Consider the following 62,034-nt stretch of genomic DNA (forward strand, 5'->3'; position numbering starts at 1 on the left):
ATAGTTGGCTTCATAACTCACTGAGCCACAAGAGGAACTCCCAGTGGGACCTCACTTTTAGCAGCTTCCTGCTACTTGAGTCTGGTTACAGAACTAGAAGAAAAGAGGGGTGGTTTGTATTATTGAGTGGATCCTGAGGAGAATCAGCATGGTCTTTCATGGCAACTATTGCAGGGCAGGCCATTACAGTTTCTTCAGGCAATGAAGGGTTAATCCTTCAGCCTGAGAATGAGTGGCCATGCCCACTGGATATAAAGAGGCCTTGTTCACTGCCAAAGAATGCTCTTCCTCTCTCTATTCATTCTCATCAATTTCTTCAAACATTCAGTGATAAAAGCCAGAATCTAGATTTAATCCATGAATGTTTTGATCTCACATCTTCATGTTATTTTAATTTCTTTTTTTATAACTCTAAAATATTTCTCCCTTCCCTGTCTCTCCATTTTAGTTAGGGAAACTGCCCATGATGGGGAAAAAGATGTAGTCTCCATTTGTTTGGCTCCAGCCTGAATCCATGAGAGCTCTGTAGTATATATTGCATTACTGCACAGGCTCCACCTTTAGGCAAGGGGACCGGTGCCTTCTACTCCTTCTTCAGTCATTCATTGGATGCTGGTGGGCCTTCAGTTGGTGAGCCTGGTCACAAAGTGGGGCAGTTTCAATTCTCTTGTGCAATTGTCCAGAAAGAATGGGACTTGTGAGCTATTAACAGCACAGACACACAGCAGATATCCCTGGGGGCACAGGTCCAATGAAAGGGATTTGAGCAGGTGCAGCAGCATCCACAGCATTCTCCATCATCACTGGCACCACTTGAGTCCAAGCCTCCATCATATCACATACAAGTAATTACAGTCACCTTCTTACTGCTCTTTTGCTGCCCGTCTTGTCCCCTTCAACTGATTTTCTATACTGTAGCTGTAGAGTCATCATTCTGTATCTCAAATATAACAGCATCATTTGCTAGCTTAAAAAAAAATCTTCCAATATTTTCTTCACACTGCTTAGCTTGAAGCCTTAATAAATTTATGAGAGCCTTCTTGGCCTTCCCTGTTCTTTTCTCTCTATCTTTATATCTTGCTATTTACTATTTACCCTTGATAAGCTAAGTGTCCAGCATGTTACCTGTTACACAATGCACATAACTCAAATAAATAGTTGATTTGACAACCACAGCTGTATCAAATTTATTAGGATTCCTGCACTCTTATTTTTCATCTTCTTGCCTTTATTATATATTCCATCTCTGAGGGAATATCTGATTCTGATGCCTATTCATTTTACTGACCTTCATATCCTTTGTGTCCCATTTTTGATGTCTTTTCACACTTGAATCTTTTCTGAACCCCCCCCCCAGTCATTGTTGTGTGTCTCTCCAACATACTTTCAGAGCACCCTCTGCTTCTACTCTCTTACTATTTATAACACTGTGTGGTATTTCTCTGCTTTCTTTGGAAGTCTTTCCATGATTCTAAGCTCTGTGAAGAAATCATTTAGATTTCTCTTTACTCACTGCTGAAGCCCTGGTGACTATTAATGTACTTGATATATTCCTTGGGTTCAAGAATATCTGTTTTTTAAGGAATGAAAGACAGAAAAAATGAATGGAATGTATTTACCGAGAAATTGCTTTGTGTGTAGAGGAAGTTACAGATTTTTAAAAACAGCTGTTCATAATGAAATGTTACCAAAAACACACCAATTAAAAGGAAAATATCACACAAAAAATCCCACATTCAGAAAATGATGAAATCTTGGTAAAAGCAGGGAGAATACCCAAGTAAACTCTTAGTTCGTATGACAAAAAATATTCAGCTTCCATTTCTTTCTTATTCCCACTTTAAGCAGGAATAAATGTGGTTTACCAAAGAAATCCAGCTAGAATTCTCATAGTCTGAAAGAGAGAAAGGCAGAAAAAATGTCCTAATCTCATACTTACTTTATCTGCTCTATATTTTATTGAATGCGTACACCTTCCTTTATATATTTATTCATTCAATATTTATCAGATATTGTGTACCAAATACTGTGATACTGGTAGAAACTGTTGTTAGCAAGTAGGCCATTACTTTATAAATTCTATTTATTTAATAAATTGAAATTCCCATCTGGCATTAAAATGTAATTTGAAACATCACTCTCTCTGATAGATTTTTTAGCATAAGATTGTTACATAATCAATACAATAGGATTCTGAATGCTACAAGGAAATTTGAAAACATGGTGTAATATTCCTTACTTACTGTTAGAAGTTAAATGGCCCATTGCTTTTATATTCCTAAAGTAATTTTGTATCACATCTTAACCGTTAACATATTACCATTAACTATGATATATAAAAATGAACAGTTATTAATGAACTATTAGAATTTATTTATATATGATGAAATAATACATACAGTCTATGCAATAATATATATTTAATATATAACATATTAAACATAACATATAACATACATGTGCTATATATTATGTATTGGCCTCACACTTTCTCACTCTCTTTCTCTGTATATGTGAGTGTGTGTGTGTGTGTGTGTGTGTGTGTAATCAGTATTTCTGATTTGGAGTTTTATTATTTTTGTTTGTTTCCTCACCTGTATTGATGGGGACAATAGCAGTGCCTACCTCTATGGATTGTTATAGAGATTACTGCTCGATATCAAAGTTTCGTATTTCATTAATTTTTTATTAAAATGAAAGCTTAGGAATCTTTGATTGGGGATGGGATGAGGATGGTAAAACTAAGCCCCAATTTGGTAGAATATTACAAATATTCCAAAATTTATCCTGGACTAGATTTTTCTTCTTTTTCTTGCACTCATTTTTTTTCTCTCCCTGCAGAATCTATGATTTATGGCAGTTAATTCTTTTCTTTTAATATCATAGACTTTCTTTGCTAAGATCATCAACAATATCCTTTTGACCTCTGCATCAGTTGAATAAATCTTAGGCACGATGTACATTTTATTTATCACTTGAAATAGCTTGCCAACTACAGAGTTTCCTAATAGCATTTTTCATCTGGGCATTTCTCAAGGTATAGATTAAAGGATTTAACATGGGAGTTATCATAGTGTAGAACACTGCAACTGCTTTATCGATAGGCAAAATAGCTGCTGGTCTCATGTACACAAATATGCAGGGCACAAAAAATAGGACAACCACTATGATATGGGATACACAGGTAGAGAGTGCTTTTTGCCTAGCCTCCAAAGTCTTTGTCCTTAGAGAGTGCAGGATGACCACATAGGAGCCAATCAAGAGGAGAAAGTTTAACATACAGAGAAATCCACTATTGGCAGCAACAAAGAGCCCTAGAATGTGGGTATCAATGCAGGCAAGATTGAGCAAAGGGTTCAGATCACACATAAAGTGATCTATGATGTTAGGACCACAGAAGGGTAATCTGAAGATGAAGAGGATCTGTATGAATCCATGAAGAAAGCCTCCCACCCATGAAACTCCCATTAACAGGTGACACACTCTACGGTTCATGATGGTTGTATAGTGCAAGGGCTTGCAGATGGCCACATAGCGGTCATAGGCCATCACAGTCAGCAGGATGACCTCAGTACCTCCAAAGAAATGTTCCCCAAAAATTTGGGTCATGCACCCATTGAATAGGATGGTCTTCTTTTCATGGAGTGAATCTCTGATCAGTTTAGGGGTATTGACAGAGGAATAGCAAGCATCAATAAAGGAGAGATAGGCCAGGAAGTAGTACATGGGGGACTCCAGTAATGGGCTAGAAGTGATGGTGACCACGATGAGCATATTTCCTACCACAGTGAAGATGTAGATGACAAAAAACACCACAAAGATGATATTCTGCATCTTTGGATTTTCTGTTAGCCCCAGTAGAACAAACTCTGTTACGTTATTCCTGTTCTCCATATATTTCATGTTATGCACCGCTCCAGTGCCTGAAAAAAAAAAAAAAGGCATCTAATACATCATAAATCCCTAGGGTCTACTGAAATCTGAATTCTTATAGGATTTTTTTTTTTTTGAGATAGAAAAGAAAGTTTCCAATTTCTTGAAACTTACTCAAATTCTTTCCCAGGGTGGGTGATGTTTAAAATGTAGACATGAGGAACTTAGACACTGAGGCAGAAGATGATCAGTGTACAGTTAATGATGTGAGATACTTAGACACCAAGGTGAAGCACTCGCCTAGAGTGGCATGTTAAGTATGAAAAGAGAAGGAGAAAATAGATGTAAAGCTGTAAATGTAAAGCTAAGGAATTTTCCATCCATGCTAAGAAATAGGAAACCAAGAAGAGTAACTGAGAATATGTAGGATGAAAAAGGATTGGAGAAAGAGAATCTTGGATATAACTCCAGTAAAGATGTTTGTGTCACTTGGGTAAAGTGGACTGAGATTCTGCATGCGGATGAGAGACAAAGAGAGGAACCCTAGTAGTGGACTATTTGTAATAATTGACCTAAAGTGTAACAGGATATTGGTGATGGGAAAGCAAGATAGAGGAGATACTATAATCAAATGAAAAACATTTTTCCAAAATCCTCTTCAACCTACACCACAGCTCATGGCAACACCAGATCTTTAACCCATTGAGCGAAGCCATTGATCAAACCCACATCCTCATGAATACTAATCAGATTTGTTAACCACTGAGCCACAAGGGGAACTCCCCAATAACTTTATAATAGCTAATGAATATACTTTTAATAATTGATTTCTGTGGGAATGGTATAATAGCAACCTGTGTGGATAGTATTATTTCATCCATTTTGCACATGGGAAACTATCTCAAAGACTAATATTGATAGTAATATTAATTATCATATAAATAAAAATTTCATTATTACTGTGCTCCAAGTGTATTTGCAAACCTTTGGTTATCTAATCATCAGTACAAATCTGTGAAATGATTACTACTATCATTTTACACTTATTTTACAAATCAGTAAATAAAGCATAGAAAAGTTAAGGATCCTGCCCAAGATCAAGCAGATAATAAAGATGAGAACCATGATTATATCTAAGAAATCTCGGAGCCAAGATTAGATCAGATTATAATTTTTACTATTTTTTCCTCCAAATTCTTCACACATGCCCTTTATTGTTATGTTGTAGTAAACAATGTTAAACTAGTAAACTTCTTTTGAAATGACCATAATAATTATAAGTGCTTAATAATACTTCAGAGTCAAGCATATATACAACAATTTCATCAACAGACACACAAACATGTACACACGCGGTATAACATATTGTAATTCCAAAGTCTTAATAAGTATGTGTTATTGCTTTATTTAAGGTCCATTTTAGCTTTGCTTCTCCCTCACCCCATTTCTTGTCCCCCCCCCAGTTTCCCTCCAAAGAATGGGCCCACAGGCTCTTCTTCAAAATGTTGAAAATGACTATCCCAGTGATGAAATGTAGTGTTTTGAAAATCAGAAAGACTAGATTTGAATTTTGCCTTTTCCACTTGTGACTGCTTAACCTGGGGTACATTTTATGGCACCTTACATTCTGTTTCCTCTTATATCAAGTGAGAATAATACTGTCCACCTCACAGGCTGCTATGAGAATTGATTGAGGAAAAATAAATGAGCATAGCCACCACATGGTTATGGACAAAGGCACTTCACTTAGTTTTATGACTATGCACCAACAAGATAGGAAGAATGGACATTTTGAGCAGTAATACAGAGAAACATTTAACCATGCAAAAAGGATGAATCATCTCCGATTTTACTTTTAAAGACACCACAGAGACATGTGTTATCTATAGCCATTGGTCCCAGGTAGAGTTCTTCATATTTGTGTTTGGAGTAAATAGCTGATAATGTATAGCATTCAACAGATTTATGTCTTTGTGTGTGTGAAGTATATTTAAATTTTGTTTTCATTCTCATGGTAATTTTAATTATTAAAGGAAGTGTCTTGTGGCAAAAGAAGAGTATCTGGTGTTAGAGAGATGGATCCTACAAATTTCTTAAACTCTATGAGCCTCAGATTTTGCATATGTCAAATTAGGTTAATGATATTTACCAACTCTCTTTTGAAGAATGGGGTGAAGATGAACTGCCCCATCACTCTATTTGAAGTGCTGAGAATAATGATTACTATGTATGGAAAGTCACAATCTTTAATAAGCATCAGCATTATTGAAAAAAAACTTACCACCTGGTTCTAGATGATCTAAATGATAGTTGGGGCCTCAGAAATAATCGCATCTTCAAATTGACATTTCTTGGGTAAGGTAACTTTCAAGATGAAAAACATGGCACACTCACAAAGAGAATATGATGGATAATTCAATAGCAGATCAATACTAGATAAGTACGTCTTTTTAAAATGTCTTTCCTTCTAGTCTAAAACCTGGGTGATTTTCACAGAAAGCCTAAGACTTGAATTTAGAATGAATTCCTTTGGAACCATGGGAAAATGATGTCTCCAGTCCCACAGATAAGAGGCAAAAGTAGTGGTGGAAACACATTCAAATGAGTCATTCTACCCTGATGAATCCTGTTCTGGAGCTGTAAATAACAACAAAAAAGACATTCTCATCTGCAATGCATGGATATTTAAAGAAGTTTCCATAAAAGTTCAAGGACCGTGTCTTATAGATACTATTATCTCTCCCAGGAATTAATTATTTTCTTTGATGGAAAGGCTTTGTCTTAGAAGCAGATATTCTGGAGAGACATGCTGAGAAACATTTATTCTTGAGTAGGGAATTGTATTCCCTACACTTGGAGCTAAAACACGTGAATTTCCTTTGCGTATCAGAACCTGACTTTCTAAGAAAGGGGAATGTCATGCAAATAGCAGTGATGACACAATTCAAGCCTGGGGGTCTGTGATGTAATTAAGCTGTGGACTCATGTCAGAAAGACAACTTCTATCTTACCCATATTACAATTTTTTGGGAAACCTAGTATTGATTGTGGGAGGGCTAGAGCAGCGAGGGCAAAAAATTAATGTCAGTCACTTTAAAATACTTGTCTCAACACCTATTCTTGACATTTATCAGAGGGCTATGAAAATAAACAGACATTCTGAAGGACTCCCAGTAAGTTATTTCTTGGAATCATGTGATGGCCATTATGAAATCAAACACAAGCATGGTTCCACATTCTTGTCACTTGGCATTACTTGTTTAGTTACTCTAGGAGGTATGTAGAGATGCATTACGGAGGATTTAGTTTACTTTTCCTAATGATGTTTTTAATATGTTGTTATTGACCATTTGTGTATCTTTATTTTCTGAAGTTTCTTTTTAAGTTTTTGCACCATTTGAAAATAGGAGTTCCAAGTTTATTACTAAGTTGTGTTTTATTATATATTCCAGATATAAATTTCTGTTGTATTTATTTTTGATATATATAAAATGAATATAAACATGCTTATGTACAAAATTTTATACATTCATATATATGGATTTCAAAGTTTTGCATATATATACATATGTAATTTTCCCCTAGTCTGTGGATTGCCTTTTCATTTTTAAGATGGATGGTATCTGATGAGCAGAAGATATATATTATTGACAAGATTGAATTTTTTTCTTATTATTGTGTAATATCTAATAAATATTTACCTACCTCAAGGTCAAAAGTATTCTATGATTTTTTTAGATTCATCTTTAACATTTGGGTTTCTGACTGATTTTGAGTTCATTTGTGTACAGCATGGGGTAGTGATGAGGTTCATTTTTTTGGTTGGTTGGTTTTTTTGCTTATGTATGTCCAATTGATCCAGAATTTGTTAAAAAAAAATCTAATCTTTCTGCATTGAATTACCTCAATATCTTTGTAAAAAAATTCATACATTTAAGCCTATTTATAAACATTCTGTTATGTTTCAATTAAGTGTATTTTTTTCCTTACTTCAAAATCACACAGCGTATTCATGGGAGTGTTGAATTTTGGTAGAATAAATTCTCCAACTGTGTTCCTTTTCGCAATGCTGGTTTTATAAAATTATGTGCTTAGTGTTTCCTATTTTCTGAGAGAATTTATGTAGAATTTGTGTTTTTTATTTTAAAAATAGTTTGTGGAATTTAGAAGTTGAAGCTATTAGGCCTGGGATTATTTTTGAGAATGGTTTTAACTACAAACATAATATCTTCAACTGGTATAAGATGACTCAATTTTTAAATTCTTTTTTAAGCCAAACCTTGCAATAATTTTTTAACAATTGATTTTTACATTATCTGATTTTCTGGTTTAAATGTGCTCATGATATTTTCTACCATCGTGTTAATGTCCCTAGAATCTGAATCTGATGCAGTATGTGCTTTCATTGTGTATTTGAGTAATGCGTCTATTTGCCTCTTGGTCTCTCTTCTTTCTACTCTTCCTCTCAAACAATTAATTAATTCAGTTTCTTTATTTCAAAATTCTCATTTGTGATTGTTTTTAACTGAGGCAAAATTTGCATAACAGGAAATTCATCGCTTTACTTAAAATGTATAGTCCTTTGGATTTTAATATCTACACAGTGTGGTGTAATCATTACAGCTTTCTAATTACAGATCATTTTCATCATCCTATGCCAATTAAGTGGTCATTTATTATGTTACCATTTATCCCTCCCCCCTAGTACCTGGGAACCACTAATAAAGTTTCTGTTTGTATGAATTTGTTTATTTTGGACATTTCATATACACAGAATCAAACAATGTATGCTCTTTTGTGTTCTTAGCATGTTTTCAAAGTTCACTCATGTTATAGCATGTTCTTCATTCATTTTTATGATGGAATAATTGTTTATTGTATGACTATACCAGTTTTATTTTTCATTCTTTCAACCTTTGAACACTGAGTATAATGTTAGCACTGGTGAGCTTGCTGTACCTGTGACAGTGCTGTCTAAAGTGCAGGTGTATGCAGATCTCCTATGGAACCGAGACTTTGGTCGCAGGGTCTTGCTGCAGTGACTCTGGCTGTAGAGGGTACGTTGGACCCTGCCTGGTGACATAGGTCCTGTGATGACAATGTGAAGCAGGGGCTTGGTACCAAGGGGCAGGATGCAGAGCTAGTACAGCCTGGGCTTGGCGGGTCAAAAATTCAATTCTGACCCAAGGAGACAGTCGCAGGAATTGGCAACACAATGTAGGTGGTGGTCAGTTAAAGTCAGAAAAATGTCAGTGGTCCGATGCAGTGACAGTTCAGAACCTCAAACTGAGACTGGGGTGGGGGGGTCACACCAGGGGCAGTGCAAACTGATAATGGTGGGAGAAAGCTACAACCTGGGGCCAGGGTTTGGGCCCAGAGCAATGGCATCTCCAGCACTATATGGTGAGGTACTCCGCTGTTGCTGTCCCAGAAAACAGGGTGCTGATTGTTGGTCTCGCTGCAGAGATAGCTTCAGTGCCAGGAAATAAATGCAAATGTGGGGCACTCCAAGTTAGCTCCATCCAATGGGATCAACATTGCTAAAGAATACGGGAGGCCTCTGTAGCAAAGGCTGCAAATATCCACAATGGTGAAGCCTTAGTGGGGTTCCTGCTTTCCTCTCTCATTTTTTCCTGTGGGGTAAAGTTCCTTTGATGAGATGCCTCTTGGTGCAGAGCTCCTCTGGACTGGGATATGAGGTGACATAGGTAATATGCTTCTTGTACTTTTCTCTGTCGCAATCCATGATTTTTGAGCTCCACAAAGATTTGCTGCTTCTTCTTTGTAATCCAGAATTTTCCCTGAGTATTTTATTTGGTTTGTAGTTACATTTATTCTTCCTATTTTTTTTTGGGGGGGGTGTGCTGTGAGCATTGGGGTCTTTTAGATTTTCATCTTGCTGATGTCCTGATCTTGTATATATATTGTGTGTGTGTGTGTGTGTGTGTATACACAGTCATATATATACACACACACATACGTATACATATATATACATACACACATACACATATATAGCTATATAGATATAGTATGAGTAAATTTTTTAGTATTTTCTATATATAATATCATGTCATTTGTTATTGGAGGTAGTTTTACTCCTTCCTTTCCAAGTAAAATGCCTTGTATTTATTTTTGTTTTTTGTTTTTGGCTGCACCCATGGAATGCAGAAGTTCCAAAACCAGGGATCAAACCCATGCCACAGCAGTGACCTGAGCCACTGCAGTGACAACACTGGATCCTTAAGCTGCTGGACCACATGGAAACTCTTCCTTGTACATATTTTTAAACTTAATTTCTCTACTAATAATCTCCCATAACATGTTTAGTTATTTGAGAGAGATATCCCTAAACTGTTTGAGCAAATAACAGTAATATAGATTTAGATTTAGATTTTGCTCAGACTTTGCATAATATCACTTCCTTAAAATATGTTGAGGCTTTTTTAAAATGATCTAATACTTAATTTTGTATCTACTCATCTATGCATGCCAGTAATATTGATTCCTTGTTAAGAGTATGATTTTATTCATGCATCTATATTCTTTTAAATTGTGCTATTTAGATCTTTTATATTCTTCCTCACTTCCTGCCTGCTTTACTTTATCAATAATTGAAAAAGAAACATTGAATTGTCTACTGTGAAGGTGGATTGATATTTTCTTCCTGTGGATTTATATATCCTTGATTCATGTATTTTAAGGCTATATTATTAAATGCATACATGAGTCAGTGTCATGCAGCAAAGGGAAGACCCAGTCAAACACCGTAATTATAGAAAATTATAGTAAGAGATCATTTTCAAGATGTGGACAGTTGCAGGAAAGCCACAGGGAACATGCAATAATCTGGAGCTAGTAAGAGTTAAATATAGTACAGTATAGTGAGTGTCCAGAATGGGCAAAGATAAGTGAAAATTAGCAATTAAAAAAATGAAAACAGATTATAAAATCAAATTAACCTTTGAAATGACCTTGCATGGGCCCATAAGGATCACCTGCTATAAACTAAGGACTACAATTTATTCAACCTATTGCTTTTACTTTGTGTTGATACACCTCTCCCTCTTTCACCCAGAAAGAGAAAAAGGGCAAAATCAAGCAAAAAATAAAAAGACAACTAAAACAAGGGGAAAAATAAGTATGCATCGTGAATTTTCCCAATTCTAGCCATCACCCTAATAACAACACAGTAACAGAAAATGATTTATAATGGGATGGTAAAGAATTCATTGCTTATTAAACATATAGTATGTATCATGATAAACAACAATGACTTCAGCCTTTGAGGAAATATTCTAGGAGAGGAGAGAGCGAGAAAAACAAATACCCATAATGTTTCATCAGTGTTCTAACATTACAGAAAATATTGGATCATTAACCTGAAAACCCGTAAGAGAAAAATAAAAGAAGTAAACTTTAAATTTATGTATATATCCAGTCTAATAGTATTTGCTTTATTTTTACAATGACAACCACATGCACATTGGCTGCGGTAAAGGGCCTGTGGGAATTTTTCCCTCTGGTCCCTCTTGTGGCTTTTAATTTAAGGTATCCCCAGCAATGCTTTCCTCAATATTTATTTTGGATGGAGGATTCATGAGAGATTAAGAGGTATTCCACATCTATTTACTATTTCATAGCACAGTCACAGAAAAATAAAAGGAACCAACCTGAAGAATTTCCCTATTTTCAAAAAAATTTTTTTTAATTTCACAGAGGTAAGCAACCTGACTGATATATATGCATATGTGCATGAGTACATGTTTGTGTGTGTGCGTGAGTATGTTTTCAAATTGGGAAAAATAATTGGGATAAATATCAAGAAAATAATTAGGATTTTGAACAGCACAAAAATTATTTTGTAAACTTTTTTGATCTTAGTAAATTCAAATTTTTGTGTTGAAATTACTCTGGAATAATTTCCCCAGCAGTTATTTTGAAGAGAGGGCACTCAGGAAAATCTAGGTGGTGATTTGATGACAAATGGAGGGGTTTGAGATTTTATTTTTATCAATGAGAGCCATTTAAGCCCCAAAAATATGAGCTTCTGAATCATACAAAAATAGGTTAGATACAGAATTCCCCTTAATACTTGTGTAACTTGTGGTTCTAGTTTCCTTATTTGCAATAAAAGAGCAATAATGCAATTATATATATTCCTTATCGGATCGTAGTGAAAAGAAAATGGTTAGTACTTGGATAGTATTAGTGAAGTGTCTTAGAACATATTATTATTAGTAGTATATGGAATTTAAAATGCTACTCTAAATGTATCAAATAAATAAGCACATAATATTCAAATTTCAACTTTTCTTTCTTTCTTTCTTTTTTTTTTTTTTTGCTATTTCTTGGACCGCTCCTGCAGCATATGGAGGTTCCCAGGCTAGGGGTTGAATCGGAGCTATAGCCACCGGCCTATGCCAGAGCCACAGCAACGCGGGATCCGAGCCGCGTCTGCAACCTACACCACAGCTTATGGCAACGCCGAATGGTTAACCCACTGAGCAAGGGCAGGGACCGAACCCGCAACCTCATGGTTCCTAGTCGGATTCGTTAACCACTGCGCCATGACGGGAACTCAACTTTTCTTTATCATAGATGTGATAAATATTTAAGGAAACAGAAAAAATCATATCAAGTTGTCCTTGATGGATTTTTACACTATTTATATACTCTCATGTCCTTGGTCAAAGATCCTAATTCCCAGTAATTATATTTAGATGTTTATTTTTTTCACACCGTAGTTGACCTATCCTCGCCCACAATTCCTCACAGAGATTTTTCTCAAGATTTTTAAAGCTTGAAAGGGAAAAAAAAACATGGACAAACTCTTTAACTGAAAAGTTTGTAAAAAGTGAACAATTCTTTACTCCCTAAACCCTGTGTATCTAAGCATTTATTTGTGTAGAGTATGAGTGTGTACCTGTGTGTGTATTTGGATGGGGTAAGAGAGAGAGGAAGGGAAGAAAGGGAGAGAGAGAGGGAGAGAGAAAGAGAGAGAGACACAGAGTGAGGGAAAGAGAGAGGAGGCACCCAGAGTATTTATGGGGTCTAAACAAAAACCAGGAGGAAAATGATTTGAGGATGAGATCTGGGATATTTCTGCATAAGGCAGTTGTTTCAGAGAATTCTACAGACACTGCTTTGGAGGATGTTTTTCTATATGGGACTACGTTTTTTGCAGCTGACGTCCATCACACATTGAGCAGCAGTGGATCAGGTGTTAAAGATGTCCAGGCTTATCAGTGTTCAGGAAACATTCTATTCCAAGAGCTGCAATCTAGTTTTTCTACAGTTATCTTATAGAATTTAATGTTATCATTAAAATCATTTATGTCCTTTAATTGATCAGATTCTTCCACATTAAAAAAGGCTTTGGCGTTCCTACTGTGGCTCATCAGTTTCCGAACCCTGCTAATATCCATGAGGATGAGGGTTTGATCCCTGGCCTCGCTCAGTGGGTTAAGGATCCCACGTTGTCATGAGGTGTGGTGTAGGTTGCAGACATTGCTTGATCCCATATGGCTGTGGCTGTGGCATAGGCTGGCAGCTGCAGATCCTATTCAAACCCCAGCCTAGGAACTTCCATATGCTACACATGTGGCCATTAAAAAAAAAAGAAATTACTAGGTTTGTATAATATCTTTTTGTACATAAATATGCTGTTTGCTAAGCTCTGTTTTACACCCAGAACAAAGTTATAGCAACACTTTCGTTTTTTCCTTATACTTTATGTGTCTAATAAGATTCTTTAATCAATCCCCTTGGGCAGAAGATAAAAATCCATAGTTAAAACCAATAAAGTGATGAAAATGCTGGTGCCTATTTCCTTTCAGAATAGTTAGTTGCTTTCCAAATATTTGTGAGAGTAATATTTTGTGTATTTGACAAGTTAGAATCATAAGCCCTTTTATATTGTGTTCCTTGCATGTCATTCATTTTTTGCAATTAACATAAACAAGTAGATTCAGCCTTATTGCACCACTTACTAAAGAAGGAGACTCAGAAGATGAATTGCTCAGTGTTCACAACAAAAAAGTAACAGGATATGAGACCCTGAATGTTCATCTTTGTAATCGTTAGGGCATCCGTCCAATGAATCCTCTTGTTCCCCACTGCTGCCGTTAAAAAACAATTTATTGAAATGAATAGTCTTTTGGCAAAATATTATTTTTTTATGGAAGACATTTGGTTATAGGTAAAGGTGATGGTTTCAAGATACTCTCTGCTTCTAGGTACATTATATCAAAGTGGCAGCCCCTGTTCTAAATGTATATTTTAATCAGCAGGTCATCTTTTACTCACACTGAGTTCTTCAGCATGTCCGCAGAAAACAACCAGCTCTCCAGTCTTTCTGATGTTTCAAGGGTGACCTCTAAAATGTGCTTTTAGAATAATTAAGAAAAGGAGGAACTTTTACATAATAATCACCTTTATTCCATATGTTCAGGTGCCCAGCAATTGTGCCTCAAGTTCCCCATTGCCTGCCTCTCTGTGCTCTGAATCCTAACCATAATTGCCAGGAGGAGGAGTTGCTGAAACTCTTAGCTACAAACTAATTAAGGCTATTTCTCTACCATATGTCTAGCTTTTGTTTCAAGAAAAAAAGTTTAGTTCCAATGGATATGTGTCATTTTCATTTGTGATTTAGACTTTATGCATAAATTATATGTGGCATAGAGTAGGGAAGGGACTTAGAGTTGTACAGATGGTATCAGCAGAAGGGTATAAGACCCCATACTCTTTATAGAGGTGGAATAGAGCTGGTAGTACTTTTGGCCAGTAGATGAGGTAGCATAACTGTGCAAAGCATAGAAAATGGCATCAAATAGAGGTTCATGTCTTGGGTTGTACTTAATATCTTAGTGATTTTGTGGAATTAACTATTTTTCTACTTCCTCACATGTAAAATGAGTATCCAAAAAGTAACTCTTCATGAAAAATATTTACAAAGTTCCAGACATGAAATACACTTCCCCTAAATTTCACTTGAAATATAATACTGTTAATCTAAAAAGGATTTAAAAGATTAAGTCTGAAATAAATCTTGTGTGACCTACATCTTTTTAAATGCATAAACATTCTGAAACTTCAAAAGTTTTATTAAAGATGTATTATGTTCTGTGTCATTTCTGATGAATTAAGTGTCTGTTGTTTATGCTGGACACACCCCAATCTCATGGAAAATCAAAACAATGTCACAGAATTTGTATTTATGAGGCTGTGGGGAAACAAACAAACAGAGCTACTGTTCCTTTTCTTGTTCCTGCTCTGTTACCTGACAGTCTTAATGGGAAACTGTGTCGTCTTACTCACAATCACCTGCAGCCATCTGCTCCAACAACCAATGTACTACTTTCTCGGCCACCTTTCCCTCATGGACCTCTTCTATACCTCCAGCGTGGTCCCCAGGCTAATGAGGGACTTAGCTGCAGCAAGAAAAAACATTTCCTATAACAACTGCATGACCCAGCTCTTCACTGCCCACTTGATGGCAGGTGTGGAGATACTCATCTTGGTGTCCATGGCTTTTGACCGCTATGTTGCCATCGTCAAGCCCCTGCACTACCTGGTCATCATGAACCGGCAGAGGTGCACCATGCTGGTCATCATGGCCTGGGTTGTGGGTTTTGGACACTCTATTGCTCTCCTGCTGGTGATGCTCAGTTTACTGTTCTGTGGTCCCAATCAGATAGATCACTACCTGTGTGATGTGAAGCCACTTTTGAAACTAGTATGCAGCGATATTCATCTTGTTAATATCTTAATGATTGCAAATTCAGGGGTGGTGGTGATTGTCGTTTTTCTTGTCCTAGTAATTTCTTATATAATCATATTATATAGTCTTAGAACACACTCCTCTGTGGGGCGACGGAAAGCTCTCTCCACCTGCAGTTCTCACATAATGGTTGTAGTTTTATTCTTTGTTCCTTGTATCTACATTTATGTTTTACCTGCTGGGAATGAAAACAAGGATAAGGAAATCTCTGTGTCTTATACCATGATTGCCCCCATGCTGAATCCTCTCATCTATACTCTGAGAAATGAGGAGATGAAAATTGCCATGAGGAAGGTATGGTTTAAAATAGCACACTTAGAATTAACGCAAATGAGATGATATTCATTGTACCTTTTATGGGTATCTCCATGGAATTTATTATTTGAGATAGAAAGCATTTATGCTTTTTTGGGATGTTGGACCTAAGAAACAAATCACTCTTACCATTCAGATTGCAATTTGTACTTTAAAGCTTCCCACTCGGTTCTGGGTGTGACCCCATGGATCTGAGGCATAGAACTGTCCTTCTAAAGTGCATTACTGATCATATCAGAGCTCTCTCCAAAAAATGATATGGAACCCTGCTTTTCTTGAAATAAAATCTAGCCTCCTCACTTGTTTATCAACTATCTTCCTAAATTGGCCCAAGTTGAATTTATTCATCTCAGAAGTCACAGGATTGGTACAAATCATTACATAGCACTTGTATGAATTACTATAATAGGCTTCATGGTCAGGGAGATCTGGGTGACTACTGACTCTGAATCTTGGCAGTTTGCTTTAATGATATGCATCCTTCTTTTCTCAAATATCTATGAAATTAGTAACATTTGTATTCCATAAAGAAGTAATAGTCCTTTAGCTAACACTTACAAAGTTTTAGCAGGGCAGATGACAAACTAGACACTCATGGTTGGTATTTTTGTCTTGCCTTAGTTTCTTCCTCTGTTTCCCCTTGCTTGGATGCTATCATCCAGAGAGAGTGGACTTTACTGCATTCCCCAAACATACTCTAAAATCTTATTCATGTGCCTTTATTTCTCTCTCTCCTCTGCTTGTAAAGACCCCATCCCTATGCTTTGTGTCTATGTCTTACATATAATTCACAGTCCTAATGTTTTCTTATTCAGAAGATTTTGCAGCTCCATCAGTAGACCGCACATATTTTTTATTCCATCTCTGTTTGTTGCTCTTCAGCTGTATGTATATTCTATTTCAAATAGTTTTATGCTCAATACTGGTGTTTCTTCTTATGAACTGTGTTTTTCCAGTTTGCCTAAGACAGAAGTTTATGTGCTATATCTTTATTTTTCTTGTCTCTTTATTTTTTAGCAATGAGCCTGTGCAAATTAAGATGTAAATAAATAGTTACTGAATTAAGTTCAAAGATACTGTCTTCTTATTTGACTGTATACATTGCTATTATATATCTAGAATTTTCACTTATGTCTCACAATCATGCATTAATTGTAAAATAAATAATGTTAGTAAGGCTAAAATTTTAATATATACTCACATGTGTCTATGGGAGGGAACAGAATCCAGCATACTCCCAACCCCCTCTAGTGTTTTTTCACTTATTTATCTTATGCAACAAGGAAAATACTGCTTTATCATTTCTCTTCATTTCCTTTGGATCACATAATCCCACATCAGTTCTGTGTCTTGGTTCCAATTTCTCTAAATGTCTTTCTCTACCAAAGCACTTATGTTTTCTAAGCAGAATACAGAGTTGCTTTGATTGACTTATTCCTGCTCGACACCAAAGGCAAAGTCAAGGAAAAAACATGAAGGCAGTAGTGTTTGTCTTTAATGTCAGGGAACCCTTCTTTTGATGTTTGACATTTAATAACTTTCACACATCCAATAACATTTTTTCTTCTTGGAGCTATGGAAACCTATGGAATAATGGGGAAAACATTCTGTCTATTCTATAGGAAATTACATCTGACTAGTTATTTATTCATAGTTCTGTTTAACTGGGTGTAATGTAATAATTTTCCAAAGAGAAGTATTGGAATGTAGTATGTATATTTGTGCCTATGTTTATATGATGTTTCTGTCTGTGTGGGTATAGAGGGGGAGGTGGGGTTGGGTGGTCTTGAGGATGGGTCAGAAGAAATACTTATCCCATCGGAAAGAATGCTCTGCAGCTGTTGTGGCCCAGGGCAGGTCACTCGAAAGTGTACCTCAGTGGCATATTAATTATTGAATTAAAATGACTTAAGAAATGGCCAGTGCAAGTGGGACACTTTGACTATCCTCTCTTGTCCCTAAAAGCAGGAAATAATCTCTCATGATTACTGCACTCGGTGGTGAAAGATACCCTTATAAGATATCCTTATCTTTCCACTACCCAGTGGGAGGAAATAAGGGTCAAGAAGCCTCTACAACAAACTGCATTACTTCTTCACTAATTTAATACCCAAGTCCAGTCTTTTCTTAAATGTCTTACTAATTGAACACTCAAAGCATAAGTTTATTTGTTCCGTCAAACAATCCCTCACCAATTTTTTGTTTTTTTCCCTCTGCAAACTTTGGCCACCACTGACTGAGGTCCCAGTTGTGTGACACTCCCATGTGCACGAATTAAAATCAAGAGCGGTAGGGGGAAAAGACCCCTTCCTGTCTCACACACTTAAAAAAAAAGCCCATTTATTTTTATTATCATTTGTTTTCTTTTCTCAAGAGTCTACAAGATTTTATTGGCAAAAAATATAACTACATCATATAGTAGTTCTACCGAAAACATACATTGAAATAAGATTAGTTGCCTATTTATTGGATGTTGTTTTTTGGAATTTACTTTCCTGCTATAGCACAGTGCTTAATATCTTCAAATATAACTACCAAACTAAATTATAGCAGGTAAGTCTAAATACAGAGTATTTAATAAGTATTAGTGGTTGTACCTGTATAATTTATAAGACTATCTGTATAGGAATTTATTTAATTTAAAAATCAACAATTAATACATTTTATTAGAGGAATACCTTAACCAGCTAATGAACACTAATATTAAAAGGCTCACTTTTTTAAAATCCCATGTGTGAGAAAGTACCAGACTGGAAGAAGTTTAGAACTCCTGGAAGTGGCCTAAAGGATTGGGGGTCATTATCATTTTCTTCAACCCTGTGTCTAGACACTTATGGACTATTCTTGTAACACCATAGAAGAGCCTATAATGATGGTCTCAAGTAGCCCAGAGAAAAAAAATTCCCTCATCCAATTAATTGAACACCTATTATCTCACATATTGATCTCTTTCTCTTTTATTTGGTGAGAATGTTACTCTCTTAGCAAATTTCAATTGTACAATACAGTGTTATCTGCTAGAGTCATGCCAAAGGGCCTGCAAAATTTGTTTCTGTACCAAACCATTTGCTATAGACCAAATAAAGCCAAATTTCAAGGACCTTTTGGTGTGGACCAAATGTCTTATGCTTATTTTGGACAGGCCCAAAAGTCCTTTTTAATTTCTGCATATATGAGTTTTATTTTCCTTTTTTCTTTCTTTGGATGTGGCATATAAATGATGCCATTTGGATATTTGAGCTAGCAGACTTCTGGGCCTGTCCAAAATAAGCATGAGACATTTGGTTTTATTTGGTCTATGGCAAATCATTTGGAACAGGACCAAATATTGCGGGCCCTTTACCGTGGACCAAATGTTGTATGGGTATTTCAGACAGGGCCAAATGTCCTGCACAGAGCATATTCTTTCTTTTTTTTGGTCAGGCCTATTTCATTTAGTATAATGCACTCAAAGTCCACCCTTATTGTCACAAACGGCAGGATTTCCTTCTTTCTCATGGGAGAATGATATTCCATTGTATATATGTATACCATATCTTCTTTATTTCATTAATTGATGGGTGACCCTGAGATTGTTTCTATTATTTAGCTATTATGAAATATGCAGTACAAAGCAATCATAATTTCAAATGATTGTATCTCTGCACTAAGTCATCAACTTTCACAGAGCCCTTTGAATTTGCTGAACATCTGATGGATGCTTCAGGTGGAAAGAGACAATTTTATTTTACCTCACATTATGATAAATTTATTATAAAATGTGCTATAATATGAAAAGGGTCAGCCACAGGGAAAAATAGGACTTACAGATCAATACAGACTAGGCGGGGACATAGCAGACACACTATCTAAAGACTTACTGAGTCCATAGCCCCCTCCAAACATGCCCCTAGGCATGGCCCTCCCCACCAGATGGCCAAGACCCAGCTCCATCTACCAGTTGGCAGCACCAGCCTATCCTACCAGGAAACTTGCACAAGCCTCTAGACCAACCTCACCTACCAGTGGGAGACCCCAGAAGCAGGAAAACTATAGCCCTTTAGCCTACAGACCAAGTCCTCAAACACAGGCCAGATACTACCCTGTGACCACCTGGCTCCTGGCCTTGGATGTGATATGTGAGTGCACTCACTGGTGGGATACTATCCCATTGGATGTCTCCTACAGAGAGACACTTCACCAAGGTTAAGAATCCTAACCAACCTACCACATACATAAAAATACAAATAGCAGTTTAGACAAAATGAAGTGACAGAGGAATATGTTTCAGAAGAAGGAACAAAATAAAACTCCAGGAGAACTATGTGACACAGAGAGATATGCAATCCACCCAAGAAAGACTTCAGAGCAATGACCATAAAGATGGTCAGGGAACTCAGGAGGAGCATGGATGCACAGAGTGAGAACATAGACGTTTTTAACCAAGAGTTAGAAAATGTATTCCATGGTACATGCCTCTCTATTGCTAAAGCTATGTATTATAGGGGTGCCACCTATGTGGCCTTCTTTTGTGTCAGGATGGCGATTGTAAGTGGTCTGCTAGGTTTGACTGGCCCTGGTTTTTGTTGGCTGCCAGGCCTTGCCTTATGTGATGGTTGCCAGCTGCTGCTTCGTGGAATCAGGCCACAAAATGACTGGATGCAGAAGCCTGAGTAGCCCTGGAGCTAATGCTTTGCAGTATTGTAATCTAGGAAATCTCAGGCCTGGTGTCTACCCACTGGTGGATGAAGCCAGGTTCTTGGGCTCGTATAGACCTACTGGCAGGCAAAGCCAGGTCCTTGTTCTGGCTGCAAGTTCCAGGGGTCCCAGAGCTGGTGTCAGACTATTTAATGGGTGTTCTGAGTTGCTGACATGACTGTCTGTGGGATCCAAGATTGTCCTGAAGCTTGTGTTGGCTTATTTGTGGGCAAGTCCAGGGCTTTGCTGGTCCCAGGGCTGGTATTGGCCCTCTGATGTGTGGGCTGGGCTTGTAGGCTGTGGAGATATGATTTTTCCTGGGGTTTTTATGTGTGTACTGGTGAATGAGGCTACTCCTAAGTCTTACAGCATTCTTGCTGGTGGGCAGGGCTAGGGATTCTGGGGCTGGTGCCTGAACATGTTAGATGGATGTGGGTCCTGGGGTATCTGGCTGCAGGTCCCTGAAGATTTCAGCACTAGTGGCTGCACATTGATGAATGGGACTTCCTCCTTAACCCTCTGGTTGCCAGGGCCATGTCCAGGGATAGCTTTGGATTCATGGGAATATTTTTTTCTTCAAGATGAACTATTTTATTTTTTTAAGATTTATTTTTTTCCATTATAGTTGGTTTACAATGTTTTGTCAATTTCTGCTGTACAGCAAAATGACTCATATGTTAGAATATATGTATTCTTTTTCTCACATTATTCTCCGTCATTTTCCATCACAAGCGACAAGATGTAGTTCCCTGGGCTATACAGCAAGATCTCATTGCTTATCCACTCCAAATGCAATTGTTTTCATCTATTAACCCCAAATTCCCAATCTATCCCACTTCCTCCCCCTCCCCCTTGGCAACCACAAGTCTGTTCTCCAACTCCATGAGTTTCTTTTCTATAGAAAAGTTCATTTGTGCAGTATGTTAGATTCCAGATATGTGATATCATATTGCATTTGTCTTTCTCTTTATGACTTACTTCACTTAGTATGAGAGTCTCTAGTTCCATCCATGTTGCTGCAAATGGCATTTTTTTGTCTTTTTATGGTTGCGTAGTATTCCATTGTGTATATCTACCATGTCTTCTTAATCCATTCATCTGTCAAAGGACATTTAGGTTGTTTCCATGTCGTGGCTGTTGTGAATGAACAAGGGGTGCATGTATCTTTTTCAAGGAAAGTTTCGTCTAGATATATGCCCAAGAGTGGGATTGCTGGGTCATATGGTAGATCTATATTTAGTTTTCTGATGTATTTCCAAACTGTTTTCCATAGTGCAATTTACATTCCCACCAAGGGTGTAGGAGTGTACCCTTTTTTCCACACCCTCTCCAGCATTTATTATTTGTTGATATGTTAATGATGGCCATTCTGACAGATATGAGGTGGTATCTCATAGTAGTTTTGATTTTCATTTCTCTAATACTTAATGATGTTGAGCATTTTTTCATGTGCCTCTGGAGAAATGTCTATTCAGGTCTTCTGCCCATTTTTCAATTGGTTTTTTTTTTTTTTTTTTGCTGTTGAGTTGTATAAGTTGTTCATATATTTTAGAGATTAAGCCCGTGTCAGTTGCATTGTTTGAAACTGTTTTCTGTCATTCTGTATGTTGTCTTTTTTTTCCTCATGGTTTCCTTTGTTGTGCAAAAGCTTGTCAGTTTGATTAGGACCCATTGGTTTATTTTTGTTTTGATTTCTGTTGCTTTGGGAAACTGACCTAAGAAAAACATTTGTAAGGTTGATGTCAGAGAATGTTTTGCCTGTGTTCTCTTCCAGGAGTTTGATGGTGTCTTGTTTTATGTTTAAGTCTTTAAGCCGTTTTGAGTTTGGCTTTTGTGCATGATGTGAGGGTGTATTCTGGTTTCATTGATTTACATGCAGCTGCTCAGTTTTCCCAGCACCACTTGCTGAAAATACTATCATTTTCTCATTTTATATTCTTGCCTCCTTTGTTGAAGATTACTGATGATAGGTTGTCTGGGTTTATTTCTGGGTTCTCTGTTCTGCTCCATTGTATGTATGGATCTGTATGTCTGATTTTGTACCAGTACCACACTGTCTTGATGACTGTGGCTTTGTAATATTGCCTGAAGTCTGGGAGAGTTATGCCTCCTGCTTGTTTTTTTTCCCCTCAGGATTGCTTTGGGAATTCTGGGTCATTTATGGATCTGTATGATATTTTGAATTGTTTATTATAGTTCTGTGAAAAATATCTTGGGTAATTTTATGGAGACTGCATTCAATCTATAGATTGCTTTGGGTATTATGGCCACTGCTCTATAAGCCTGTTTTTATGTGATTATCACACTAATTTGATTACTGTAGTTTTATATTAAATTTTGAACAAGGAATTATGAAACTCCCAACATTCTATTTTCTTTTCAAGATGATTTTGGCTATGGTGTCCCTTGAGATTCTATATGAATTTTCCAGATAATTTTCCATGTTTGCAAAAAGTCTCCTAGCAGTTTTGATAGGTATTGCTTTGAATCTATATTGTTTTATTACTAATATCCAACAATATTAAAATTTCTAATCCATGAAAATGTGTTATTTTTCCAAATCAATATATAGCTACTGATTCTGAAAAATCATAACTATAAGGAATTGGATCTTGTGATTATGCAAGTTAACAAGTACAACTGCAGAGTACATCTGCAGAGGCAATGTCCCAGTTTTAGTCTAAAGGCTAGAAACTGCTGTAAACTAGTAAGAGTCAATGTCCCAGTTCAGAGTACTAAGCAGGAAACTTCTACAGAATCATGAAGAACTGATGGTTTACAGCACAAGTCATCAGACAGGAAGAGCTGATGTTTCAGTTTGAGGTTTTTAGGCAGGAAAATTCTCTTGTACTTAGGGGAGGCCAGCCTTTTGTTATTTGCAAATCTTCAGCTGATTGAATGAATTGAATGAGAGGACAATCTGCTTTACTCAGTCTACCAGTTCAGATGCTAATATTATCCAGGAAAAGCTCACAGCGAAAGCCCAAAACAATGTTTGAGCAAATATTGAGTACCTCATGGTTTAGTCAAGTTAACACATAAAATTAGCCACCACAAGTCTATTACTTGTCAATTTAGCATCTCTCTATATATGTTTTTAAACCCTAGTTAATCTCCAAGTAAAGATAATACCAAGATAAAAAGTCCACCTAACATGGCACAACTCTCCTGTGCCCCACTAAAATCACACTGAGTCCTTCCCAAGAAAGAAAAGGACATCCTTGGATGATGTATACTCTTCTCCATGATAGCCTGTAACCTAAATACTCTGATGGGAAATTAACAACCCTTAAATACTATGGTAGAAGCTCAACATAACATATATTACATGAAGTAATTAGAGAAAGAAGAAGACAAAGATTTTGTGTATAATAGATACACACACAGAAATATATTTGTGAAATAGAGAATACAGTCATTATAGAGAGTTCTCATTTCTGTAACTGGTCACATGGTTGTAGCTGCTCTTTATAACTACTTTCTTCTGGTCCTCATTTTTTATTCTCTGTGCCTTCAGCAGGCATCTAAGCTGGCTCTGGATCTTTCCCTGGTGCAGTGACACAGACCTTTATTGCTGAAGGGTCCAGGCCATTAATAGTTCTGTCTGGGTTGGATTGTATTTCTTTCTTTTTTTTTATTGATCTTAATCATCAAACATGGCAATATTAAGAGAGGCCCTTTGGGAGCCCCTGTGTTAGAGACATTAAATTTTTATTTATTTCCATTGAGGAGGAGTAGTCTAATTTGTGCTTGGTAATTAGGATCAATCCCCCCCAGGCCAGCACAGTAACTTACTTCTTTGCTTGCTGATTTAGTGGCATGAGATAAAGTGTCAGCCAGAAGTCTTAATAATAAAATAAAATGTTGTGTCACCTGGCAGAGGTGTTTCTCATTTTGGAACTAAGACGTCTAAGGAAGCCGATCAAAAGTAAATGGGAAGAGGAAGCAAAATTTGTGCTAATAGTTGAATAAAGGTAATAGTGAGTGGTACAATTCCCATTTTTATCTTTTGATTATGACCCATGGATCCTGGTTATGGGAGAAACAGCGATTCATAATGGATGCTGATTTAGAGCATATATAGCCTTTTGGAGGACTGAAGATTCTTGTCCCTGGTCTGCAAATTATTGCTACTTAACTGGTACTGTAACTAATTCTTCAAATAGCCATTTTCTTTTGTAAAAGCAATGGCTTTAGGATGGTTGGGTATATGGTAAGACCAGTGAATTTTATGAGCAGGGCCCATTGCTATACTTCATTTTCTGTGATGTGATATCCTTTATCAAAAATAATGTTGTGTGCAATCCTATGACAGTGGATAAAGTCCCCAGGTGGTATTTTGGGCAGAAAGACTTCATACTTAGAAGGCAAATCCATATCAAGGGTAAGTGTCTATGCCAGTAAGAATAAAATGCTGCCCATTTCGTGATGGAAGTAGTTTAGGGTAATCAACCTGCAACTGGGTTGAACTCAAGAGGAATGATGTCATACTGGGACCCAAGGTTGTTTTCTGCTATTGACAGCTTGGTTTCTTAGCAGTAGTTATAGCCAGGACAGCCTTCATGAGTGGCGGTCCATGTCATATAGCTTATGTTTAACCTCCTTTCCTGCCACCATGGCCACTCTGTTTATGCGCCCATTGGGTGATAACAGGGGTGGCTCAGGAAAGGTGGACAAGTATGCATGAAGGGATGATTTATGAGGTTAATTCTTTGGTGAGCATTCATATAGTATGCAAGCATCTTCATGGTATTTGCCCACTGTGCAAGTATGTAGAAGTACCTCTTTCTCAAATTTTATTGTTACCAATCTTTCAATCAAGTTCCTCCCAAATCCTTGACCATCCACTATATATTCTATATCTGGACATGTCTACTTTTAGGCATAGTGAACAACCTGGTAGACTGCTTTAACTTATGCCCACTGGGAGCATTTCCATCACTACTGCTCTTCAGGAATTTTCCAGAATGGGACTGTAGAGCTGCAGCTCTCCACGTTCAGGTTATGCCTGCTTATCATTGCAGAACTATCTATATACAAGCCCTAAATCTCCTCTTCCTCTGTCAGCTGACCATAGTCAACTCCCTGTGAGTCCATAGGTGCAGGCAGGGAGAGAGAAGGCAATTAGCAGGAGTGGGGACATGAGCATTTTTGCCATTTATCCATGTGACCTTGACGTTAGGTCCTATTTGGACCTGATCTCATATATAGCATGTCCATTTGGTGGTGGAGCACTGTTGTGCACACACAGCTTAATGGCTTTGATAGGTCAGATAACATCAAGTTTGTGGTAGGCAGCTTAGGTTGCATATTGACTTGGTGGCCCATGGTTAAGCACTGAGTCTCTAGTAAGGCCCACTAGCAGGCAAAGAGCTATTTCTCCAAAGGAGAATAGCTGTCTGAAAAGGATGGGAAGACTCTGCTCCAAGATCTTAAGGGCTTACACCGCAGTTCACATGTGAGGCCTGCCAAAGGCTCCAGCATCTCCATCTGCCACTAACACATCAAACACCAGAGACCTGCTGGGTCCTTTGTCCCAAGCAGCAGAGAAGTTTGCATGACAGCCTGATCCTGCTATAGAGCCTTTTATTTTTCTGTTCCCCACTCAAAACTAGCAGCTTTTGAGTCACCCAATAACTGGACCAAGTGCAATACACTGAAATGAAAAATTGTCTCCAGAATCTCCGGAGGCCCCTGGACATTGTGTGATTTCTTTGGTTGTGAGAGGGGACAAATGGATGATGTTGTTTTCGACCTTAAAAGGAATAGCTGGACCTGACATGTACAACTGTTTTGTAATTTTATGCTCTCTTGTGGGGGGTCCCTCAATGCATCTGAGCTCTGTGAAAGCATCATTTAGATTTCTCTTTATTCACCATGGACCTCAATAATTATCAATGTGCCTGATAGGTTGCTTGGGCCCAACATATTTGTTATGTAATGAATGAAGGACAAACAAAATGAATGGAATATATTTATACTGAAATTGCTTTTTGTGTAGACAGAGCTACATGCTTTTAAAATTGCTTTTAATAAGTGTTACCAGAAAGCAAACTTATTGACACAAAAATATAACAAAAACAACCAAAGGTCATAAGATGATGAAATCTTTCTAAGAGCCAGGAGAATATCAATAAAAGTTTTTTTCATATGATGACAAAATAAGTTTCAATTTATTTCTTACTACTAGCTTACACAGAAGTAAACAAATTGTGCTTTCAAAAAGAGAACTACCTAGAATTCTTCTTTGGTTCTGAAAAAGATAAAGTACAAACAATTTCCTAGTCTCCACTACTTTTTGTTATTTTATTGAATGTCTTCATTTTCCTTTATAGTTACATTTAATCATTCAGTATTCATCATGAACAGACATTATGCTATTTGCAGAAATTATTGTTAGCAAGTAGGCAAGTGCTTTATGGAGCATGACTATTTATTTAATTCATTGAACTCCCTGTCTGATATTAAAGTGTTTTTATTTAAATCATCCCTCTTTTTGATGGTTAATGAGCCTAAGTTGGTGACATGAACAGTAGAGATTCTTTTTTTTTTTTTCTTTTCACTGCTGCTCCTGTACCTGTGTCATACAGAAGTTCCCAGGCTTGGGGTCCAGTTAGAGCTGCAGGTGCAGGTCTCTGCCACAGCCACAGCAGTGCAGGATCTGAGCCACATCTGCAGCCTATGCTGCAGCTTACTGCAACACCAGATCCTTAATCCACTGAGCATGGCCAGGGATCAAACACACATGCTCATGGACATTATATCAGGATCTTAACCCATTGAGCCATAACGGAACTCCATAGATAAGGATGCTTAATGCTAAAAGGAAATTCGGAAATGGTGTAATATTTGTTGCTTCTCCCTTGGTGGTTAAATGGCCCATTCCTTTTATATTCTTAAAGTAGTTACATTATACAGATTTACAGTTAACGTATTACCATAAACTATGCTATATAAAAGTGATCAGAGTAGGTAATAAAAATATTAGATTTTGGTTATGTATAATGAACATATATATATAATAAAATATATAATAACATATTTAATTAATTTAATGCTAAAAGGAAATTCGGAAATGGTGTAATATTTGTTGCTTCTCCCTTGGTGGTTAAATGGCCCATTCCTTTTATATTCTTAAAGTAGTTACATTATACAGATTTACAGTTAACGTATTACCATAAACTATGCTATATAAAAGTGATCAGAGTAGGTAATAAAAATATTAGATTTTGGTTATGTATAATGAACATATATATATAATAAAATATATAATAACATATTTAATTATAAATATAACACACACATATATGAATGCATGTATATCTGTATACCTACATATTTATGTTTATAGACAGAAGGATGGATAAATGGACAGTCCAACACAGTCTTTGTCTCAATATATGGTAAGTAGTATAATCATGGTGCCTTTCTATCATCATTGCCTGGCTGTCTGTCACAGCAGATAAGAACATGGTATGAGAGGTCAGCTGGTTTCTGGTTACTAGTTCATCAGTATGTCTGCTTCAGAATATTCTCTGTTTGTTTTTTCACATATAAAAATGTAGATAATAGCAGTGCCTACTTCTTTATATTGTTGTAAAGATTTACTGCTGAATATAAGTGTATTTTTATTTTATTTCATTGTATTGGTATGAAAGGTTATGAGTCCATAAACAATTATGAAGCTAGTAAAATAAAACTCGAATTTGCTAGAACTTTTCTAAGAGTCATCCCAGGCAGGGTTTTTCTTTCTTTTCCTACCTCTTCTCCCCCCTTGCAGAATCTGTAATTTATAGGGATTATTGTTTTTTCTTTATCTCATAGATAGTCTTTACTGAGATAACAATGTTCTTTTGACCTTGGCATCAGTTGAATGGACATGGGGCTCCATGCACATTTTATTGGTCACCTGGCATCACTTTCCTTCTACACAATTTCCTAATGGCATTTTTCATTTGGTCATTTCTGAGGGTATAGATTAAGGGGTTTAACATGGGAGTTATCATAGTGTAGAAGACAGCAACTGCTTTATCAATAGGTAAAGTAGTTGCAGGTCTCAGGTATACAAATATACAGGGCACAAAGAAAAAGACCACTGCTGTGATGTGGGAAAGGCAGGTGGAGAGGGCTTTTTGTCTTGCCTCCAAGCTCTGAGTCCTTAAAGAGTGGAGAATGACTGTATAGGAGCCAACCAAGAGGAGGAAGTTTAACAGACAGATGAAACCACTGTTGGCAGCAACGAAGAGCCCTAGAGTGTGTGTATCAGTGCAGGCAAGATCTAGCAAAGGATTCAGATCACACATAAAATGATCTATGATGTTAGGACCACAGAAGGGCAATCTGAAGATGAAGAGGATCTGTATGGTCGCATGAAGAAAGCCTCCCACCCATGACACTCCCACTAGCAGGCCACACAGCCGCCAGTTCATAATGGTTGTATAGTGCAGCGGCTTGCAGATGGCCACAAAGCGGTCATAGGCCATTGCAGTAAGTAGGATGACATCAGCACCTGCAAATAAATGTTCCCCAAAGATTTGGGTCATGCATTCATTGAAAGGGCTGGTTTTCTTTTCATGGAGTGAATCTATAATGAGTTTAGGGGTATTGACGCAGGAATAGCAAGCATCAATAAAAGAGAGATGAGCCAGGAAATAGTACATGGGGGACTTCAGCAATGGGCTGAGGGTGATGGTGACCATAGTGAGTATATTTCCTACCATGGAGATGATGTAGACGATCAAAAACACCACAAATATGACTTTCTGCATCTTTGGATTCTGTGTGAGCCCCAGTAGAACAAACTCTGTCACGTTGTTTCTATTCTCCATGTGTCTCATGTTATGATTAATTACATCGCCTGAAAAAAAAGTCACTTTTTATTAGTTCAACTTGAAGTCATTAAACCTCTTCATGTATTAAACAACAGATGGTTAGATTCTATTTAATTCTAAATTCCTGTGCCTTTTTTTTTGGGAGATAGAAGGGTTTTATTTCTTGAAGATTACTCAAATTCTCTCCTGGAGGAAGCTGATGTTTAAAATATAGACATGAGGAATGCAGTGAACATGGAGGCAGGAGATGATCTGGGCAGACTTAATCCTATGAGATGACCCAGAGCCTCAGGTGAGGCAATAGATCTCACAGAGTGTAGCTAAGCCTAAAACATGTGGTTGAAAATGCATGCAAAGTCTACAAATTCCAAGCCAAGAATTTTCCCTTTATTCTTAGGAAATTCAGAAGTAGGAAAAGTAATTGAGAATATGAGTGGAAGGATGCAGAAGGTTTGAAAAAGAGGCAATATTGCATCTAACTCTAGTAAAGACGTTTGTGTCACTTGGAAGAAGTGGGCTGAGTTTCTGTAAGGAGGTGGAAGCCAGAGAAAGGAACCCCAATACCAGACTATAATGCCAGTGGACCTGAAGTGTCACAGGGCATTGGTGATGGGAAAGTAATGAAAGAATACAGGAGTTATTGTAATAGCTTTGGTGAAGTATGTTGTCTAAGTCCCATGACTTTCTAACAGCTTATAGATATACTTTTAATGCTTGTTTGCTATATGCATGACATGATAGCACCCTGAGTGGGTGGTATGATTGCACGCATTTTGCAGATGAGAAACAATCTCAGAAACGAATGTTAACAGTAATGGTAATAATAACTTACAGAACAGTTACCTTGCTCTTGGTGTTTTTGCAGACAGTGGTTGTTTATTTCTCATTACACACTTGTGAGAAAATTCCTACAGTCATTTTCGTGCTTGTTTTACAATTAAGAACTATATGCATAAAGTTAAGGATCCTCTCCAATATCAAGCAGATAATAAAGATCAGAACCATGCTTACTTTTTTCCTCCCCATATTTAACCCAAATCAATGAAATTATTTTATAATAAACAATATTTAACTAGTAAACTCCTTTTCATATAACCATAATAACCATAATTACTTTAATCCAATGTCAGAGACATGTATATATGAAGCAAAATATCAGCAGATACACAAATACTCATACACACATACACACAGTGTAACATATTGAAATCCCCATATTTTAATAAAGGTGTGGGTCTTCTTTCACCGAAAGTTCATTTTTCTTTGTCTTTTGCTCACCCTCATTTCTTCTCTTCCCGATTCCCCTCCAAAGCATAATCCCACGGACTCTGTTGCAAAATTTTGAAAGTGACAGTCCCAGTGTTGTGGAAAGTTATTTTGAGAATCAGAAAGCCCAGATAGTAATTTTGCCTTTCTCCACCTGTAATTTCTTAATCTGGGGTATATTTCTTGGCCCCTTAACAGCTTGTTTCCTCCAATATCAAGTGAGAATAATATTGTCCACCTCACAATGTGTTACGATAATATTTGATAAAACATATATGAACATATCCACCATGCATTTCTAGATAAACAAAGAACCTTCATTTGTTTTCCTGTCTTTGAACCAAGGGGTAGGAAGAATTAATATTTTGAGCAATAATGCAGGGAAACATTTAACTATGCAATAGACTGTGGAAAAATCATCTCCAATTTTACTTTTAAAGAAGCCACAGAGACTCATATTATGCATAACAGTGGAACTCAGGACAAGTTCTTTATATTCATATTTGGACTAAACAGGTTATGGTTTATATCATTTAATATTCACATTTATACACTTTTATATGTGGAGTGTATTTTTATTTTGTTTTCATTCTCATAATTAGTCCTTTTTTTTTTTTTTTTTTTTTTGGTCTTTTTAGGACCACACCATGGCATGTGGATGTTCCCAGGCTAGGGGTCAAATCAGCTTGAAGCCGCTGGCCTACACCACAGTCACAGCAATGCCAGATCCAAGCTGGGTCTGCAGCCTACACCACAACTCATGGCAATGCCAGATCCTTAACACACTGAGCGAGGCCAGAGATCGAACCTGCGTCCTCATGGATACTAGTCAGATTAGTTTCCACTGAGCTATGATGGAAACTCCCTCATAATTAGTCTTAATCGTTAAAGAAAGTACGTGATGGCAGAAGCAGCATATCTGGTGTTAGAGATCTGAATCCTATAAATTTCATAATCTCTGTGAGAGTTTTCTTCTGTCAAATTAGGCTAATGATATTTGCTGACTCTCTTTTGAAGAAAGTAGTGAAGGTCAAATGCTCTGTTACTGGGATTGGATAACAATGATTGCTAACATGGAACGTAACAATCTTTCGGAAGCATCAGCACTGTTGAGAAACTTACCTTCTGGCTGACAGTCTTAATGCTATTTGGGGGTGTTCAGAAATAATCCCATGTTCAAATTGACTTCCTCTTGGAATAAGTACCTTTTGCTCTGAAAGATATGGCACACACAGAAAGAGACTGTTCAGATAATTCAATATAAAATCAATAGTAGAAAAGTAAGGTTTTTTAAAACAAGTCTAAGTCCTTCTAGCATGAAGCATCAAATAGTTTTCACAGAAAACCTGGGAGTTGGATTTAGAATGGATTCATTTGGAATGCTATGGAGAAATGATCTTCTGTAGACGGCTCTGGTCCCATAGGCAGAAGGCAGAGAGTGTGGTAGAAGCAAGCATATTCAAATGAGTCATTTCACCCTTGATTAATCTTGCTCTGTAGATGTAAACAAAAAAGACATTTACCTGCAATGCATGGATATTTAAAGAGGTTTCTACAAATGTTCAATTTCCTTGTCTTGTAGCTGCTATTGTCTCTCTCCTAGGAATTAATTATATCTTTTGATGGAAAGGCTCTGTCTTAGAAGCAGCTATTCTGGAGAGACATACTTGAGAAACAGTCATTCTTGAGTGGGGAATTGTGTTTTCCTGCACTTGCAACCAAAACGTATGAGTCCGCTTTCTCTCTCTGAACCTGGGTTTCTAAGAAAGCCGAATGCCATGTAAATAGCAAGGATGGAATAATTCCAGCGCGAGGATCTGTGATATAGTTAAAACTGTGTACTCATGTCATAGAACTTCTGTTTTATCCCATATGAAGACACTTCTGTAAACCTGTATCCATTGCCTAAGAACCAAAGCAGGGAGGGCATAACATCAGTGGGAGTTGTTGTGTCAGTAGTTCTTGATGCCAGAATGTGTCTTTCCCCCCAGTTATCACAAGACTATGAAAACAAACAAAAATTCTAAAAGGTTCCAGGTAAGTCACCTTGGGACCCTGTGGTGGTCATTATGGAACACCAGGTGACCTTAAAAATGTGAAGAGATATCCAAAGGACAAGACTGGGGTTCTAACACCTACAGTCAACTAATCTAGGGCCAAAGAGGAAAGAACATAAGGTGGGGGAAATAATGTCTCTTCAATAAGTAGCTCTGGGAAAACCGGACGGCTACATGTAAAAGAATTAAATTAAAACATTGCCTTACCCCCTACACAAAAATAAACTCAAAATGGATTAAGGACCTAAACATAAGGCCAGGTACTATAAAACTCCTAGAGGAAAATATAGATAGAAAACCCTTTAATATAAATTGCAGCAACATCGTGTTTGGTCCACCTCCTATAATAATACAAATAAAAACAAAAATAAATACATGGGACCTCATTAAACATACAGGCTTTTAGTCTTTGCAAACAAAGTGATTGACAAGGGATTAATCTCCAAAATTTACAAATATCTCATGGTGATTTATATGAAACAAACAAACAACACAAAAACAATAAAAAGGGCAATAGATCTAAATAGACATTTCTCCAAAGAAAACAGACAGATGGCTAAAAAACACATGAAAATATGTTCAACATCACTAATAGTTAGAGGAATGCAAGTCAGAACTGCAGAGGTACCATCTCATTGTCAGAATGTCCATCACCAAAAAGTGTACAAACAATAAAACCTGCCAGGGGTGTAGAGAAAAGGGAACCCTGCTACACTGTTGGTGGGGATGTAAATTGGTGCAACAACTATGGAGGACAGTATGGAAATTCCTTAAAAAACTACACATTGAACTACCATTTGAAAAGTAATCACAATGTGGGCATCTATCCGGAGAAATACATAATTCGAAGATACATACACAGCAATATTCAGCACAGCACTATTTACAATAGCCAGGACATGGAAGCAACCTAAATGTCCATTGACAGAGAAATGGATAAAGAAGATGTGGTACATGTATACAATGTAATATTACTCAGCCTTAAAAGAGAATGAAATAATGCCATTTGCAGCAACATGGACAGACCTGGAGATTATACTAAGTGAAGTAAATAGGACAAGAGAAAGACAAATATCATATGATATCACTTATATGTTGAATATAATAAAAATGATTAAAAACATTTATAGAACAGGGAAAAAAAAAACACACAGATTTCAAAACCAGTCCTACAATTACCGTGGTGAAATGGGGGAAGGGAAGAATTGGAAGGGTGGGAATACCATATACACACTACTGTATAGAAGAGATGATTAGTGAGAACCTAATGTATAACACAGGAAAATTTACTCAATTTTTGTAATAACCTATATGGAAAAAAATGGATATATATATATATATGTGTGTGTGTGTGTGTGTGTGTGACTGATTCACTTTGCTGTACTACTGAAACTAATACAACATTGTAAGTCACCTATACTGCAATAAAATTAAATAAACAAAAGTCTAGGGTTCTAAATTCAAACATAAGAGTTGTTCCATGTTCTTTTCACTTGGTGTTATTTTTATTTCTTTTGGTCATTCTAGGAGGTATGCAGTGGTAAATTACTGAAGTTTATAGTTTACTTTCCCTGATGACTGATAATGTTGAACATTTAAAAATGTTATTGGCCATTTGTGTAACCTTTTTTTCTGAAAGTTTCTTTTCAAGTGCTTTGCACAATTTAAAAGTAGGGATTCTGGGTTTCCTATTACTAAGTTGGAAGAGCTACTTATATATTCTCGGTATAGGTGTTTTGTCATATGCTTTATATTTATAACATAAATGTAAAATATATTTATATAGGAAATGTATGCATATATGTATTTATCCTATGTAAATTTATTTGTGTATACACACACACACATTCTTCTGGTCTGTGGATAGCTTATGTTTTAAAACCTATGCTGATTAGCAGAAGATTAAAATTATTGCCAAGTTTCTCTCTTTTATTTTTTCCTACAGCTTGTCCTTATGTGTCACGACTAAAATATTGATCTACCTCAGGTCAAAAATATTTCTTCTATGATTTTTCTAAGTTTAGGTTTAACATTTAGTTTTCTGACTCACTTCGTGTTAATTTTTGTGTATAGTTTGAGGTGGTTCCTGAAGTTCGTTTTTTTTGTGATCACATATGGATATTCAATTGATTCAGCATTTGTTGAGAAGACTATTCTTCCTTCATTGGATTACATTGATATATTTGTAAAAAAAATACATACTTTTAGATCAATTTATTAACATTCTGTCATGCTTTAATATCACACAGCCTGGCTTATGGGAGTTTTACGCTAAATCTTTTTTTCCATTATGGTTTATTATAGGAGATTGAATATAGTCCTCTATGTTATACAGTGTGACTTTGTTGTTTACCTCGTTTATATATAGTAGTGTGCAAATGTTAATCCCAAACTCCTAATTTTCCCTCCCTCACTCCTTTTCCTCTTTAGTAAACATACAATTGTTTTCTGTGTCTGTGAGTATGCTTCTGCTGTGTAAATAAATTCATTTGTATACTTTTTAGATTCCACAAATAAGTGATACCATATATTTGTCCTTCTCTGTATGACTAACTCCACTTAGTATGATAATCTCTAAATCCATCAATGTTGCTACAAAAGGCATTATTATATCATTATGTTTATGTCTGAGTAGTATTCCATTGTGTATGTATACTACATCTTCTATACCCATTCATCTTTCCATGATATTTAGGTTTCTTCCATGTCTTGGCTGTTTTAATTGGTGCTGCTATGAACAGGGGTGTGCACTTACCTTTTTGAATTACATTTTTCTTGGGATATATGCCTAGGGGTGAGATTGCTGGATCCAATGGCAACTCTATATTTAGTTTTTCAGGACACCTCCATACTGTTTTCCATAGTGGCTGTGCCAATTTACTTTCCTGCAAAAGTGTAAGAGGGTTTCCTTTTCTTTACACCCACCCCAGAATTTATTATTTGTAGAATTTGTAATGATGGCCATTCTTACCTGTGTGAGATGGTACCTTGTTGAAGTTTTGACTTGTATTCTCTAATAATTAGTGTTGTCAAGCCCCTTTTCATGTATTTTTTGGCCATCTGTCTGTCTTTGTAGAAATGTATGTTTAGGCCTCTGCCCATTTATTAATTGGGTTTTTTGGGTTGTTCTTGTTATTGATTCATATGAACTGCTTGTATATTTTGGAAATTAGATCATTGTCAGTAACATCATTTGCAAATATTTTCTCCCAGCCCATAGGGTATATTTTAATTTTGTTTATGGTTTCCTTTACTGTACAAAAGGTTATAAGTTTAATTAGGTCCTTGTTTGTTTTTGCTTTTTTCCTTTGATTTAGGAGACAGATCAATAATATTGTAATAATTTATGTCAAGTAGTGTTTTGCTTATATTTTGCTCTAGGATTTTTAAAGTATCTGGTCTTACATTTGGGTCTTTAATCCATTTCTAGTTTATTTTTGTATATGATGTTAGACAATTTACTGATTTTATTCCTTTACTTGGGGTTGTCCATTTTCTAATGCCACTTATGGAAGAGACTGTTTTTTCATCACTGTATATTCTTGCCTGCTTTGTCATAGATTAATTGGTCATGGGTGTGTGGGTTTACTTCTGCATTCACTATTCTGTTCCATTGATCCATATGTCTGTTTTTGTGCAAATATTACACTACTTTGATAACTGTAGCTTTGTAGTATTGTCTGAAGCCTGGGAGGGTTATGCTTACAGCTTTGTTCGTTCTTCTCAGGATTGCTTTGGCAATTCTGGGTCTTTTATGGTTCCACATAAAATTTAAAATTCTTTGTCCTAGTTATGTGAAAAATATTCTGGGTAACCTGAGAGGTATGATATTAAATCTGTAGATCACTTTGAGGAGTATGGCCATTTTAACAGTATTAATTCCTCCAAGCCAATAAAATGGTATACATACATCTTTCCATTTCTTTAAATCATCTTCAGTTTTCTTTACCAATATTTTATACATCTAAGCATATGTTTTTCACCTCCTTAGTCAGGTTATACCTTAGTATTTTATTTTTTACTGTGATGTAAAAGGGAATTTTTTTTTAAATTTCCCACTCTGATACTTCATTGTTGGTGTAAAGAAATGCAACCATCTTCTGGATATTAATCTTGTATTCCTGCTACCTTGCTGAATTTATCAGTTCTAGTAGTTTTGTGTGTAGTTGTTTGAGGATTTCTATATATAGGGCAATGTCATCTGCATATAATGACAATTTTACCTCTCCTCTTCTAATTTGGATACATTTTATTACTTTTTTCTTTTCTGATTGGGGTGGTAAGGACATCCAATTCTATGTGGAACAGAGGAGGTGAAAGTGGGCATTTTTTTTCCAGATTTTAGCAGGAATTCTTTCAGCTTCTCACCATTGAGTATCATGTTGGCTGTGATCTGTCATAAATAACTGTTATTATGTTGAGATAGGTTCCCTCCATACCCACTTTGGTAAGTGTTTTAATCATGAGTAGATGTTGCATTTCATCAAATGCATTTTCTGCACTGTGGGTTACAGCAAATGCAAGGTGACAATATATGAGATCATCAGAATCACAAAACTGCTTGCACAAAGGGCCCTGCTGTTAAATGCCACCAGTAGGTCCATCATATCAATATCTATGCAGGTGGGTTTAAACGAGGGCTGCTTATCACAGCAGTAGTGATCAATCAAATTGGATCCACAGAAGGGCAGTCTCAAGGCCAGAATAATCTGAGCCATAGAATGTATAAAAGACCCTATCCACATAAAAGCAATCAGGATGATGCAGACCTGGCACCTCATGATGGTTGGGTAATTCAAGGGCTTGCAGATGGCCACATAGCGATCCATGGCCATGAGGACAAGGATCTCCATGTAGCCAAATAAGTGCCATGCAAAGACCTGAATCAGGCACTCATTGTAAGATATGATTTTCTTTGTAGACAGAGTATCCACAATGAATCTAGGGGCTATGGAAGTTGAAAAGCAGGCATCAACCAAGGACAAATAAAACAGGAAGAAATACATGGGGCTCCCAAGTGTTTGGCTAGACTTGATGGTCACAATGATAAGCAGATTGCCCCCCAAGGTTCCCACATAGAAAATGAAGAAGATCACAAACACCATTTTTTGCTTTTTAGGATCCTGTGTCAATCCTAAGAGGATGAACTCAGTGATACTGTTGTTTTGCTGCATTGTTTCACTCAATGAGGAGAAAGAACTGTTTAGACAAATCTACAAAGGAGAAAGGAAAGAAAAATTATGATATGAATACTATGGTTGGTGGCCAAATATATACACATGAACGTGGAAATGCCAGTTTCTAATGGGTACTCATTAACTACTGTGTCCCAGTGTTATCTGAACAAGATGGAAATCATAATACTTATTCAACCATTTTCCAAGCTTGCGTATGTAAATAATGATATAAGAAATAGAAATATAATGAAAAAGTCAATGATTCTTTAGAAAACAAATATTAATTTATTTGGCATGTGAGAATAATTTTTCCAGCTGAATGTTTTCTTTAGCTTTTGTCAAGGACATATCAATATTAGTTGACATTCTTCCAGTTGCAGAAGCAGAGAAAATTTTTCCATGATTTACTCATTGTGATTTGACATCTTGAACAGAGAACACAATGATACAATACTCTTCAAGTAAATATTATATTGAGGAATGATTGTCTAAACATTTCAGAATGTCTCATAATATAACCTACATACATACACACACATAGGATAGAAGGTGGGCTGTAGAAAAGGAAACAATAAACATAAAATTTTGTCAATGAATGCTAAGCCAGTGTTCCAGCCGATTATGAGATTTATTTGAATCTACTGCTTTAATTTTGTCTTTTTACTTTACTTCTCAAAACTTTCTAGGTGTTTACTATTTTAAGTTCAGCTCCTGTTATTAATAGGAGCCCCTATTTAAATTATATTATATTGTCCAAAGTTAAATGTGTCCCCTTATTCATTATTTTTCTTCAATGTATTTTCTTATGACACAGGGACTCACTAAAGGAAATAATAGGAGAACAAGCTCCAATTCATATCTGGAACTCAGTAGAATTCTTGTAAAATGCATCTTTAGTGCCTTGTACTCTCCATGTGAGAGAGGTAAAAAAAATAAAAAGACGAAATTTGTTCATATCTAGCTATATGCCAAAAGCTGGACAAACTGTTTTATGTGCCCTTATATTCTCCAAATTATTTCAGAGTCAATAACAAATTGTAATTGCCAAACTGGTAAATTCCATCTACAACTCATAGCAGACAAAAACATAATTTTCAAGTATAAATGGATTTCACTTGTTAATCTTAGAAAAATACTGTAAACTAAATAACAGACAAAGTAATTTATTTTGACAGGTACTCTTCTTTTTATTAAAAATAATTAAGCATATGAAAATGCTCAATTTCATTCACAGTTAAGTTCCCCCAGTATTTGTTAGTAATATCATTCTCCAAACAATGAATCAGGGCTTTATGAAAAAATGGCTAATTCTGGGTTTGGGGCAGCATCTTGTAGAGCCAGAAAGTAGGAAAGTGCTTAACCACACACAGTGATGAGGATACATCAAAGGAAACAGGATCCAAATGAAAGACCCCTGATGTCCAAAGATGGAAAAAAATAACATAGAATTGAAGTATAACTCAAGTATGAAATAAATATTCATAAGTTATAATGAAATTAATAATTGGATTAATTACTAGTACATATGGGAGACTAGATAGAATTCCAGATGATTTATATAGATACTCCATCCACAAAATGTCCAATTTTTAAGTGTGAGGAAGTGACTTCCATCCAAAGACAACACTATGGAATGAGGGAAGATAGTAAATTTATAGTGGAGAAATAGGACAAACAGGACCTAAGTCAGTTGGTCAAAGTTAAAATCCACAGTTGTAATCACTTTGAGAGTATGTACCCATTCTTATGTTGTGCTGAAAATTATTTCCTATCTCTGTGGTCTTTATATTCATAACTCTGCTCTAATTGTGAGCAAAATACCAGACAAACCCCAAAGGAGGGGTTTTATACAAAAGAGCCAACTAGTCCTCCTCAAAACTATCAAGGTCAAGGTCATCCAGAACAAGAAAAGTCAGAGAAACTGTCACTATTTGGAGGGACTGGAGAAAACTTGACACCTGAATATAATGTGGTTTCCGGAGTCAGATGTTAGAAATATGACATCGGTAAAGACTAATGAATCCTAGTTAAAATATGGATTTTTGTTAAAAATAATGTAATAATGGTGGCTAATTAATTATGACAAATGTAACATATTAATGTAAGGGGGGACTGAATATAGGTTACCTGGAAACTCTCTGTATTATTTTTCCAACCTACCTGTAAGTATAAACCTGTTACCAAACATAAATTTATGAAAATGAATGGCATTTTTTACCTGGGATCAAGCCACATTCTTCAAATTTACATTTCCCAAGGCAGTGCAGTGTAGTATTTGCCATTAGAGTGCTGGCCTACAGAGGGCAGCCATCACAGAGCTGTTCCAGGATGTTGAATTTCTCCTTACAAATGTATCCCTCAGAGTTATGATGAAATTTTTGTGTTCGGAACTTCTCAGGGTGGCGGTGTAAACGTTAAATGATAAACCCATTCTAATCTTCCAAAATATTTACAACTTTGAATCTCTTCTTCTACATTAAGCCAAGGCAGGTGTGGCATTTCTAGGCTGCTCACTGTGGGCCATCATTTGGTTCGTGTGTTAGTCACACCTCACAAACTGTAAGAGCCTTTCTTAAGCTGCAACAGTAAATGCCGAATCTCTGATTAGTGAGTGCATATCAATACATCAGATCTGATCAAAGTTTATGCTTTTTTCTATGACTATCTATTCCCACAAGTAGTCCCTGGACTCTACCTGTATAAATTAGAAAACTCAAGTAGTTATTTTGGAGTGCAGTGCATGCCTCTTGTGTCACACTGTACCTCACTTTTAGGTGCCTGCTGGGACTTTTGACTGGTTAAAGAACTGAAAGGAATTTGGGGTGTTTGTGGTGGTTCCTGAGGAGAAACGGCAATGTCTTTCATGACAACTGTCACAGGAGAGCTCATTACAGTTTCTTCAGGCAAGGAAGGGTTAATCCTCAGTCACAGGGTGAGTGGCCGTGTCCACTGGGGTGGAGAGACCTTTTCACTGACAAAGAACATTCTTCTTCTTTCTGTTCCTTCTTCTTGGTTTCCTCAGCATCCAGTGGTCAATGTCAGAATCTGGATTTCATTCATGATTCTTCCCTCTCACAGCTTCATCCTGTATCAAGTTTTTTTTTTTTCTACTTCTAAATATTTATTGAATCTTTATTTCTCCATTTTAATTTGGTTTTCCTAGATGCAGATGTTGAGACAGAAATTTATAAAAGTAATCTTTGAGCAGAAGGATTGAGGGAAGCTGCCTATGGTAGAAGGAAAGGGATATAGTCTCAATTAGAGTTTCACTTTATCCTGGCACTGTGGGAGTTCTGGAGTACTTATTGTACAAAGATACTGGTTCCACCTTAAGTCAAGGGGACCAGCCTTTCACCCCTGCTCCAGCCATTTATTGCTGACCAGTAGACCCTAGGATGGTGGACATAATTTTCAAATGAGGCAATTCCAATTTTCTCTGATGCAATTGTCTGTAAAGAATGGGGTTATGGGCTATCAGCAGCCCAGACACACAGCAGTTATTGCTGGGTGCACTGGCCCAGGGAAGGAGACTTCACCTAATGCAGCAGGTGTCCAGAACATTCTGCATCACATCTGGTACCACTGAAGTTCAAGCTTCCATCATTTCACATTCAAATCATTGCAGTAACATCTTTACTCTTCTGCTGCCTGTCTTAATCTCTTCAATCTATTTTCCATTCTATATCTAGAATCATCATTCTAAATCTCAAATCTAACTGCATCATTCTCTAGCTTAAAAATCCTTCCAGTATTTTCTTCATAGTACTGAGCATTAAGCTTTAACACAATGATACCCTTTTGAACTTCTCTGTTCTGATTTCTTCAACTTCATATCTTGCTATTTTCCCTTGATAAGCTAAGAGTCCAGCATGGTGCCTGGTACACAGTGGGCATTCAATAAGTACTTTTTGAATGAATATTTGATTTAACATCCACAGCTATGTCACATTTATTAGGATTCCTGCATTTTTATTTTCACCAACTTTGTTACATATTCCATCTCCTCAGAACAGTCTTGCTCCAAATGATGTCTATTCAATCTACTGAGTCTTTTTTACCCTTTGAGTTCCATTTTTCTGAGACCTTTTACTCCTGCAGTCTTTTCTAAATCCCCAGGTGTTTGTTGTATGACCATCATGCATGCTTTCATAGCAACCAGTGCTTCTACTCTCTTACTTTTTATAAAGGTGTATTTTACTTTCTGTTCTCCTTGTGATTCTCTTAATGGTTCTAAGCTCTGAGAAGGCATCCCTGGGATTATTTTTTTCAATTCTACCCTGAATCCCTAGCAACTTTTAATATATCTGATACATTCCTTGGGTTCAAAAATATTTGTTGTTTAATGAATTTAGTATGGAAGGGATGAATATATTTATCCTGAAATCACTTTGTGTGTACATAAAGCTACATATTTAAAAAAATAACTTTTTATAACAAAATGTTACCCAAAGCAAATTGATTAACAGAGATATTAAAAAAAAGGCCCACACTCATATAGTGATGAAACTTGCTAAGAGCAGGGGGAATAATAAGGAAAACCATTTATTCATATAATACCATATTCAGTTTCAGTTTATTTCTTATTCCTAGTTTAATCATGATTAAATAGGATTAAATACAAATTATGGTTTCCCAAAGAGATATAACCAGAGTTCATCTGAGACTCTGAAACAGATAAAGGTAGAGAGAATTTCCTTATCACCAGTACTACTTTTTTTTGGCCTGTATTTTATTAGCTTTATTCATCCTCCTGTATATTTAAATATATTCATTTGTTTTTGTTTTGTTTTATTTTTTGCTTTTAGCTTTTTAGGGCCACACCCATGGCATATGGAGGCTACCAGGCTAAGGGTCAAATCGGAGCTGTAGCTTCTGGCCCACTCCACAGCCACAGCAACACAGGATCCAAGCCATGTCTGCAACGCACGCCTACATGCTCAGGGCAACGCCAGATCCTTAACCCAGTGAGTAAGGCCAAGGATTGAACCTGCATCCTCATGGATGCTAGTCAAATTTGTTAGCTGCTGAGCCATGATGGAACTCCCATTTGGTTTTTATTATGAGCCAGACGTGTGCAAATTGTAGAAACTTTTGTTAGAAAGTAGGCAAGTACTTTATAGAGTATGACTTTATTTAATCAATTGAAATTCCAGTCTGTCGTGAAATATTTTATTTGAATTGTCCCTATTTCTGGTTAATCATCAGCATAAAATATTTACATGTGCAATGCAAAAAGATTCTGAATGCACCAAGAAATTTGGAAATTAGTATAACATTCTTTACTTAATGATTTGATATAAGTGGCCTATTGCTTTCATATTCCTAGAGAAATTATATAACAGTGTTACAGTTCGCATAAAACCGTCAGCTATAATGTATAAAACTGCTAAGTGTTATTAATGAACATCACCAGAATTTAGTCATATATAATAAAATATATATAACATAATACTATATATATTCATGCATATATATACACACACATATACACACACACATATATGTATTTCAGAAGAGTCTGCATATTTATAAATATTAACCAGTAGTCATGGTTCCTTTCTATCATCACTGGCTGCAGTATATCACAGCAGTTAAGAACATGGTCACAGACTCAGTTGGATTCCAGTTATTCTTAGATATTTCTGTTTTGGAGCTTTCTTCTTTGGGTTTGTTTCCTTATATATCAGGGGGAGATAATAGTTCTGCCTAACTCTTTGGGTTGTTATAAAGATTATTGAAAATTCCAGTATATTTTATTTTGTTTAATGAGGGTTTTGAATCCATAAACATTGAGGAAATTAGAGAAACTCACTGGCAATTTGGTAGAGTTTTTCAAATACATAAAGAAGAGTCCTGAGCTAGTTTTTAACACTTATCTTGTACCCATTTCTTCTCCCCTCTTGGCAGACTTTATAACTTGGAAAAGCTCATTTTTTTCTTTACCTCAGCAAATAGGTATTATCTGCTGAGATTATCAACAGTGTGCTTTTGAACCTTGCCTCTGTTCAGTCAACTTGGGGCTCTAAGCACATGTGCTAATATAAGCACATTTATATTTCACCTGAAATCAGTTTCCTACTGCACAATTTCCTAATAGCATTTTTCATCTGGGCATTTCTCAAGGTATAGATTAAGGGGTTTAACATGGGAGTTATCATAGTGTAGAAAACAGCGACAGCTTTATCAATAGGTAAAGTAGCTGCTGGTCTCATGTACACAAATATGCAGGGCACGAAGAATAAGATGACTGCTGTGATGTGGGAGACACAGGTCGAGAGGGCTTTTTGCCTTGCCTCCAAGCTCTGGGTCCTTAGTGAGTTCAGGATGACCACATAGGAACCCATCAAGAGGAGGAAGTTTAACAGACATAGGAAACCACTGTTGGCAGCAACAAAGAGCCCTAAAGTATGGGTGTCAGTGCAGGCAAGATCCAGCAAAGGGATTCAGATCACACATAAAGTGATCTATGACAGTTAGGACCACAGAAGGGCAATCTGAAGATGAAGAGGATCTGAATGAATCCATGAGAAAGCCTCCCACCCACACCACTCCCACCAGCAGGCCACATAGCTGCCGATTCATGATGGTTGCATAGTACAAGGGCTTGCAGATGGCCACATAGCGGTCATAGGCCATCACAGTAAGTAGGATGACATCTGCACCTCCAAAGAAATGTTCCCCAAAGATTTGAGTCATGCATGCATTGAAAAGACTGGTTTTCTTTTCATACAGAGAATCTACAATCAGTTTAGGGGTATTGACAGCAGGAATAGCAAGCATCGATGAAAGAGAGATGAGCCAGGAAATAGTACATGGGGGACTTCAGCAGCGGGCTGAGAGTGATGGTGACCACGGTGAGCACATTTCCTACCATGGAGACCATGTAGACGATCAAAAACACCACGAATATGACTTTCTGCATCTGTGGGTTCTGTGTGAGCCCCAGTAGAACAAACTCTGTCACGTTGTTCCTGGTCTCCATGTATCTTATGGTTAGTTACATTGCCTGAAAAAAGTCACTTTTTCTTAGTGCAACCTTGAATTCATGAAGCCTATCTGTGTAATAAATAATAAATGTGTAGATTCTATTGTGTTCTGAATTCTTATGATTTTTTGACATAGAAAAAAAATCCTCTCATTTCTTGAAAATAAATCTTTCCTGGGGGAAGGTAATGTTTAAGTTCTCAACATGAGGAACCTAGTGATCACAGAAGCAGGAAATCATCTGTGCAGACCTAATCATGTGAAATGCCTCGGTGCCTAACACGAAGCAGTAGATCTCACATGTAGTACCAGATAAGCTGGGAAAAGGGGGTGGAAATCACATGAATAGGTTATGAATTCAAAGCTAAGGACTTTTTATTTTTAGAAAAGGGGAAACCAGGAAAGGTAATTGAGCATACCAGTGGAAGGATGAAGGGGGATTGGAGAAAGAGGGAATGTTGGATATAACTCCAGTCAAGACGTTTGTTTGTCTTGGATGAAGTGGGCTGAGGTTCTATAAGGTGATGAAAGACAGAGAAGGGAATCTAAATATCACTGTTATAAATACTTGATACAATGTGTAACAGGGCATTTGTGATGGGAAAGAAATGAAGGGATACAGGACCTCCTGTAATGCAATGATAAACAGGATACCTAATTCTTGTAACTTTATAATAGGAGGTAAAAGTCATTTTAATAATTGATTGCTGTCATCATCACATGATAGCAACCTGTGTGGATAGTGTTATTTCATCTATTTTGTACATGGGAAACAATCCTAAATGTTAGTGTTAGTAGTAATAATAATGAGCATATCAACTGAAACTTAATGAGTGCTGACTGTTCCAAGTGTTTTGGCAAGTATGTGGTTATGTAATTCTCATTAGAAACTTATGAAGCAATTACTGCTATCATTTTTATACTTAATTTATTCATCAGGAAATAGAAGTATAGAGAAGTAAAGATTCTTCCCAAGATCAAGCCAATAATAAAGATCAGTGTGCTAAGATTAGATCTCTTTTTCCCTGTAAATTCTTAACCCATGCGCTAGATTGTTATGTTAAAATAAACAATGCTTAATGAGTAAATTCCTTTTGATATGACCATAATAACTATAATTACTTAATCCTTCAGAGACAAGTATATATGAAGCAAATTCATTAAAAGTCACACAGATACACATACACATAAGTATACACACAGTATAGCATATTGGAATCTCCCCATATTAATAACAATGTGGTACTGGTTTCACCGAAGGTCCATTTTATCTTTGTCTTTACCTCATCCTCATTTCTTCTCTTCCAAATTCTCCTCCAAAGCATAATCCCACAGACTTTTCTGCAAATGTTGAAAATGGTGATCTCAGTGGTAAAATACACTGTTTTGAATTATCAGAGAGATTAGATAAGAATCTTGCCTTTCCCCACTTTCAGCTTCTTGATCTAGGGCATATATCCTGGCTCCTTACATCCTTGTTGCCTCTGATATCAAGTGAGAAAAATAATGTCCACCCAAGCTGTTATGAATATTTATTGAGGAAACATGTGTGAACATATTTACATGTTCTTGTGGACACACAAAGAACCTTCTTTATTTTATGAATATTTTTGCACTGAGGAGTAGGAGGGACTAACATTTTTGAGCAATAATACAGAGAAACATTTAACAGTGCAATCAACTGCAGAAGAAAGGTCTCCAAAATTATTTTTCAAGAAGCCACAGAGACTCATATTATGCATAACAGTTGATTCCAGGAAGAGTTTTTCATATTCACGTGATGATTCATACATTATATCATTTAAATTTATGTCATTTCTTTCTGTTTTTGAAGTATATTTAAATTTTCTTTTCATTCTCAGGATTAGTTTTAACCATTAAAGAAGGGTATCTGTTGTTAGAGATCTGGATCATACACATTTCTTAATTTCTATGAGCCTCATAGTTTTCATCTGTCAAATTGTTAATGTTATTGATCAACTATCTTTTGAAGAATGGGGTGAAAATAAAATATTACTAACTTTGAAAAGTGATGAAATGTAATGATTACCATATATGTAAAGTAACAATATTAATAACCATTGCCACTATTGAAAAACTTACCTTCTGGGCTTAGTGATGGAATTTAGTGATGCTTGAGGGTGTTTAGAAATAATTCCATCTTCAAGTTGACCTCCTCTTGAGATAAATACCTTTCAGTATGCAAGATATGACACACAGAGAAAGAGAAAGTTTAGATAATTCAATATAAAGTCAACAGTAGAAAAGTAAGGTTTTGTTTTTAGTAAGTTGAAATCTTTCCCTCTGCCGAAAGCCTCAGATAGTTTTCACAGAAAATTTGGGAGTTGAATTAAAATGGCTTTGTATGGAAGACTATGGAAAAATGATCTTGTATAGGTGGCTCTGGTCCCATAGATAACAGGCAGAGTGTGTGATGAAAACAATCAAATGGTTCATTACACCCTTAATGGATCTTACTCTGGATAAGCAAACAACAAAAAAGGCATTTACACTGGCAGTGCATGGCTCTTTGAAGACTTTTCACAAAGGTTCATGGAACTTGTTTTATAACTGCTATTTTCTCTCCCAGGAGTTAATTATCTTCCTTGATGGAAAGGCTTGTCTTAGAAGCCAGCTTGGTTTTCTGGAGAGACATGTTTGAAAAATACTCATTCTTGAGTGGGGAACTGTATTCCCTTGCCTTTGCAACCAAAACATGTAATTCCCCTTTCTCTCACTTGAACCTGGGTTTCCAAGAAATCTGAATGATTTTAAATAGCAGTGATGGCCTAGTTCTAGCATGGGGGAGTGTGACACATGTGTACTTATGTCAGAGAGAGAACTTCTGTTTTATGCACATGAAGACATTTCTGGAAACCTAGTATCTATTGCCTAAAAACCAAAGCAGTGAGGGTATATAACAGTAATGGCTATAGTTTTAAAGTATTTGATACCAAAACCTTTTTTTCCCCCATTGATCATGGGACTGTAAAAGTAAACAGAAACTCTAAAAGACTTCAGATAAGTCATCTCTGGGGTCCAAGTGATGATTATCAAGGAAACGTTGGTGACATTAGACAGTGGAGAGATAGCTGAGTCACTTTGGTGTACAGAAGACATTAACACAAATTGTAAATCAAGTATTCTTCAATAAAATTAATTTTAAAAGTGTGGAGTGGTATTTTAAGCACAAGAAGGGGGGTTTTAAATTTGAAGACAAGAAGTGTTCCACATTCTTATCACTTACTGTCTTATTCTTGTGTTATTTTTTTCCTTTTACTTATTCTGGGAGGTATACAGTGTCACATTGTTAGGTTTTATTTATTTTATTTATTTATCTTTTTGCCTTTTCTAGGGCCACTCCCATGGCACATGGGGGTTCCCAGGCTAGGGGTCTAATTGGAGCTGTAGCTGCCGACCTACACCAGAGCAATAGCAATGCAGGATCTGAGCCGTGTCTGCAACCTATACCACAGTTCATGGCAATGCCAGATCCTTAACCCACTGAGCAAGGCTAGGGATTGAACCTGATACCTCATGGTTCCTAGTCAGATTTGTTAACCACTAAGCCATGATGGGAACTCCACACTGTTGAAGTTTTAGTTCACTTTCCCTGATGACTAATGTTGAACATTTTAAAAAATGTATATCTTTGTACATCTTTTTTTTCCCCCCCGGGAGTGTCTTTTCAAATGCTTTGCACAATTTAATGATAAGATTTCTGTGTTTCTTATTACTAAATTGTTTAAGGGCTTTTAAATAATCTAGATATACATATTTTGTCATGTATATGCTATATATATCTAATATAAAATATATTTAACTACAAAAGTTTATTCATAAATTTATATGTATATATATACACAGACAATGTTGACTTGAATATATATATATTTGAATATATATATGTATACACTTAGACTTTGGATTACTTTTTCATTTGTAATAGAGGTGATACCTGATTAGCAAAAGATTTTAACTATTGAAAAGTTTCAATTTTTTAGTTATCTTGTGTCTTATATAAAACATTGATCTACCTCGAGGTCAAAAATATTTCTTCTAGGATTTTTCCAGGCTTAGGCTTGACCTAGTTCTCCGACTGATTTTACATTAACTTTTGTGGATAGTGTTAGGTGGTGGTTGAGGTTCATGGTTTTTTTTTTCTCATATGGATATCCAGTTGATCCAGCTTTTGTTGTAAAAAAGTCTATTCTTTCTGCCTTGAATGACCTTGATATCTTTTAAAAAATTCATAGACAGATCTATTTATGAACATTCTGTTCTGTTTCCATACCACATAGCCTGGTTTATGGCAATATTAGAATACGTCCTAAATTTTGGTAGAATGATTTCTCCAACTGTGTTCTTTTTTGAGAGTGATTTTCCATCCCAGTTTCCTTTACAATTGTATATTTCTTGTTCATATATCCTGTGAGATATTTATTGGAATTTTACTGAAATTGTAGAAATTGATATGGTAAACAAATTGAGTCTGTTAATCTATCAACAAGGCATATATCTAGCTTTACTTACATGTCTACTTTCTCTCAGGAATATCTTCTGAGTATTTTCACATGCAAATCTTGAATTTATGTTTAAAATATATCCTTCAAATTTCATGTTTTAATAACATTTTACATAAAATGTTTCTAATTTGTTTTACTCATTGTTTTATAGAAATATGTTTAATATTTTGTGTTGACACTGTATCCTGTACCTTATTAAATCAATTGATTAGGTCTATTTGATTTTTTTGTAGAGGCCTTAATATTTTTTACCTATAAGATGATGCCATCCCTGAGTTCCCATTGTGGCTCAGCAGAAATGAATCCAACTAGTAACGATGAGGTTGCAGGTTTGATCCCTGGCCTTGCTCAGTGGGTTAAGGATCTGGCATTGTTGTGAGCTGTAGTGTAGGTCACAGACACAGCTCGCATCCTGTGTTGCTGTGGCTGTGACATAGGCCAGCAGCTGTAGCTCAGATTCAACCTCTAGGCTGGGAACCTCATATGCTGCAAGGCCGGCCCTAAAAATGCAAAAAAAAAAAAAAAAGATTCCATCTGCCTCAAAATATGCTTTTATAATATTACATCATTTTTTCTCAACTGTGTATCTTTTATTTCTTTTTCTTGTTGCCATGGTTGGAGACTAGGGTACAATGCAGAACAGAAATTGGAGGGGACAGACTTGTCTCGTTTCCAGTCTTGAGAGAGAATTCACCATTAGGTATGATGGTAGCTGTAGGTTTTATACACATGCTGTTGATCAGGTTGAGTAAACTCCCTTCTTCTCTTCATTTGCTAAATATATTTTTATTCTTAATCTAATTTGAAATGTAGCAATTAGTATGCTTCTGTTTAAATGGTCATATGATTTCTTCTCTTTAATTGTTACTTTAGTGAATATGGTTGATTTATTTTTGAATATTAAAAAAATGTTTTATTGCTGATATAACCTACATGTGCCTATGGTGAATAATTATTAAATAAATTTACATGTGTAATTTATTGGTAGATTGTTTAAAAACTCTATGTTCATAAGAGATATCTGTCATTTTCTTTCTTGCTATGTTACTTGGCATTTTTGCAATACTGGCTTTATGAAATGATGTGCTTAAGTGGTCTCTATTTTCTGAAATAATTTATGTAGAATTTGTATTCTTTTATTTAAAAATATTTTGTAGAATTCAGAAGTTGAATTTATTGAGCCTGTAGATTTTTTTTTCTTTTTACTTCTACATCTGGGGCATATGGAAGATCTTGGTTTAGGGATTTAATGGAGCTGCTGCTGCAGGCCTGTGCCACAGCAACAGCAACACCAGATCTAAGCCACCTCGGCAACCAACCTATGGCATAGCTTGCAGAAATGCCAGATCCTTAACACACTGGGCAAGACCAGGCATTGAACGCACATCCTCATGGACATTATGTTAAGTTCTTAACCTGCTGAGCCACAACGGAAACTCCAACTTTTGGTTTTAAAGTTGTCAATTTTCTGGCTCAAATGTGTTCATATTTCTTGCCATTTGGTTAATACCTATAGAATCTGAATCTGTGGTGCTATATGTGCTTTCATTTTTCATATGGGTACTGTGTCTCTTCCTTGTTCTCTCTTTTCTTTCCTCGTTCTCACCCCCACCTCTCCTTATAATTCTTGCTAGGGCCTTGTCAGCTTTATTGATGTTTTCACAGAATCCCTTTTTCTATTTCATTGATTTTTCTTTTTTCTCTTTTATTTTTTCAATGATTATTTTCACATCATTATTTTCTCTCTTCAACTTATTTTCTGTTTAATTTTCTCTTATTCTTAGTTTATTTTCTCTATATGTCAAAACTTTTGGTAAACCATATTAGATGTTATTTTCTAATGCATATATGTACTAGGTGTATATGTGATATGCAATAAATATTATATATTAATACTATATATATTTTATATCTATGAAATGGTTCAAATTTCCATTTATAGAATTTACTGCTTCCCAGAATTTCAGATATGTTGTTAATCCAACTTAATTCGTTTAAAAAATCTTTGTGTTTTTTTTTAGTTGAGGTAAAATTCATTCTTTTTTAGTGGGTTAATAATATATCTTTTTTTTTTGTCTTTTTGCCATTTCCTTGGGCCACTCCCGCGGCATATGGAGGTTCCCAGGCTAGGGGTCCAATCGGAGCTGTAGCCACCAGCCTACGCCAGAGCCACAGCAACGCCAGATCCAAGCTGTGTCTGCGACCTACACCACAGCTCACAGCAATGCCGGATCGTTAACCCATTGAGCAAGGGCAGGGATGGAACCTGCAACCTCATGGTTCCTAGTCGGATTCGTTAACCACTGCGCCACAACGGGAACTCCTAATAATATATCTTATAGATATACCACAAGTTCTTTATTCATTCATCAGTTATGAGAAATTTGGGTTGTTATTTTTGCTGTGAATGGTGCTGCTATGAACATTGCTACACATTTTCTTGAACAGCTGTTTGCAATACTTTTGAGTATTTATTAGGAGAGGAAATGCTAGGTCATATGGCAATTCTATGTTTAACTTCAGAGGAACACCAACTGTGTGCTCACAGCTTTTCATTATTTTACATTCTCACCAACAATGTTCTCTGGCTTTCACTTTCTGAATACTGTCCCTTGATTCACAAGGGATTTCAATTTTGATGGAGTCCAGTTCTTTTTTCCTGTTGCTACTTATGCTTTTGTTGCCAGGTTTAAGGAACCATCGGTTAATCCAAGATCAAAAAGATTTCTCTCTATGATTTTTAAGTAAGAATTTTCTACTAAGAATATTATATTTTTAGTTGTATATTAGTTCCTTGATCTGTTTTGAGTTATTTACATATATGGTGTGAGGTCATGTTCTGATTTATTCTTTTATATTCTGATATCAGTTTGATACCAATTGAGTTTTCTTTATCTTCTCATTCTAGACCATTGTTTTAATTACTGTAGCTTTTAGTACAAAAGTGTGAATCCTCCCAATTTGTTTTTTATTTTTCAAGACTGTTTGGCTCTTTGGGGTTCTGTGAAGTGCCTTGTGAATTTTAGGATCAACTTTTTCTTTATGCCAAAAAAAGCTATTAGTATCTTCAAAGGAATTGCATTGAACTACTGGTTATTTTGTGGTGTCTTATTGTCTTAATTATACTAATTGTTTAATCCAGCTTACACCAAGTTCATGATGGGCAGCCCAGGTTGCCTAGTGACTTGGTGGCCCATGGTTAAGCATTTAGTCTCTTGTTAAGTAAGAATTTTCTACTAAGAATATTATATTTTTGTTAAGGCCCACTAGAATGTCGGAGTTGTTTCTACTTATGGGTCTTCATTAATTTCCTTAAAGGTTTTATAGTTTTCAGGGAGTTCCCATCATGGCACAGCTGAAAGAAATCCGTTTAGGAACCATGAGGTTGTGGGTTCAAGTTTCATAGTTTTCAGTGTAAAAATTATCTATTGATGGGGAAGGAGGGTTGGAGATATTGGTCCTTTTTCTCTCTGAAGGTAACTACAGGTTTGTCTGGAACTCGTTCCTTGGGAAAAAGCATGTGCCCTGACTTTGCAGTTTTCTTGGAAGGAAAGAAGAACCTTCACAGCCCCTGTTTGCTGTGCCTAGTGTCCTGTCTCTATTCACTAAATATCCTCAAGGTCTGCCAGTGGTCCCTTCATTCACATGCACCAGTTCTTTCTGACTGAATTCCTAAGTACTGTTAGCATTTTAAGCTCCCCAAATTCGTTAACTACCTTTAATGTTTTGCTTTCAATAATTTTATGTGGTTCTGAACCCCTCAAATTATACTTTGCATAATCAAGCTGTGAGGTAATATGCATAATGATTTAACATTTCCACAGTTACTCTTATTCTTAAGGATGGGTAGGACACCATATGTCTTACTTGAAGTTATTTCTTTTCTTGAACTGCAAAAGCTTTGTTGGTGTATTCAGACTTTCATAAAGGTTCTTTAGTTACTTACCGTTAGTTCTTTTTCAGGCTGCTTCTTATAGTCCATGCAAGAATGCCTTTTTTCAGGTCTCCCTTGAATTCTTCCACATAACCTAGTTATACTTAAATGTAGTTCGGATGAACTGTTGCACTTCCAAGTCTTTAGGGCCATTGCAAGTAGGTATCTGGAATGCTCTACTCTCCTAACTCCTGACCTGTCCAGATTGCTGAGATTCTTGCCTCGTGTGCCTCATCCAAGTGGGTAGGGGTTGTAAATGACTTGGACTTAAGTGTTTTTCATTCTAGACCAAACTGCTTTTGGCCAATCTTTCAGGCACCTTCCTTCACGTCCTTAACAATCCAACCAAATCATTGGTCCAAACACATGCGTCAGCATATATTTCAGATCTAGACAATTCTCACCCAACAAAGTGAACAACCAGGTGCACTGATTGTTGTACCCTTTGGGAGCATTTGCATCACCTCTGACCTTCAGGGATTCTCCAGAGTGTGCTGTCCTGCTCAGCTCTCACCTTTCAGGATATTGCCTGTTATCATGGTAGAACTGTCTATATACAAGTCCCAAGTTTCTCTGCTTCCTCTTTCAACTGATCATTTTCAAATCCCCATGACTCCATAGGGACAGGCATGGAGAGGGAAGAGAGTGTAGTATGAGTGGGGACCATGGGCCTTTTTGCCACTTATCCATGTAACCTTGACTTCATGTCCTACTTAGGCCATGTCTCATATATAGCACATCCATTGTGGCTGGGGTACTGCTGCAATCCACCCACAGTATGGCATTGATGGGTCAGATACCTCCAAGTTCATGAGGGGCAGCCCAGGTTGCATAGTGACTTGGTGTGCCCATGGTTAAGCATTCAGTCTCTTGTTAAGGCCCACTAGTAGGTCAAGAGCTATTTCTCAAAAGGACGTAGGTATTGAAAAGGATGACAAGATTTTGCTCCACGATCCTAACGGCCTCCATGGCAGTTCACCCAGGAGGCTTGCCAAAGACTCCATCTGCCACTGACCCATCAAACAACAGAGACCTACTGGATCACTTGTCCCAAGTGGCAGAAAAGCTTACATGGCATCCTCCGCCCTGTTGTAGAGCTTTTTTATTTTTCTGTTCCCCACTCAAAACCAGCATTATTTTGAGTCACCTGAGACCTGTCGAAGCAGTAGTGTGAAATGAAAAATACCTTGCCTCCAAAAACTAATGAGACCCACTGGATATGGTGTGATTTTTTTGGTTATGAGAGGGGACAGATTGGACAATGTTAGTTTCACCATAAAAGAGATAGCTTGACTTCTGTGTCCAAGTGTGTTGTAATTGTCTGGCTTTCTTTTGGAGGGGGTCCCCTCAGTGCATCTGAGCTCCATGAAAGCATCATTGGGATTTCCTTTATTTACCCCTGACCTCCCAGTTATCAATGTATATGGTTCATTACTTGGGCTCAAAATATTTGTTGTTGAATGAAAGAGGACAAAAAATGAATGGAATATATTAACACTGAAATTTCTTTTTTGTAGACAAAGCTACTGTTTTTAAAACTGCTTTTTGTAATAAAATGTTATCAGAAAGCAAACTTTTTTTACAAAAAATAAAAGTCACAAAAACAACCAAAGTTCATAAGATGATAATCTTTCTAAAGAACTGGGTGAATGTCAATACATAAAAGAAAAGTTTTTATTCTGATTTTTTTCTAGGATGGTATATTAAGTTTCAGTTATTTTCTCTTATTTCAAGCTTACACAGGAGTAACAAAAAAAAACAAAATGCAATTCTTTTGTTTAGTTTGGTTTCCCTGACCTGCAATCTAGCTCATTTTTTAATCTCTTCTTACAAATCCATTGGGAAGTATAGTACAAAAAATTCCCCTACACTCCTAATTTACTGTTATATAACTGACTGTATCATCATACCCAGTGACGGGCACTAGACGACTCTAGAAGCTAATCGTTTGCAGAATGGGTGAGATCTCTCTACCTTTTGTCTGACTTACAGTGACTGTATCATTATTTTATGCTTATTAATAAGTACATCTACATGCAACAGCTCTGTCTATTTCAATTACTGTTACAGCTACGTTTAAGAGCATGGGTTGTTTATTTACATAATTTCGTCTGACATTCAATAGTCTTTTATTTAAATCATGCCTCTTTCTGATGGTTTATGAGTCCTGTGTTGGGTGACATGAACAATAGGGGAGTTTTCCTAATGCTAAAATAATTTAGAAATGAGTAACATTTGTTACTTATACACTAGGGGTTATATAGTCCTGCTTTTATATTCCTAAATAGTTACATACTGGCGGTGTTACAGTCAACATATTACCACTAACTCGGATACATAAAAATAAAGCAGAGTTATTATAAAACCTTTAGAAATTTATCATATATATGAATACATAGTTGTTTAAAATAGTACTTTATATGTATAACACTTAAATATAACCTGTAATGAGTCTATATATAATGAATAGATAGCTTAAATATTTAATTAAATATAACTAATTATATACACATATACCTAATTCATATGAGTATATTTTGTGTGTATGTGCTTACCAGATAGAAAGATGGGTAAATATTTAGTCCAGCTCCATCTCTTTCTGAGTAAATGCTAACTTGTAAATTATGCTACCTCTTTCTATAGTAATTGCCTGGCTGTATATCATAGTCAGATAATAACCTGGTGTGGACGTAAGGAAAAAAATAATTATTGGTGATTATAGGCTTGCTTGTTCATTTTCATAAATGACTTGGGTTCCAGGCAGAAACATGGGGTCTGTTAATAAAAATGTAGTTTTGGAAGCAAAACCACAAAAAGACATCGTCTAGAGGTCGGTAAATTTGGTTTACTGCTATGTCATTCTTTCTTTCTTGGATCTTCCCCTTTGTTTTTGTTTGACTCACCTGTAAATGAGGATAATAACAGTCCCTACCTTTCGGATTGTTATTGTACTTACTACTGCATACAGATGCAGTTTTTTTCTAATTGTCATTTCCCCAATACATGTTTTTTTTCCTGTACAGTATGTGACCCATATACACACATGTATACATTCTTTTTTCTCCCATTATCATGCTCGTGTCAGAATGTAACTAGCCATAGTGTCTCAGTGCTACACGCAGGAATCTCATTGCTAAAGTACTATTGGACAAAAGCCAAGACATGGAAACACCCCAAATGTCGAACGTTCATTTCATTTTTCTCTTCTCTATTGGCAAAAGTTTATGAAATCCATACACCAATGTGAATCTAGTAAACTCAGCTCCCAGTTTCTGTAAACCTTTCAATGTGCTGAGTCATGCCAGGCGAGGTTCTTCTCTCTTTTCTAAATGGTGCATCTTTTCTGGTCTACGCCGGGTTCTTTTCTGCTCAAGCTATCTTCTTGATAGTTCTGTTAGATTCTCTTTTCTTCTCCCTTTTGTAAGAATCTATGGTTGTTAGATTTTGTTGTTGTTGTTGTTGTTATATCATAGATATCTTTACTGAGATTACCAATATAGTCCTTTTGACCTTTTCATCAGTTGCATGAATATTGGGCTCATGTATTTTTATGTGATCACTTGAAATCTACTTTCCTACTACAAAATTATCCTAATGGATTTTTCATCTCAGAGTTTCTCAGGGTATAGATTAAGGGATTTAACAGGGAGCTATCATAGAGTTAGACACAGCAACTGCTTTATCACCAGGTAAATTAGCTGATGGTCTCATGTACCAAATATGCTGGAGACAAAGAATAAGAACGATCACTGTGATGTGAGAGACACAGGTAAGAGGGCTTTTTGCCTTGCCTCTAATCTCTGGTCCGTAGAAGTGCAGAATGCTGTATGAGCCAATCAAGAGGAGGAAGTTAACAGGCAGATGAAACCACTGTTGGCAGCAACAAGAGCCCTAGAGTGTGGTGATCAGTGCAGGCAAGATCCCAAGGGTTCAGATCACACATAAGAGTGATCATGACATTAGGACCACAAAGGGTAGTCTGGAGATGAAGAGGATCTGTATGGTTGCGTGAAGAAAGCCTCCTACCCATGACACTCCCACTAACAGCCAACACAGCTGCCAATCCATGATAGTTGTATAATGCAAGGGCTTGCAGATGGCCACATAGCGGTCATAGGCCATCGAAGTAAGCACAATGTTATCAGCGCCTGCAAAGAAATGTTCCCCAAAGATCTGGGTCATGCATTCATTGAAAGGCTGGTTTTCTTTCATGGGAATCTGCAATGATTTAGGCATCTGACACAGTAGCAAGCATCAATAAAAGAGAGATGGGCCAGGAAGAAGTACATGGGGACTTCAGCAATGGGCTGGTAGTGATGGTGCCATGGTGAGCACATTTCCTCCCAGAAGATGATGTAGATAATCAAAACCACATGATACGACTTTCGGCATCTCTGGATTCTGTGTGAGTCCCAGTAAACAAACTCCGTCACATTGTTCCTATTCTCCTTGTATCTCATGTTGTTGTTAACCAATTACCTGAAAAAAAAGTCCCCTTTCTAGCTCCGCCTTGAGTTTAGCAAGTCTCTCTATCTAATAAATAACAATGCCTAGATTCTACTGGATTCTAAATTCGTATAAGATTTATTGAGATAGGAAAATAAATGTTCCAATCTGCTGAAGATGACTCAAATATGAGTGCACAGCATGTTATGCAAGTTTAAGAATATGAGATGGTGTAAGTACGAAGATGCATTTTTAAAAAGGGAGAATCTTGTGTGCACTCTAGTAAATATATTTGTCTGACTTGGATGAGTGGCTGAGATTCAGGATGGAATGGGAGCCAGGAATGGAATTTCATTATCAGGCTGTTTATATAGTTGATATTAAATACCATGGCATTGGTAAGGGAAAGTTATGGAAAAATACAGTTGTTTGAAATAGAATCAATAAATGGGGTTCCAAAATCCAATAACTTTAAAATAGCTAATATTACTTTTAGTGATTGATTTCCATGGACATGCATATAGCATCCTCTGCGGGGTATTGTTTCTCTCATTACATGAATCTCTTAAACTAATGTTAATAGTAATACTAATGAGATATTAACTAAAGCAATTTCAACCAATTCTTCTTCCATAAAATTAAAAAAAATGAACATTTACTGTACTCTAAGTGTTTTTAGGACATTGATTATTTATCCTTGTTACAAACCTGTAAGAGGATTGCCACTACCATTTTAATCCTTATTTGAACATAGGGGGTAGAAGCATAGAGAAGTTAGAATCTTCCCCCCAAATCAAGCACCTAATAAAGGGCAGATTTAAGATCAGTTCAGATTATACATCTTACCCTTTCTGTCTCCTTATTCTTAAAATGTCATTTATTATTAGATAACATACAGTGTGGCTTCATAAGCTGCTTTTGACATGACCATAATATTTGATTGCTCTAATACTTCTTGCAAGTGTATGTGAAGCAATTTCATTGATAGACATGTTTATAACTGTGCAGTACTACTTTCTTTAAAGGTCCATTTTGTCTTTGTCCGGACTTCATCCCCATTTACTTCCTCCCCAGTCTCCCTGCAAAGCATGAAAAGCCCACAGACTCTTTAGCAGAATGTTGAAATGACAGTCCCAGTTGGTTGAGAATATTGGTTTGAGACTCCAAAGACACCAGCTTAGAACTTGCCTTTCTGCACGTTCAGCTTCGCTCTGATCTGGGGTGCATTTCTTGGCCCCTTACACCCCTGTTTCCTCAATACCAAATGAGAGTGATAATGTGCATCCATGCACTCTTATGAGTGTTGACTGAGGAAACATCTATGAACAATTCACTACCCTGCTGTGGACACACCAAGGACCGTGACCACATTTTTTTTTACTGTGCCCCTAAAACTTGGAAGACTTGACATTTTGAGCAAAGACACAGAGAAATATTTAACCGTCCAATAACCTAGAAGAAACATCTCCAGTTTTCCTTTTAAAGACGTCACAGAGACATAGCATTTGATCTGGGGAAGAATTCCCCATGTTCCTGATTGGAATAAATGGGTGATGAATTAATATCTTTTAGTCTGTGTATGTATTTTTTTGTGTGAAGTGTATTAAATTCTGTTTTTTATTCTCATGATTAGTCTTATTCAAAAAGTATCTCCTGGCAAAGAGGGATATATGGGTATTAGAGAGCTGGATCCTACAAAATTTTTAATCTCTATGAACCTCAAATTTTATCTGTCAAATTAGGTTAATGGTATTACCAAGTATCTTTTGAAGAATGGGGGAAGATGAAATGATGTATTAACTGGTTTCAAAAGTGTTGAGATATAATGATTCCTAATATAAAAAGTAACAAATTTAATAAGCACCAGCTCTTTTGGAAAACTTACCTGTGTTCTTGATGATATTATGGTATTGATGAGGTGTTCAGAATTAATACCACCTTCATTGTCCTCCTTTGGGATAAGTACCTTTCAATATGAAAGATAGGACACACTCAAAAACAGACCATTCGATAATTCAACATCACAACAGAAAAGAACATAGTAAGTCCAAATCTCTCCTTCTTGGCCTAAATCCTTGAATAGTTTTCACAGAAAATCTGGGCTTAAATTTAGAATGAATTCATCTGGACACTACGGAGAAGTGACTTCTCTAGCTGGCTCTGGTTCCATAGGCAGGAGGCAGAGTGTGTGGTGTAACCATTCAGGTTGGTCTTTCCACTCTTGTTGGATATTGCTGCGTCCAGTAAAGAAGAAATGACATTTTCTCCTGAAGGCATGCCTATTGAAAGAGCTTTCCACAAAGGTTCCTGCATCTTGTTTTTAGCTGCTATTTCCTCTCCCAGGAGTTAATTATCTCTTTTGATGAAGGGCTTTGTCTAAGAAGCAGATAGCGGGGAGGACGACATGATAGAGCAACACTCGTTCTTGAGTGGGGAATTGTATTGCCTGCACTTGCAACCACAAATGAGTCCGCCTTTCTGCTCTTGAACCTGGGTTTCTGAGAAAGCTGAATGTCGTGTAAATAGCCAGGTGGCAGACTTCCAGCGTGTGACCTGGGATAAAGTTAAACTCATTTCAGAGAGAAAATTGGTGTTCTTAAGAAGTGTGTAAAGTTTTCTCTGGAAACCTGTTACTTATTTCTTAAGAGTTAGAGTGAGGGCATAAATGAATGGCAACCATCTAAAGTCCTGGAATCCAGATCCAAAAGTTTTCACATTTATTTGAGAACTGTGGAAAATAAACAGACACTCAAATGAGATCCAATAGTTTTATCTCTGGGACCCTTTAATGGTCAGTATGGAACATTAGGCAGCCTTACACATGGGAGAGAATCTCAAGCAAGAAGGGAGTTCACAGTCCACACAAATATTGCTTCCACATTCTTATCACTTTGTATTATTTTTCTTTCAGATATTCTGGGTGATAAGTTATTTGTTTTTTTGTTTGCTTTCCATGATGCTGGTATTGATACACTTTCCCTGTTTTATATGTAAGATCTTGTTTTTGTTTTTTGTTTTGTTTTGTTTTGGCTTCTATTCTGTTACAGGCTTCAATTCCCCTTCAAGGTAGACTAACCCCAAAAGTCCCTGCCAGGTGTCATTGTATGCCCCTTCCCCTACCTTGACCAGCCTGGGCTGCTCACTCTAGGATCCCTTCTGGAAGTAGGTTCCCATGGTGCTTCCACCCTTCCGCTCTGTACCTTCCCATGCAAATAAGGGATCCTGTCCAAACGCAACAGAAGATGTCAACAGGGTCTCCACTCGGTCATTTGTGGGATGTAAGACTCTCACAGAATGAGTTGGGCTCTTTTTTCTAACCTGCATGCAAGCTCTCTCTCTCCCTCTCTGAAAATGTGCTTTCACTTTAAACTTTTTAGAGGTCTGCTTTCCAATGCTTTGTTAAGGTGAGACAGGACTGAGGAACTTTGATGGTACAATTGGTATTTATATTGAATCTGCTAAACCACATACCCCTGATCTTCTTTCCTCCACCTACCCCATCTGTCATGTTAACAATCCTAAGTCTGTTCTTATGTCTGTGCGTCTGTTCTGTTTTGTAGATAAATTCGTGGTCCTATTTTAGATTTCATTTATAATTGTAACCATATGATTTTTTGTTTTTCTCTCGATTTATATCACTTGCATGATATCTCAAGATCCCCCCATGTTGGACAATGGCATTATTTTATCTTCTTTTATGGCGTGGTAGTAGTCACTGCGGTTGTGGTTGTTTTGTGTACCACACCTTTCTTATTTAGCCATTCATTGTTGATGGACCTTAAGGTGTTCCTGTGTCTTGGCTTGTTGTGATAGTGTTCCTGTGGCCATAAGGGTGCATTGTATCTTTTTGAATTATATATCTTTGTCCAGGTTATATGTCTGAAAAGTAGGATTGCTGATCGTATGGTAGTATATTAGTTTTTTAAGGAAACGTCATGCTCTTTTCCATATTGGATGCAACCAGTTTGCCATTCACCACTGACAGTGAAGGAGGACATTGGGGAGTTATAGACAGCATCATTTGCAAAATCTCTCCCAGTTTGGTAAGATTTCTCTTTTCATTGTTGTTTTGGTTTTCTTTGCTATCAAAATCATGTAAGTTTGAGTATTTCCACTTATTTTTTATTTTAATTTATTTTTTACTTTGCCTGAGAAGGCGAAATTAG

At 36.5% G+C, this 62,034-nt stretch overlaps 4 protein-coding genes and 1 pseudogene across 4 annotated transcripts; 1 reads left to right on the forward strand and 4 right to left on the reverse strand.

Annotated features, from left to right (window-relative positions):
• Positions 1-2,964: 2,964 nt before the first annotated feature.
• Positions 2,965-3,906, reverse strand: LOC125124087 (olfactory receptor 4C46-like). Its single transcript, XM_047774259.1, has one exon. It carries the CDS (start codon positions 3,901-3,903, stop codon positions 2,965-2,967), a length of 939 nt encoding a protein of 312 aa, XP_047630215.1. The 5' UTR covers positions 3,904-3,906.
• An 11,149-nt stretch (positions 3,907-15,055) lies between these two features.
• On the forward strand, positions 15,056-15,994 carry LOC125124492 (olfactory receptor 4P4-like). The gene has a single exon (XM_047774599.1). It carries the CDS (start codon positions 15,056-15,058, stop codon positions 15,992-15,994), a length of 939 nt encoding a protein of 312 aa, XP_047630555.1.
• Positions 15,995-28,545: 12,551 nt separating this feature from the next.
• LOC125124088 (olfactory receptor 4C46-like) lies at positions 28,546-29,484 on the reverse strand. Its single transcript, XM_047774260.1, has one exon. The coding sequence runs from the start codon at positions 29,482-29,484 to the stop codon at positions 28,546-28,548; it is 939 nt and encodes a 312-aa protein (XP_047630216.1).
• A 7,825-nt stretch (positions 29,485-37,309) lies between these two features.
• Positions 37,310-37,975, reverse strand: LOC125124493 (olfactory receptor 4C11-like). The gene has a single exon (XM_047774600.1). It carries the CDS (start codon positions 37,973-37,975, stop codon positions 37,310-37,312), a length of 666 nt encoding a protein of 221 aa, XP_047630556.1.
• A 6,053-nt stretch (positions 37,976-44,028) lies between these two features.
• On the reverse strand, positions 44,029-44,963 carry LOC125124089 (olfactory receptor 4C46-like; annotated as a pseudogene).
• Between the last annotated feature and the right edge of the window lie 17,071 nt (positions 44,964-62,034).

This window comes from Phacochoerus africanus, chromosome 4, assembly GCF_016906955.1.
Source record: "Phacochoerus africanus isolate WHEZ1 chromosome 4, ROS_Pafr_v1, whole genome shotgun sequence".
NCBI classification, from domain to species: Eukaryota; Metazoa; Chordata; class Mammalia; order Artiodactyla; family Suidae; genus Phacochoerus; species Phacochoerus africanus.

Bases quoted from the DNA above. Each gene is read 5' to 3' on its own strand.
- LOC125124087 (XM_047774259.1), bottom strand. From the start codon at position 3,903: ATGAAATATATGGAGAACAGGAATAACGTAACAGAGTTTGTTCTACTG.
- LOC125124492 (XM_047774599.1), top strand. From the start codon at position 15,056: ATGGAAAATCAAAACAATGTCACAGAATTTGTATTTATGAGGCTGTGG.
- LOC125124088 (XM_047774260.1), bottom strand. From the start codon at position 29,484: ATGAGACACATGGAGAATAGAAACAACGTGACAGAGTTTGTTCTACTG.
- LOC125124493 (XM_047774600.1), bottom strand. From the start codon at position 37,975: ATGCAGCAAAACAACAGTATCACTGAGTTCATCCTCTTAGGATTGACA.